Source organism: Indicator indicator, chromosome 28 (assembly GCF_027791375.1).
Source record: "Indicator indicator isolate 239-I01 chromosome 28, UM_Iind_1.1, whole genome shotgun sequence".
NCBI classification, from domain to species: Eukaryota; Metazoa; Chordata; class Aves; order Piciformes; family Indicatoridae; genus Indicator; species Indicator indicator.
In genome coordinates, this window is record NC_072037.1 from 7,816,451 (window position 1) to 7,886,266 (window position 69,816).

Consider the following 69,816-nt stretch of genomic DNA (forward strand, 5'->3'; position numbering starts at 1 on the left):
CATCGCACCCTAGCCTTCAGCCTCTCTTCTGTGACATGTTCCCTCCCGTTCCCCCAGCCAAGTCCCACCGATGTACAAGGGGCATGAAGCAGTCTGTTAGTTCACAGACAGGATTTGCCCCATACTCCTAATGATCTAAACCACGTAATTAGCACTTGCAGTCAGAACAGTGTGATTGTTGCAGGTACAGAGTCTGCAGCTCTAGCTCTGAAGTTTTTTCCCTCTTTGTTTTGCTACATGACATGAAATTTGAGGAAATCTCCTCTCATGTTTTTTGGTTAGTTGTTTGTTTGTTTGGTTTTTTTTCCTGGGGATACCAGTAATTCTTGCTGCCTGTTTGGAAATAATGCTCAGAATGATAACAACAGTTATAATAAGAAACTGTAGGTCTGTTGTTTTAAATAATATTAAAAATATGAGCAACTGCAGCAGTGTAGTTGGTATGACTGCAGTTTATGTAAGTCAGGCCTAAAATAATTTTTTGACTTTTCAGATTACCATTTGAATGCACAAAACTTTTCCTGCCTCTGTTTTTCTGATCTACATACCTCTTCTCTGTTCCTATGTGCCACTAAACCCCCCCCTGCATTTCCTGCCCAGGCACAGGCCCATTTCAGGTTTGGATGATAAGATTTTTTGTGATATTGATGGGGTGTGCTGGTTTTGTAGGTGGGATATGCTGGGATGAAACCCCACTGCTGTACCCATGTTCCCTTGGTGGGTTCTATGCATTAGTATTACCCCTGTGGGAGAAACAACAGACTGAAGAAGGACACAAGGAGGGTGTGAGGGTCAGATCTAGCCCTGGGCTTGCTTTCACCCCAGCCAGGCAGGTGCTCGGGGCACTGTGGGGCTGTTGCTGGGGACAGGGACCCAGCTCAAGGACTTCCCTGTCTTTTCCAGAATGATCTGGCACTGCCTGACATGATTTGGGTTACTGGGAGTTACAGGAGATGCACTCCCAAAATGAAATGGAGTCATCCCCTAGGAAGGGAAGCACTTTCTGTGGAAGGTTTAGAAAGGAGCTCGATTGCCTCTTCATAGAAATGTAAAAGCTTCTCCCTTTGCAATTCTCCTTTCTTGTACTTGCCCACTAAGGCAGTAAAACCATATACTTCTCATGCCGACAATCCCATTTGTTTTCCTTTTTTCCTCTGAAGGCGACCTCTCTAAGGAGCCCTTAACCTCCCCCCTGCTTTTTCCTCTGTTATACAGAGCTGGTCTCCACTGTTTGTCACCCATCAAGTGAGATGCAATGAAACACTGCTTGCAAGACATTCAGTAGACTGGGATGGCAAATTCAATAGCCAAGCAGATAAAAATATAAATAAACAGACAAAACTGGAAGTCGATAGAAGAATTCATTTTGCACAATGACCTATCAAACTAGTAAGAAGGAGGGAAATGCTTAATTTTATGTGCACCAAGTGAATACCTTCACCAGAATTATTAAAACTATGTTCCTGGTGTGTTTAACACCGGAGAGCAGAGGAATTACCCACATCTGTCATTAAACCATTATCACAGCACTTCTCAGAAGTCAGGCAGATGTTTATTATAATTTCTTGCAGTTGCTTACATAGCTTGTCTAAACAATTTTATTTTGATCTTTTTATTTTCTCTGAAATGTCTGTATACACAAAGTGAGTTTGGGGGAAAGTATGTGCTGTGTTTACCTGGGAGCAGTTCTTTGGCTCCAGTGGCTGGAGGTGGTAACACTAGCAGTATTGAAGCTGCTGAGATGCGTTAATCTGAGTTTAGAACATTTATTTAGCTACATTTGCAAACCAGGTTGGTGGTGGATGTCATTCCCTGGTGGACGATCCTGTGCTGGCTGAACCACATGGGCTCAGGACTGCCTCATTTGTTGGTAAAGTAAAACCAAGCTCAGGAGTCTGGTATTTCCATACATACTATTTTTTGCTTGAAATCAAATCTTTTGAATTTTAGTTTGGTCTGTGGCAGGCTGGGTTACATGGAGGCAGCTCTCGGTTTAGTTGCCTTCAGAGCTGAGATGTGCTTGGTTTTGTTATCCACAGCCTGGACTTTGTTCGTGTCACAAAGGGACCGATGTCTCAAACTGCGTCGACACAACAGAGCCCTGATTGTCATGAAAATGGGCAAAGCCTCGCTGGAGCCTGGAGAATTATGAAACAGGGGCTGTGGGTGGGAGGGTGAAGAAGGGCTGCCCCCAGCATTGGGTCACACAGCTTTGCCAGCCCTGCTCAGCCCAAATTTGGGATTTGTCATGAAAGTTTTTAGGGATTTGCTGTAGCATGTGACAGTGTCCACAGACCACATCCTGGAAGACCTTTGCTGTCCTGGTCTGGCAGCACCTGATCCATTTCAGTGCTGCTTCATGGCTCCAGTTAGGCTCCACATTTCTGAAAAAGTCACGTCTTTTGGGAATTTCTTCCCTCTGGAATCGCAATCAGGGGAGCTCTGAGGGAGAACAGTGCCTGGCATTGCCTGCTTTGCTGCTTCCTGCAGTCAGTTCCCACAGGCTGCCTGGGTGAAGCACTCATGCACCCAAAACTAAACAGGGAAAATGCTCTTAAGGAAAGCACACCTGCATTTGTCCAGGATGCCTTTTAAAGCATTGCACAGCTCTTGTGCATATTTTCCTTTTCTCCTGCCACATTTATAACTTCTCAGCTTCTCTGCACCACAGTAGCCAAATTGTAGGAAAATGCATCATTTTTCCTGTCCATGCTTGCAGGCAGTGTTGGTAATGGGATAAGCCAATGCTCAATACACCCTGGACATCTTCCTGTGTGCTCCTCTTGCTTCCTGTGCCTGTCCCTTGTGGCCATAGTGTCAAGACAATAAATCCATAGCAGGCAGCAGTATCACTTGTCCAGTTTTGGGGAATGTTTTGCCTTTTGCTCTTATGAACAAAAAAAAAATTATTCTAAAGGTTTTTATGTTGGCTACAGTAGCACCAGTTTTTACTGTTTGGGCTGGAAATTGGCTGATTCAGGCTGAAATAAGAACCAGCAACTTTATTTTTCCTTTTACCAGATTTGCTTTAAGCCTGTTTGGTTCAGATAATGGAATCAATCTTTCTGGGCTCTTTTCCTGCCTTCTGCCAATTCCTGGTTTGGCCTCTCATTTTACAGAACCATTCCAGAGCTCTGCAATTATTTTCTGCCTGTAAGGATTTTTTTATGGACAAACTGTGAGATGTGTATTTAATATAAGTGAGTTTTGGGTAATTTGGAAGATTTGAGTTGTTTGGCCAATTATCCTTTTTCCCAGCTGGGTTTTGTCTATGCTTGCAGTTGTTTCTAAATTAGCAGGGCTGTTTTTTTGGTGTATCTCTATTTTGAATCCCAACAGCAGTTGTGTGAGCACACAGTTGCTGTGTTCCAGATTGCTGTGTCCACATCACACTGCGGTGTTACAAAATCAGCCCTCTGCATTCTGGTCACACCTCTCCAAGGGGTGCTGGGAGCAAGCTGAATGCTTGCACGGGATGAAGAATGTGGAGCTTTGGGAGCAGGGACAATCACAAACAGCTGTGTAAACAGTGCAGCCGGGGCCTGGCTTACCTTGGCCATGTGCTGCGAGGGCCATGTCACCAGCTCTTCACACAGCCCTGCTTTGGTAACCTCCAAAGTCAAAAAAGAGAGGTCAAACTGAAGAGCATGTCAAGAACCGACACAGCAACTTCACAGATTTACAGCATAAGCAAACCCAAGACCTGGCCCAGTGCAGCCCTGGTTTGTGACAGCTTGCGACTGTGGTACGCACCTGCTCCTGTGGAAATGCTGGGTTAAAAATGGGATTATGAATAGTCAGAATCACAGAAGGTCTGGGCTTGGTAGGGATATCTGAAACTTGCTGGTTTGACTCCCTTGCCCAAGCAGGATCAGCTGGAATAGGGTGCCCGCACTGCCGGGAGGACACTGCAGAGCTTCTGTTCTTGTGTGCACTTGTAGTTATTTGCATTGCTGGATGTCACCAGAAAGCAATAAAATTTCAGGCTTGGGATCAAGTGAAATATGACCTCTTTTGTTGCCTCTGAACTTTGTTTATTTTAAGTCAGCCATTTCTCAGTGCATGGTTGAGCCCTGCAGTCCTCAGGAGGAGGAACAGAAGCTGACTGTACCTTTTGAATGGAGCCAGCTTAGACACTGGGAGGACAGGTTGAATTGGGCATGGGCAGAAATGCCTTTGGCCATTTCCTTTGATGCCTTGGTGTGGTGAGTGTTGGTTTGGGTTTGGTCAAACCCCACTGACCTCTGGGACAGGTTAGCAGGCATCTGGGTCTGCAGCACTAGGGACACATGAACTGTATAACATTCAAGGCTGAGGATGAAGGAGCAGAAGAGCTGGTGCAGGGAAACATGTGGCTGTATCTGATGGAGAGCTCACTTCTACCACGGCTGCCACAGCAGTACCAGTTTTGAGGTAGGCAGCTAATTCAGTCAGGGATTTATTGTTATAAACATTTGCAGAGCCACCAAGTTTAGTGGCAGAGCAGCATGGACTGTTTTCTTATGTGAGAGAAACCGGCATAGACAAAACATGCAGTATCTCATGTAGCATTTTTCATTATAGTGCTGATTTTATTTTGGAGCTATGGCCAATGTGATTTTAACTCCATTTGAGCAATGGCACTGCTGGAATTATTTTCATTAGGAAAGGGAAGGCCAGCTCACTGACAAGCCAGTGCGGATCATACTGTTAAGTTCTGAATGTTTGACTGACCTTTGCACTTGTCCATCACCAGCTGCATGCACACCAGTCCTCTGTTCCTTTTTCCCTTGCATATCTGCTGACCCGTGGTCACTGCTTGGTTCAGGTGACCAGAACTGGCAGCATGGCTCCCTCATCCCCATCAGCATCAACCACACCACCTCTGTTGTGGGATACGCTTTCATGGGGACTCGGGAAGCTTGTCCCCTCCAATAGCACAATTTTATTTCCTCATCTGTTGCTGTTTTTCAGACAGTGGTTTGTGTTTTCCCTGCTCCATCCAAACGTTAAAAGGCCACCATGGTACTTCCAAAGCTAGCTGCAGGATGTATCTGCCAGCAGACAGCAGAAACCCCATTTCCCAGGGTGGCCAGCCAGATGTATTGTTTTTTAGAGCTGGATTTTTTTCCTGTGTCAGTCTGGGTACTGATCATCAAGTCAGCTTTTGTGAGGCTGATGACAGAAACAAACTGATGATGAACTCACTTTTCGAAACCAAGCCTGTGCTAACCTCACAGGATGGAAAATGGGTTCTGCAGCAATTTCTTGGGCTTTCCTCCAGAGTGGTGGTGTTGGGCATAGCCAAGGGAGTTACAGGAACAGGCTACTACCACATTTCTGTACATGCAGGTTATGAAACAGAGTGTGAACTCATGCCAGCTGCTGCATCCTGTCTCACAACCTGGCTTGTGCAGACCCCACAAGGACCCCAGTCCCCTGCCTGCAGTCACCACCACCACCCAGCATGTAAATTCTGGGACTCCCAGTCCATGTCTGTGCTGTGAACATGGGATGGTGCCTGTTCAGGGACAGCACGGAGCCTTCCATTGCCCACAGCAGCACGTGTGGAGCTGGCGGCTGTGCCACTGGTGGCTTAGGTGTGATGTGGGACCCATTCGTCCATCCTGTGCCTGTGTTTCAGTGACAATTAAAACTAAACATATGGTTTTGGTCAATAGGTGTTATCAGTCTGAGAAAATAATTTTCATACTGCTAATTCCAGTTCTTTTTTCGCGGGTATGTTATTCTAACACCTCACAGACGGTTGTCCTCGCTATGCTGGGAAGCCGGTAGAAAAACACCAAGCCGTGGCTGCCCTCTGTCCCTCGGGTCCGGTGATGATCGGGGACCGCTCCCCTGGCACTGAGTCCCACCCGGGGACCGGCTCTCGGCGGGGATCCTGATCGAGGCGGCCCCTTCCCAGCTCCCTCCCGCCCCGGTGCCCGGCGGAGGCGGCGCTGACATCACGGCTCGTTAGCATAGGCCCGGCCCGCGGTCGGCGGCGGTGGCCGAGCCGGGCTGCCCCGCTCCGCTCCCCGCCGCGCCGCCGCCATGAGGCGGCCCTAGGAGCGCCGCGCCGGGGGGATGAAGCGGGACTCGACCTGCATGGAAGGTGAGCGGAGCCGCGGGCCTTTGTTCAGGGAGACGGGAGGGTGCGCGGATCCGGGACGCCGCCTCCTTCCACCCCCGGCATCCTCCGCCGCGATGGAGCTGGGGCCGCCCCGTCCCAGCGCCCGGGGCCGGCGGGGCTGAGGGGCGCTGGGGCCGGGGACTGCACAGGAGCTGCACCGGTGAACGAGTCGAGAAGGCTTCTTTTCCCCTTTTTTCCCACTTTCTGAAGGCGGCCGGAGCCGCGGTGTGCTCAGCCTTCAGCTGCCAGCTGGATTATGCAATTAAAAAAAAAGGGAGGGGGGAGTGGGGGTATTAGTTTATTTTGAGGCTTAATTTGTTTATATTTTAAACTTCCTAATCCCTGTGACCATCTGGAAGAGCTTTTTTTAGTATTGTTAATTATTGATAGTATCGGGGTCATGTAGGCACTTGATAATGCAGCTCCATATCTCCTGGGACTAATAGGAGTTCACTGATATTTTACAGCTTTTTTTTTTGTTGTTCTTGTTGTTGTTGTTTCCCTATGAGCAAAGGCAGTGGCAAAGCTCTTCATCAGAATAAGGATGAAATATTTAAGGGAAGCACATTGAGTGCTCGAGTCACACACATTTTGAAAAGTCATTATTTTTGGTTGTGCCTAGGCCCTGCCTCCTTGTAGGCAGGGTCTGCTGCTGGGGGTAGTTGTTTCGATCATAGATTTTTCTCAGCTTTGCATCACTCTCAGTCGTTGCACATCTAGACGATTTAAATATGTCCAAGAGAATTATGGTTAGGCAGACAAGTCAGCTTTTAATGTTACCGCTTTGCAATGTATCCATTTTTAAAAGAGTCCAAACCGGATTTTAATTGGGAGTGTGTTGATGTGCTGGGGACAGGGCAGGGGACTGCACAAACCCCATGTTTTTTCTGGAGTTGGATTAGGGAAAGCTGGTGCCTGGGGAACACGCTGGTTAAACCGGGAGCCGATCCGTGGTGTGAAGTGGCAATGTGATGGGGACCCTCATGCCAGGTCCAGCGGCTGCAGACAGCTGCTCTGGCTAACCGGGCACGTTTGGGTGTGAGGGGCTTTTGTTCCAAACTCTTTGTGCAACAACTGGCTGGAGTGAACGATCAGGCTGTGTCGCTTGTCTTCCCAGTGCTGCACAATGGAGCAAGTCAGCAGTCTCGTAGCATCGTCCCTTGGCCAGCTCCCGCCTACCCTGGGGACATGGGTGTTGTGGGGCATAGGGCTGGGTGCTGGGGTGAGCAAGAGAAGGGCTCGCAGCCTGCCCTTTAGAAGCCACATTTCACAGATGAGTTTTTGATATGCAAATGGTGGGTCCCAGCCCGCAGAAGGGAAGGGTGATGGGTTTCATTAGGTGCACACTCTTGATTTATACCTATATGAAACAGAGCCACTGATGATTTCTGTTTTGTGTGAGGGTTTTCTTTTGACTGAACTCTTCCTTAGCAGAAACAAAATCAGTGTGGAATAAGAGTGTGAGATGGGATCTAATTGCTGGGAAGGGAGAGCAGAGCTAGTATGTGCTGGCCATTTCTCTGCCACTGCATTTCTTTTTTTCTTTTTTTTAAAATGCAGCCGTGTTCACTATGTCTCTGTGAGCAGAACATCTTTTTACAGTACAGAGAATAAGGTTGCAGGCAGCCTCTTTCTTCCCCTTTCTTTGTTGTTGTTAAAGGACTTGAGGAGGCTTGTCCATTTAAATTAACCTTTATCCCAGCTGGGCACACAAATGTTTTTGTTTTAGTTCACAGAGGGTTAATTCTATTCAGGCTCTCACCATGGCCAGCCTGATCCGGGCAGCACAATCTGCTCTTTGAGCCCGGCCTGGCCAGGCAGGACGCTGGTGCCTTAGCCCATGTCCAGCATGGGGCTGGGACCCCCATCTGTGGGAAGATTGGTGTTCTAGGAATAGGACCCCTAGCCCATTGTGTGCCTGCCTGTGGACTCAGCCACCAAGGTGGCTGCTGGCCCAGGGAGGGACTGCCCAACAGAAAATTTAATCCCTGTGTTCATCGATTATAAGTTAAAGAAAAGCCCCTTAAGTGAAGGCGCCTGGTTTTGGGGGTGGGCTTGTTTGGACAATGCCACGCTCTGCAGTGAAGGGGGAATGGCCCCAAGTCTGTTTCTTGAATTTAACAACATGATTTTCTCAAAACTAAACATTGACAATGACAAAAACTGTTAGGAAAGATGAGGTGAAAAAGAAACCTCCAAAATGTATGTTTGTGTTTGAGGCATCATCAGAGGCAAGAGGCAAGTGAGATTATGTTAGGAATTGAGTAACACGTGTGAGATCTCCCCTTCCTGTGCTCTCTTCCCAAACAGCTGGTATTTAGCAGTTTGATATTTAAATCCAGCTAAAGGGTGCTGCAGGCTGTGTGTGATAGGGTGAGTTAATCATGAAGCAAATAAATGATACACAATTGAAGAGATGTTAAATACGTTAAGAAACTGCAGTGCTGAGCATTGTCTAAAAGCTTTTTTATTTTTCAACTATGAAAGATTTTCTTATCTTTAACTCACGTTCTTTGTATAAATGGGAAGTTTTGCAACTGCAGCTTTCTGCATCCTCCCTCTGGCTTTTCAGCAGGACCAGATCCCAGCACCGACTGCCCTGGGAGTTTGTGCCTTCACTTCTGGCCTCACTCTAGGAAATAAAGTCTTTGTTTCTGCTCTGTTATAACCAATGTTACAAGTCACACAAGCTGGCTACACTGGCACACAGCTATGTTTCCAAGGTAAATCTCTTGGAGGGAGCTGTAGGGACTGTATGCTTTTAAAGTGGATCTACAGGGATGGGTGTGATCCTTCTCACTGAGATGAAGACAGCTTCTGGTCCCCGCCAGGTGTGCAACCTTGCTGCCCACCACTCTTGGAGCACAAAAGGAGCTTCCCCAGAGCCTGCTCTCAGGGTGTTTGCCCACAGGAGTGATACAGGTGGGAGCAGTGATGGAGGCTCGCTGAGGGCTGGAGCTTTGTTCCAGTACTTTATTTGCTGTATATTTGCTGTGCTTGTTCTGTGCTCTAGTGTTTTCTGTACATGTCTTTGATATGTGCTTCTGCAGCATTCCAAAGTATTTTCTTTTTAAAATTATGAGGATACTTCTCATTTTGCTGAGAAGAAAAGAAAGTTTTTTAAAAAAGAGTATTGCTTCAACCATTTGCCTTATAAAACATAGACAAGGAGAAATTTCGTCTCTTTCTCACTCCATCTTTTGTGACTCTTGTGTAACATCATAATATTCTCGGAGAATTTACATTGTATGAAAATGTGGTATGAAACCCACCATGACCTCTGAAAACAATACATCCTTTAATGTGGCTTCGGGGAGGGGTTAGTGAGGGAGTAGCCATAAAAATCTTCAGGGTTCAAGATGAGGTTGAGATTTTTGTGAGTGCTTTTGTCGTAGCAGCAACTGTTTGATTTAGTGGCCCCTGCTACAATGGGTGGTGAGAACAAAGCCAGAATATCCCATGTATGAGTTCCTTAAATATAAGAACCATCAAGAAAATTGAGGGGGGAAGGAGGAAGTTTCATCAATCCTTTCTCTGAGATAAAACATGTGCAAGGTATTTGAAAAGATTTCTTATCAATCACTTTGTTTCCTAATCTATGTTGTCTTGTGTGACTTTTGAAACTGGAGGAATCAATGAGATGAGACGTAACCAAGCCAGGGAGGAGACAGAGCAGGCTGCTTGTTTTAATGTTATATACTTACCATGTGTTTTGATATTTTAGTGAAATTTCAAGATTAAGGCAGTTCAGAACACCCCCAGCACAAAACTGCTTTAGATTTGCTCGTGCTTGACCATTTCTGCGAAGTTTGCTGGGATTCTGCCCTGCCTGTCCAACCTTTCACCTACACAAGGCACTTTCATTAAGCAGGGTGAAAAATAGCAAAGGTCAGGAGCTGGCAAACCCATGGGAATGTCTTGGGCCTGGTTGTGGTTCCTACAGGATTTTTCTAAGCCTCTGAAACTCCAAGACTTTCTGTAGGTAATTACTTTTTGTCTACCAGTTTCATTTGAGCAGCAGTTTACAGGGTGTACGGGCACCTCTCCATTCCCTGGAGGTCTGTGTCTTTGTTCGTGGTGTGTGCTGCTGCTCTACAGTGAATTTTAATCTGGAAATGCACCCAATTAACAGTTTCTGCAGGGAGGCCTCTGCAGTTGTTGTGGCGATAGGGCCATTCACACTACCTCGCTGTCACCCTGCCAGTGGGGAGATGGGGACGGAGGGAAGGATTCTGAATCCTCCTCGCTTTAATCTTCCATGTTCACCAGGCAACAGCCCTATTCTTCCCACAACAAAAAAGCTGTGCTGGGCAATGAGTCCTCGCTTACATCCACAGCCATCTGCTTGCTTCGGTGAGGAGAGAGCCCTGTGATGGGATGTGATGCTGCAGCAATCCACCCCATCCTGCTCTGCCTTTTGGACAATGCGGCAGCAACCCACCCTGTCCTCTGCCTTTTGCTGTGTGTGTAAACCGGAGTTTCATGGCTCCCTAATTCCTGCCTGACCATGGCATGGCATGCCCAGCGGCCAGGGCTGATGACCCTGGGATCCCCCAACACCCATGATTTATGGCAGTGCTGGTGGGAGCAGGGGGAGGGCCAGGAGTTAAGCTGAGGCTGAGCTAAACCCTACAGATAGAGGACTCTTCTGTCCTGGGCTAATCCCTGGCCCCCTCCCAGCACTGATCAGATAGCTGAGGGTAGAGATTATGCAACTGGTGACTACAAAGTCATGTTTAGCTGCCTCCTTTCAGTTAGATGATCTGATAGCACCAGTCATGATCTGTACCAGCATTCCTCTGCAGTCTTCATTAAGCACATACCTGAGGTTGTCTGTCCTGTGTAACTGGGATTGTTTTAGTGGGGTGATGACACCTTGAACGTTTTTTCTGTTAAAGTTTGTGTTCCCTTCATTCATCCTTTTATTTTCAAGTTTGGTAATAATGGTAGTGAACTTTACAGGAAAGTGCAAATTTGCATGCTGTGCATTAGCAAACCTTTTAAAGATTAACACAGATTGGTTATGGTTTCTGCTGGGCTTAAACTGTGGAAAAAGCAGCTTGAGAATACGAGCAGCTGGTTTAGATTTTGACTTGGCTTGTGTGACTGAAAAGTGGTTTCATTTCTGATCCTCATATATTTGGCTCATTTATTTCTATTGCATTCACATGTTCTCCAGTAGTGAGAAGCCACACACTGGTTTGTCAGATTGCTGAGGCTATTGAGGTTGGAGAGGACTTCACTGGGACTTCTACCTCCCACCACTCGAAAAGGTTCTATAGATCAAAACACCTTATCTGTGAAAGCTCCCTGGTCAAATCTAAGCAAGGAAAGCCAGGCTGGGTGTTGTCATGCTGAAATGAGTTTGAACCAGCTCATCTTCACAAGCTGCTGCTGTCTGAAGGTTGGGGTTTCTAGAGGTCTGTATCATTTCACCGAGTGATACAAAAGGGGAACAGCAGGGTGTGGGCAGTGCACAAGGCATGGTGTGAGTTTGTGTGTTTGAGCGTGTGTGTGACTCCCAGTCTGAGCTCTCCTCCGCACCCTGTGTGGGATGGTGGATGCAGACAGCTGCTGTGCCCTGCTCCAGCTCTTGTCTTGTGTAAGACAGTGGCTCAGCCCCTGTGAGGAGGTGCCTTCACATGGGAGCATGCACAGTGTGACAGTGTTCTGCATTCACTGGAAAAAAAAAATCTGGAATGAAATAAACCTCTGTGGTAGTGTAGCATGCTTGTGCCACACTGGTGAGAAAACATCATCTATTTCTTTGCTCTGTTCTCTGTTAAGGGAATACACTAGGTAGTGACAGGAAAGCTACCTGAAAGCTCATTTGACCCCCTGGGTGATCGGTGATGGAAGGAGCAGAGCCTGTTTTGTGGCAGGGGCAGTCACTGCAGCCTTGTGGCCTCTTGCAGCTGTAATACGTACTCCTCACAGTGCTTCCTTTCCCAAACTAACTGGATCTCTGGTAAATGGTGTAACAAAGGGCATTTCTGAGAGGCTGTTTTTTAAGCAAGCTTGGGATCTACTTTCCCTCATTTTTCTTGCCGCTGGTGAGAATTTAATATCTAATGAATATTTTGAACTGAAGTTATTTTATTCATAGTTGTGGCACAGGATTTGTGACAGGCTCCAGAGCTGGAGGCAGATGGGGTGCCAAGGCTTTTCCAATCCCCTCAGGAAAGTGAAGCTGTTGTGCTGACCACAAAGTCTTTCCTCTTCTCTTGCAGATGAGCGGGTGGATCAGCGAACCTGCCTGATCTGCGGGGACAGGGCGACGGGGCTGCACTATGGGATCATCTCCTGCGAGGGCTGCAAGGGGTTCTTCAAAAGGAGCATCTGCAACAAGCGGGTTTACAGATGCAGTCGAGACAAGAACTGCGTCATGTCACGCAAGCAGCGCAACAGATGCCAGTACTGCCGGCTCCTCAAATGCCTCCAGATGGGGATGAACCGGAAAGGTAAAGAACGCTGGGCAGCTTGTTACTGGTTGAGGTACAGACTGGGACCAGTGTTAGCAGTGTGTGCTGCTGCCGTTTTGTGTTGCAATTCTCTCCAGTTCTTGGCAAGAAAAACTGAAACTTCGGCAAAATTATGCATGGATTAAAGATTCTTCCTGAACTACTTTCTTACTATGTTGGAGGAAAAATCTGTATGAATTACAGACTCACACAAATATTTGGAAAGTTGATCATTGTGATCCCTTTTTGCAAGCAAGGTAACAGTCTGTTGCTGTCCTTCCTGGTGGATCCATTCTCACATTTACCCTGAGCAAGGTGGTCACTGTTTCTATGCTTCAATGTACTAATGTGGCAAAAATGAATGTATAGGCTGTATGTATAGAATGAATAGGCTTTTCAAGTCCCGAGAGATCAAAATCAGACTTTACCTGTTCATCGTCATGGGAGCTTAGACCTGCAGTTGCTGCCCAGTAATAAGGTGTGAAGGTCTTCACTCATAACATATCCCTGATTAATGACATGTGGCTACCAACAGTGACGTGTGGAGTTGGGGAATGCCAAAGAAGGTTTTGTTAGCTTCAGGGTTACTAAGAAGACGTGTGCCATCTGGGTCACGGACAGCCACCCCTTAGTCCTGATGTGTGCAGTGATGATGAAATGCTATGGTATCATATTCAGAATGGAAAATCTCAAGTAGCACAGAAATGAATAATTTAAAGTAGACTGGGATTTATTTCAGTATTATAGCTCTCTAATCTTTACTTCAGTCATTTGCCTTTTTAGTCTCTGAAAATGTAGTTGTCTGTTAAAAGCAGAGATTTCTTGGTTTAAAGATGACAGACAGAAGTCTGAGGAGGAATGGGTGTTGCTGCAGCACAGAGGCTTCTAGTGCTCCCTCCTGCCCTCCTGGACATGCAGGTGGGATGGCAAGGGGGATTCTCCCTAGCCACCAAACAGAAGTGTCATCTTGTGTTTTAAACGTTGCTATTATTGCCTTTAGTGTCATCATTCATACAAAAGCCGCCTGTCAAAAGCACTAAAACTTCCATAAATTTACTGCAAATCCACCAGGATCTTCCTTAGAAGATGTATCTTGGGGCTGAGATGGAAAGCTTATCTCCTGACTGCTTTGATTACAAATTGTCTTTGGGAGTTTATTTGCTGGGGAAAGAGGGCTAGTTCCTGGTGATCTTTGACCTGAGAAGTGTGGTTCTGGGTAACCAGAAGCACTGGCCAGGTTCATTTAAGCATCTGCAGTGTGTGCTGCTCAGTGCGTGTTGTCAGGATTTTATAATTGGTGGGCAAGTGTGGGGTCCTGCATGTAGAGAGGAACCAGTAGAGGTGAGGGGTTGACCTGCTAGAAAGCGGCTCTGTGGAGAAGGACCTGGGAGTGCTGCTGGCCCATGAGCTAGCAATGTGCCCTCGAGGCTGGCCCATGGTGTCCTGGGGTGCATTAAGAAAGAGGGTGGCGAGCAAGTCGAGGGAAGTTCTGCCTGTCTACTCTGCCCTAGTGAGGCTACGTGTGGAGGCTTGTGTCCAGTTCTGGGCTCTGTAGTTCAAGAGAGGCAGGGAAAGACTGGAACTACTCTGTCAGGAGTGGCCAACCAGTTGCCTGCACACAGCTGGGCTGTCCGCTGGCTTCTGGTGCCCATCTCTTGATGCCTGCTGCCCTCCTGCCCGCCGCCCTCCTTCCTGCTGCCCGCCGTTGGCTGCTGGCAGCACTCGCGGCTCACCCGCGGGGGCGGAGCGCCACCTGCCGGCCGGCTCGCAGCCTGCTGCTCTCCCGCCTGCCTGCCTGCCTGCCTGTGCTAACCACCCGCTCTGCCCGCCTGTACTGCCTGCCCGCTGCCCGCCCTTTCTTCCCCAAACAGCTTCATGAATTCTCCTTCAGCCTACGCTGGACTAAGGAGCGTTTTCATCTTACCATAGTGCTCACATGATTGTGTCGTTGAGATGTAAAGTTGTTCCATAACTAAGTCTCAATGCCATTATTTTTTAATTCAGATAAGGCACAGAGCTTGACATGTGAACTAAAACCAGCTCAGAGGAGACTACCTGTTGTTTTGAGGGAGACTGATGTGTCTTTTAACAGTTGGACTCCATGATCTTAAAGGTCATTGCCAACCTAAATGATTCTGTGATTCCATGGCAAGACAGCTTTTCCGGAAGGTGCATCTGTGTTTTGGAACCATTTGGTCCTTTGAAGCCTTTTTTAATAGACCACCAGCAAAAACATGACTGCATTTTCTTGTAGATCTTGGCTAGGTTATGCAGCTAGCAAGACTTTGAAAAGTCCCATTTAGTTGAAGCATCTCAAATGTACCTGTGAATGTTCTGGGAGTTGGAAGAGTTCAAATACCAGGCTGTGGATGGCAGGGAATAGTGCTGATCCATAAGAGCCAGGCTTTGCAGCAGAACATCTGCTTGTCTCTGCTGATACCTGAGCCAGATACTGCAGCAGACATGAGGCAGCGCTGAGCACCTCCCAAGTGCAGAGTTTTCTTCTTCCATTTAAGGTAGGAATGCTTGGGCAGGGCTCTGGTTTAAGTGACACCCGCTGCACAGACAAACTACTGACTCCTCTTAGCACACAGGGCTTAAAGGTTTTACAGGTTGGACTTCGGAGTGCAGAAGTTCATCCAAAGTGTTGCCCTCAGCAAAGTGTTGCCAATTTGAAAGGCAGCTCATCAAACCAGTTCAGCAGGGAGGGCAGCTCTCCTGAGGAGATAGGAGCCAGAAAAAGAAGCTACAGCTGTGCTCGTGGGCAAGGTAGAAGCCACCAGAAATCAAAGACCAGCCTGAGGACACCAGCATTGTCTCTGTAGCTATTATCTTGGAAAACTAGAGAAATTGCCCCAAAATTGGGAAACTGTCATTGTAGTTCCATTAAGTTAGAGGTAACTAAAAGGACGAAGAGAGAGACAACCATGGTGTTGTAGTTTTGCATCACTCTCATTTTTCAAATGAGAAAATGATGTTTTTTGGAAAGAGCATTCATAGGAAATAAAAAGCTTGTTAAAATGAGTGTGTTGTCTTGCTATATCTGAAGAGATTTGGTGATGTAAAAGGTTACCACAACTGGTTTATATCCCACATTTGTGATTTCTCCAGTGTGGTTGAAGGAATGCTATCCAGCATTTTAAATAAAAATCCTTGCTATTCTGTGGAGCTGATAGGGAGTTTGTGTTAGAAGGATTGGAACTGTATTGCTGACCTCGTAACATAGTGTCATGAGGTGCCACACACATCACTGTGCTGCAGGTCATGGCTTGGTGGAGCTGTAAATCATCAAGACACTGCTGTGTGGTGATTTGCATTGCTTGACTCAGTGATTGAGATTCAGTGATGTGCAGGTCCATGTGCAGGGTGTGCATCGCTCTGCCTTGGCACAGATGCCATAGCTGACCCAGTGTGTGTAATTCCTGAGTTTCAAGTGCAGCAGATGAGGATGATTTGAGCTGAGGATATCTAAAATTTCCTAGTACAGAAATTTTTCCTTAATTTTGGTGTCATTTTCTGCTTCAGAAGGGACTCTGGTAGCCCTGTGTGCCCAGTAGGGTGACGCTGGCCAACAGCAGCAAGGTCAGTCTGCAGCTGGGGAGAGCCTCCTGCTGAGTCCAGCCAGGTCACAGTGGGAAAGAGATTGGAACCTGATAAAGAGAGGGACCTGGCCCAGGAGGGGAGACATACAAAGGCCTCCTCAAGTGTTGCTGGCTTCTGCAGAGCTGCTCTGCCAATAAAGAGAAAAGCAAAGAGAAGAGGAAGGTAGAGAAGCAGCTCCAGGATAATCCCCTTAACTGGACTTTACCAAAGCTTTCCGGAAATTGTTTAAAGAGCCTTAAAAGTGCATCTGCTGTACTGAGACACTCAGCTACCCTTCTGCAATGAAACTGCACAATAACTCAAATTTTAAACGACCCCAGCTGGGTAAAACATCTCCTCTCCATTTCCCATCAGACCTGTAGGAGACCAGACCTTCAGCAGTGACAGTGCTGTTGGTGGTTACCAGTGCTGTGGCAGCATTGCTTGATGTCTCTCCAGGTGGAGCCTGGCTCACAGTGGCTCACAGGCTATGGAGATAGAAACACCAGCGTTTGCATCTCATTCCCAAGCAGTCCTGGGTATTCACTGTGTTATTTCTGGAGGTGAAGTAGCTTTGGTTTCTCTGTGACATCTCTGACATTATCCTGGAATTAATTGTGATAATGGATTGCTATTTCTTCATTACCTGTCGCTCAAGGATCACATAAAGAAATACTAAACTTTGAGCAACGCTTGTAGCTCCATTGATGTGTTTATGCCCTTTGGGGTGAGGATCATGGTGTAGCTCTCCAGTGTCCTGGAAAGCACAGGAAGTGTCTGTGTAAACTGCTTTGATAAACGAAATTAATTTTGAAAAATATAACTATATTTTTTCAAAGTAGTGATGTGTTATCTTTATGTATTAATGATTTATTACCTTCTGTGTTTCTGGAATACCAAATGGTAGCCTTCCTCACTGAGGTTTGGTTGGTTTCTTTCAGCAATCAGAGAGGATGGCATGCCAGGAGGCAGAAACAAAAGCATCGGACCTGTCCAGGTGAGCATGTCCAGCTCTTTCTCTGTGGTTCCCTCAAGTTTTGCTCTCTTGGCCTTGGCACATACCTTGTAGGTGGTGGGCTTGGACCATGGCAGCAGCTCAGAGTGGGATGGGGCCAGGATTCATCTTACTGAGCCTTTCTCAGCCCTGCCTGTGCCTTCTGCTGGCTTAGCAGGGCTTTGACTCTCCACAAGTGTTAGGCATGTGTCATGAACTGCAGATTTGTAAATAAAGCTCAGTGCTTGCTTGTCCCCAGAGGGGACATGGTGCAGTCCTAGGGTGTTTGCATGAATACATGGGCAGTCTGTGACCATCATAATACTCTGTCCTTTGTGAGCCGCACAAGGACATCCATTCCTTGCATCTCCCAGTAAATCTCATGGGCTGCCTGCTGCAATTCCTTCAGTTGTTGCAAGCTGGGCACCCAGTAAATGTCTGGCTGATTGATGGTGCAGCTTGTCTGGAGATGTCTTGTAAAGCACGAGGTAATTCAGCACAACAACTTGTCCTGCACACTTGAGGAATGATGGCCATTTCCAGCTTGCTTCTAGAAAAGAGGTCTTTTAAAAGTTTACTATTTATTTTAATAAAATAGGAATAACACAAAGCATTTTCTGTGACTCTCTGTGCTTATGAAGAGCCTGCTCACCCTGGTCCAAAACCAAACCATGAGAAGCCATGGGAGGCTCTACCTGCTCAATGTGCTTCTCCATAGTGAGCTGAGGAAGAGGGAAGAACTGGACAGTGCAGCCATGCTTGTGGTCAGCATCAGTCAGAGCCTAGCTCAAACAATAAAATACTGATAGAACGTTTTCTGCTGTTTGCAAACATCATAACAGCATTAATTACTGAATCTTAGAGCCTGGGTGGGTCTATTGAAGAGCAAACATTTCATTTCTGGCCAGGTAACGATTTTTACTGGTTCTGTGAGCAGTGTAGCTGTGGCCTTGCAAGCCAGAGCGAGCTCTTCTCAGCTGAGACTTGGTGATGGGTCAGTACTGCCATAGGTTATGCCATCAACTCGGCTTCCTAGGGTGAGATTATTTCACTGTTGCCCTCTTCAGATTCATATCTAGAGTGTTTCTGACACTTTTGTAAGACTGGAACAAACTATCTAAGCTATGTTTGGTTCTTGAAAATGTTGTTCAGAGTTCACTGCACTTTCTTACATCATGTTAACTCAAAATCTTCCCATATTCTGTGACAGTCCTGTCAAGGGACACACAGAGAATTTTTTTAAAAAGCCCCAGATCTTCTGTGTTGCATTTTCCCCTCTGATGTAACATTTCTCCAGAAGCTCTTTTTTGAAACTTTATACTTCTGTGAACTATTTTTTTAGTATTTTTTTTAGTCCATTTTAGCTTCATGTATGTATTACTCTCTAACACTTGTTTTAAGTATTAGATGCTTGTTACTCCTTCGGATGCCATCTGGTTCTTGTCTGCTGAAAAATAGTGAACAATGATTTTCTGTGAAGGTTTTCCTGACTGATTTTATATGTGTCACCTTGTCTCTCTCAATTGCTTTATCAAACTGGAGCCTACCCTACCTTTACCTCTGCTGGGTACTGAGTGATGTTCCTGATGAACTGGCCTCAGTTACTCCCAGGTTTTTCACTGTGTGACAGTGGCTGATTTGTGGCTCATTGCTGTGTGTATTTGACATAATCTTTTCACATGTCCATTCCTGTCTGCTGTGTTATCATCACTTGAATTGTACTACAGGCACTGAAGGTCACTATTAGCTGTAAATAGAATTTTTCAGGTCTGTTGTTAAATGTAAAGGAAAGATGTGATATCTGCAGGAACGGTGACATGTTTCTCCTGATGCAGGGTGCTTTCAGTTCTATTGGATGTGGTGGTGCAGTCAAGGTGTTCAGGTACAGGGGCTCTGCCTTATTTCTATTCTCAACTGAAGTAACCATTGTGATTCTCTATTTGACAGATATCAGAGGAAGAGATTGAGAGAATTATGTCTGGGCAAGAATTTGAGGGAGAGGCAAACATGTCATGGAGCAACAATGGAGACAGTGACCATAGTTCCCCGGGAAATGGAGTTTCTGAGAGCAACCAGCCTTCGCCTGTTTCTACTCCATCTTCAAGGTGGGAATGACTGCTAGAAGAACTTTGTATTACAGTGATCTTGGCTATCTCAAAAGAGCTGAATTGGGAGGTGACATGAAAAAGAAGGCAATGTTGAGTTAAACATATTTGAACTATCTCTCTTAATTTATATTGATAATTTTTCTGCAGATTATGGAAACTTGATTACCTTTCACTGTTCTTTCTGCATAAGCTGCACTGTGCTCAGCCTTTGAAAATGAATGACTCCATTAGGTTGCTAATTGATGGTGTTTTATTAATGTCAGTTACTGTTAGTGCTGGTCTCCTGATACAGCCTTTGATTGTGAACGTGGTGAGAATCTCAGATTTGCGTTCCATCTGCTTTCACTTGCATCTGAAGTTGGGAGACATTTGTGTTCACTGGCTGTGTAAATGCTGAATTTACAGTCTTAAACTCTGACCCTTTAAGGAAATCAGGGTAGAAATACTCTCTACAGTTTGGTTTCTGTTTTACACCCAAATGGGGGCTCAGCAGCTGTTCCCAGATCTCTGTTAAGCAGAACTTGCACTGAGCCAGGCTCAGCATGAGGCAGGTGTAAGGTATCTGCTCTGCACACTCACCTTTATTTCTATTGTAGGGTTTAAATACAGGCATTGCCTATTCTGTTTTCTTTCCCTCTTTTTATTAACATTTGTGATGGAGCTAGCTACAACACTGCAATGAGTCAAGTGGGCATATTGAAAAGCTTTTCCTTTTCCAGTAGGTCCGTGGAGCTGAATGGCTTCGCTGCACTCAGGGATCAATACATCGGGATGCCGGTGTCCACGCACTATCAGTACCTCCCGCACCTTTTTAGCTACTCTGCTCACTCGGCTCTGATGCCCCCCCAGACACGCAGCTTGGACCCCCAGTCACACAGCCTCATTAATCAGTTAGTGTCAGCAGAGGACCTGGAGCCGCTCGGCACACCGATGCTCATCGAGGACGGGTGAGTGTGCCTGGCGTGGTGCTTGAGGCTGCCCACAAGCTGCCCCTTCCTGGCTGTCTTTCGGGTCTGGCTGTCCCTGCACACACACAGAGCTCCAGCTTGTGCTGCAGGGGCTGCTGACAGTGATGGGGGCAACTGGGTGCATGCATTCACAGCCTGATCAGCACAGAGAGCATGCCTCTTGGGGAAGGTGCAGCCATAGCGCAGGCAGCAATCCAGAGACTGTTCAGTGGGTAGCTTATGTCCTTTCCTGGGGCTGCATCTGGTGTGCACAGATCTTGGTGGGGTTCCAGGCTATGTGGCCTGGCTGAGCCTGTGCAGGGGTGGTTTCAGTAGGTTTCAGCCCTGAGACTGCATTAGCTGTATAAAAGGCCCAGTAATACGTACAATAGCTGGGAAAATAAACAAGGAAAATAAAAGCTGGGTTGTCCATCCACTGGTGAGAGCTTCAGGGCTGTCTCTAAGGCCATGCTGTCCCATGCCCAGCAGGTTGGGTGCTGGCTGGGCGGATGACTCCACGTTTCACAGGGGCTTCCCTCACAGATGCTAGCTGGCACATTGGGTGCTGGCCATCATGACTCCCACTGCCTGATGCCACTCTGGGCACCTGCACTTTGGGCACTTGAACGTGAATTCCTGTGGCATTTGCCTCGCTTTTCAAGTGCCTTGTCAGATGATGTCATTCCATGTTGTTAATTGTTTTTATGCCTTAATATTAACTCTGCCTGCAGGTATAAAGTGACTCAGGCAGAGCTGTTTGCGTTGTTGTGTCGTCTGGCGGATGAATTGCTTTTCAGGCAGATTGCTTGGATCAAGAAGCTGCCATTCTTCTGTGAACTCTCCATCAAGGACTATACCTGCCTGCTCAGCTCTACATGGCAGGAGCTGATCCTGCTCTCCTCGCTGACGGTTTACAGCAAGCAGATCTTTGGTGACCTTGCAGATGTCACCTCCAAGTACTCTCCCTCTGACGATGAGCTGCACAGGTGAGATGTTGAGCTGAACGTGTGGGTAAGGAAACAAGATCCAGAGAAGGAGGAACCATCAGGAAGACAGCAGTCAGGTGGCCTGTGACCAGCTAGCCACCTCCTGCGACAGGTCACTTCACCTGTGGCTGTTTTCCTTTTCTAATTTTTAGGGAACAGTTATTTCAGGCTTAGGAATTACACCATGGTTAGTCAGTGTTGGCTTAGAAGTTCCTTTTGCAGAGGAAGGTGCACGGTGCTGTTTGAATTTTCTGTAGCAATGTTGTCATCCTCCAGCACAGCCCTACCAACTGCCTCTTTTTATGAGGAGATTAAAACTAACCAACACTTTGGGTAACCCTGAGATACAGGACAGAAGGTCTTACTTAAAAATGTTTTGGGCCAGTGGAAAAGTTGTTCACAAAGCTGGTTGTCTTTATTATCAAAATGTTCATTATTAATTGCTATTTCATTGTTTTGATTACATAAATTTAAAGATGTTGCAACTTAGCTCTTGTTTTTTCCATAGTACACGCTATCTGATGCTCTGAGGAACCTGCCTTTCATTTATCATCTTGGCCAGGGTGTTGTGTTTTGGTTTGGGTGTTTTGTTTTGTACTCTTGGTGCCAGAGAGATCCTTCTTGTGGTAGCAGACTCACAATCTCAACAATATTATGCCAGAATAGGTAGGATTTGCAGAAAGTGCTGCTTGGCCTCTGCCCGCACTAGGCTGGGCAGTTCTCCAGGAGTCACCACGAGATCTAAGTGTCTGATGAGCAGAGAGGTAAAATTCTGCTGTGGTCCTCGGCAATTGCAGTATGGAATGGTTCCTTAAGGCTCCTTTGTGCATCCTTTTTGACAACCAGAGGGGCTGACTGAGACCATGGAGGCGAGTGGAGGAGCTGAGAGCTGGACCCAGGTGTCTCATTTCCTGGGGCAGGTTCCTCTGTGGTGCTGCTCTGCCTGGCCATTCATCGTGCATCTGGTGCTGCTCCCTGTGAGGAACAGTAAGGGTCATAGAAAACTGCAATAGCACTTGTCCTGCATTCAGCCATCCTTTTGTTCCTGCTGTCCTGGTCAGAGCCTCAAAAGAGAAGTGTTTGTTTCATTTTGGGGTTGCAATAAATAGGAGTGAGAGGTAAGAAAACAAGACAAAGGAGGAATCCTCGCCCTTCAGAAACCAGCAATTCAGAGCTGGTCGCCTCCAAAGTCCTTCAGAGAAGATCTGTGATTGATGAAAATAGGTCTTCTTGGGAGCAGAGTGTTTCTGTAGTCTCTTCTCCTGATTTAGCTTTTCAAGTATCATTAATTGTCATTAGTAACACGGGAAAAGGCTCACCCAAAAAGCCATTTAGTGGGAAGTTGCACAGATGAGAAGTCTCAGGCTCCATGGCTCCCTCCCCGTTGCCTTTATGGTAGTTCAGCCATAGCTCGACTGTCTGCAGGTGGCAGTGGAATAGTTCATGAGTATTGGTCACCCTGTTCAGTGCACCTGTGGAAAAGTTGGTCCCTTCAGATTTGAGAGAGGCTCTTTTGGAGAGGTGTTCAGCTTGTGGGTTTCTTCAAAGAGCCCAGGTTTCCTCTGGCATTGATCAGTAATGATTGCAAACCAAAGTTCATTAAATCTCACGGCCAGAAGAGAAGAAATATCACTGAGCTGTGATAGCCTGGTGCTGTGGGGTTAACTTCAGTTCTTATTTAGGAAAATGATGAGACTAATGCTAATGCCTAAGTGAGGAGTGAAAGCACAGGATGAGCTCCCCAGAGCTTCCCAGTCCCTGTGTTTTAATTGCTTCTAACCACTGGCTAAATGTTGTTTGTCTGCTGGATCAAATGTTTTCTTTTATTGTGCTGTTTTTCTGGAGATGAATATGAAATGAATAGATTCCTGACCTCTCCCAGCACTCCTGATAGCGCTTCCCTCCCCCTCCTCCCCAGCTGATCCCGATAACTCCCAGCCAGAAACTCGCCGGTGTAAACTGTGAGGAAGAGTGTGTGGAGGAGTCAGTCCTCGAGAAGAAATAGGGCTGTGAAAAACAGAACAGCTTTGTTTGAAAAGGGGAGGAAAGTATGCACAGAAAAGTAAGACAGTTCAGCTTCAGGAATGAGAGAAGAGCTCTCCTGGATTTATGAAGTGATGAGTGGCTGGTAAAAATGTGCATGCTCTAAAAACAATTAAACCCAACAGACAACTGAGTGGTCTTTGTACTCATTAACTTCTTGAGCTTTGCAATCTTGCACCTGCAAGATTTTTAATGTCAACTCGAGAGCAAGAAAACTTGTACAACTTTAGATTAGCTGACAAGGCTTTCATCACGTACAATATTACTTTCTTGAAGAAGTGACCTGGAGTTCAGATAGCTTGTTTTCACTCATCTGAGGTCAAACTCCACCATGCATTTTACAAATAACTTTGAAGTAAACAAACACATATGCCAAAATAAGGTATTATTCAGTGAAAAAGGTTCTATTTCTGTTCTATTCAAAGATGGCTTTCTGACTGTGCTCTTATTCTTTGTACTGTACAATGCCAGAGCACAGCTGAAGCTTCCCTAAACACTTCTGTCCCACTTCTGAGCGTTTTTGCAATATGAGGTTTCTTTGAAACCGGGGGTATTGCTGTGAGATGTGTTCTGAGAGGCTGTTGGCAAGTGTGGGATGGTCCCAGAGCGTGCCCGTAGGCACTGACAGCCCTCTGTGCCCTCCAGCTCTGCTTCTGCCTGCCTTTTCCATGGGACACACATGCAGTACCACTCATGAATAAGCATCCCAGCACCCTCTCCAGCAGGAAGACCTTGTTCTGCACCCACAAAATTTCCATCAGGCAGTTTCCCAGGAGATTTTTTGGGAGATTTACATTCCCTGTGCATCAGCATGCCCTCTCCTGCCCGTCCTGTCGTTGGCTTCCCTTGGTGAGTGTGGGTGCTCAGGAGGAACGTCCTGCTTGTTTTCAGCAAACAGCACATATCCAGCAGTGAGGGTGGCTGTACTCTGGGGCTGGTGGGTCTGGATCCCAGCAGAGGATCCCATACAGTCCATACTTGTCTGAACTGGGGGGAAGTACTCCAAGGGTTGCTAGAGGTGTTTTTCTCTAGTGCAAAAAACATCCATCGGGACTAAGGTTCAGTGCTGTACAATGTGGCTGTGAGCTGATTGCTGTAGTGGATAGATGTAGAGACAGATGCACCAGGCAGAGGGGGAAAACTGACTGACCTGTGTGTCTAGCAGGACAACAGGTGCCTTGTAGGATGTTTTCATGTCCTGTAAGACCAGTATCAGTGCACACTTCTAGGAAATCTCATCTTGTTCCCCAAACTGCTTAGTTAAACCTCCCATTAGCCCAGTGAAGTGCAAAGGTAAAATCCCCACTGAAATCCAAGGAGATAAAAAGTGTAGAGAGCCAAAGCAGTGTCCCTATACAAGAAGTTTTTGCACGTTCCTGGCTCCATCAAGCTGTTCCCTCTGTCAGAGCTGGTGATGAACTGAATCACCAAGAAAAGGGGTTTTGCTGTAGCAGTCAAGTTTGTAACTGAGTCATTTTCCTTCTTCTGCTTTAATAGTGCCATCAGGCTTCAAGCAGTTGGAATGACAATTATTTTTAATTCTCTTGCAAGATGCTTACATCTCTGAAGTCATTTTAATAAGCTTCTTGCCTTTGTTGTGCAGAATATGTCTTCTATATGCTGATGTGTGGTCTCTGTCCTCCAGATTCAGTGAAGAGGGGATGGAGGTGATGGAGCGACTGATCTACCTCTTTCGCAAATTTAACCAGTTGAAGGTCAGCAATGAGGAGTACGCATGCATGAAAGCCATCAACTTCCTAAATCAAGGTGAGTTAACAAAGAGGAGTTATCATCCTTGCTGGAGAAATTCTCTGAAACAAAAAGTCTGAGCAGCCTTTGCTTCCCTGATGAGAAATGGGGACTGAGAGCCATGACGATGCTTGAGCTCTGAAACCTCTTGGTACGTGTTTGCCATCATGCAGACCATACGCTGTGCAGAGTGAGATACTGGAGGGAATCCTAAATTTGCTTAGATAATTTTTATTGCCTTTAAATATAGGCATCAAGTGTGTCATCTTGCATAGGTACCAGGGGTGCCAATACCAGCATAAGAACAGAGCAGAGAGGCTGGTAAAACCTTTCTAGGTAAGGTTTGGGTGAATGGTGACTTACCAGCTGCTCAGAAACCTTTCATCAGACAAAGATGTGTCATCTAAAAATATTACTGCTTTAGGTAACTGTTTAGGCAATTAACTAAGCAGTACTTTAAAACCAGATAATTTGCATTCTTTTTTTTTTCTGAAGTAAACATTGACTATTTACATAACAACCTTTCAAAGATCCCCAACTAGAAAATGTATTTGTTCATTTTTCTGCTTTAAAGAGTGAATTTGTAAAAGCAGCCCCTCCCTTTTTGTAGAGCTTTTCTGACTCTTTAAAATATTTACCTTCAGGATGTATATATACTTAGGTCACCTAGCTGGCTTCTACTTCTTAGATTTTATACCTAATGCTAACACTTCAATGTGAAAAGTAGTCACAAACTAAGTATTTATGTGCAGGCAATGAATTCTGCCTGAGAAGGGCCTGTTTCCTCCTGTTGATTATTCAGTATATTGAAGCTGGCTGCCAGACTCTGGGCATTTCAAAATCCATGCAGAGTAGTTCTTCAACATGTAAGGAGATACTGGTTGTTTACTAACAACTGTAGTGAGCTGAAATACTTTGGAATAGATTGGGTATGTCCTCCATCATGCTTGTCCTTGTCTCCACTCTTGTACATTGTCTCAATCCACTGCTTGTGGATTCTCTTTGCCAGTCATTTGTTGTGGCCCTGTGTCTATGGCACCCTCCAGGACATTTCTTCATGTTGTAAATGAAGAAAACTGTTGAGAAGCGAATGCTGAGTGGATAGTGTTCAGCTGTAATTTTGGAAATAAATGTCTCCAGAGTCTTTTGTACTGTGAAAGATAGTTGCAGTCTGTGAAAATGTGCTGTGGCTCTGTCCTCCCCCACTCATTTCCAGGCGGAGATAGTGCTGACGCTTCAATCCGTGCTGGGCTGAGGTTCCGGTTTGCTTCCCTGGGCAGTTTCCTGACACTGGATAATGCACTTCTCAAGCTGTCTCCATTGTTTTCCAAAATGTATTTTCATTAACTTCCTGTCTTCTTTTATTTTTAGTTGAAGTTTGCAATTTTTTATGTGAAATACCTGAGAATTATTTTTAAAAGTCAGCTTTTGGGCAGTAGATAAATGCCTCTTCCGTCAGATGGTCTAACAGCACCGAGCCTGCACCAAGGGCCCACAGCTTCCTTGCTCCACATGCCAGATCCTTCCCAGGACCCCGGCAGCGTGCCGATGCCATCGATCATGTTGAGTGGTGGCAGTGGGCCCTCCTGCCAGTTTGATAGCTTGGAAATTTGTGTATGTGGCCTGACTTCGGCAAAGTTAAATTTAAAAATAAATAGTTGACAAGTTTATAAAGCTCCTATGACATAAGTCATAAGCAGATGGGGAGAAATATGATGGTACCTTGAATTATAGAGTCGAGTGCTTTCCTCACCTGAGATGATGTAGTTGAAATCAACGTATTTCTGGCTGAGGAAGCATTATGCTGAATCCCTGCTGAGGGCTAAACCTTGACACAGAGCTGCTTTACACCAGGCAGGCAGGGATTTGAGGTTGCTGGAGCTGCTATCTCTAGGAGCCATCCACTGAGCTCTGCAGGTGAGCAGCTTAGGACATTAGCTGTTCTCCTGCTGGTCTTCTATGGAAGAAAATCCTGTACTTGCACACATGTGTAAAGGCTCATCCATGATGTGGGCACACCAGGAGTGGAGATGAGAATTTCAGTATTTGTTCCATTGGGTGCTTGAAGCCAGTCTCTGAAGCAGGGACCTGGCTTAGAGTTTTAGCAATTGATTTGTCTTTCCAGAAGAAAAGGCAATGAGTGCGAGTCTGCTGCTTTTACATGACTCTGACTGTATTCGCTTTCAGACATCAGGGGTCTGGCCAACGCCTCCCAGCTGGAGCAGTTGAATAAGCGGTACTGGTACGTCTGCCAGGACTTCACGGAGTACAAATACCCGCACCAGCCAAACCGTTTTCCAGATTTGATGATGTGTTTGCCAGAGATACGATACATTGCAGGTAACTTATTGACCTCTTCCCACACTGGGATCGTATGCAAGTTAGGAAATTTGCTTTTAAAAAATAATTAGAGTGAGATTCTTGTTGACTTCAGTGGAGGATGTTTGTGTGGGACCTTTTTCTATCAGAGCTGCTCCCCCATCTCTAAGCCAATCTCCTGTCACCCCCAGCTCACCCAGTCAGGCTGGCTCTTTGCACTTTGTCCCTGTGCTGCTGATGGATGTGGCTATGTGGCTTGTGTCCCACTCTGGAGTGCCTTGCTCCCAGGAAGGCATGCCTTGCTCTGACCTGCTGCACTTTAAGTGCTTTAGTCAGGTTCTTGTTTTATTTTCTTCCTGTCCATCCTGACTTGGAGGCATTGCTTGTCAAAAAGGTGTAATCCTGGCATGAGTTATTATCTCATAAGCAATAGAGTGGTCTCTGAAACATCGCTTAATTAAGGAACAGATGAAGAGCAGGGCAGCAGGCAGTTCTGTAATGTAACCCCCTGCTTTCAGCTCATCCTCTGAATGTAACCCTTCTGCTTTCAGACCTCTGAAATCAGCAGGTGAATTTTCAAATGCAGTCGTATCACTAAGTGTACCTACAAGGTCTGGTGTTACTAAAACATTCTTTATTCCTGAATGTTATGGCAAAGGGAGATACGTGGCTCCTTATGTCAAGGCTCCATGTGCTTCATCCTGCTCCGTTGTAACGAACTAGATAATAATCAGAGTAGCTCTTATAATTTACTCATTGAGATCAACAAGGAGTTTGAGGAGAGATGGGATTTAGTCTTTCCCAGTTTCTATAAATACTGCTCCATTGTGGAGAAATTATTTTGACCAGACTTTACCCATTTATTTTGCTTTCGATTCAGTAAATAATAAATCCTGTTGTGTCCAAATGACTATCAAATGTCTAATGTAGCAGTAGGATGATTAACTGTTTCTCTGAAAGGTTCAAGGTAAAACCATCTCCGGTGTTGCTGGCTTAGGTGTCTCTGAAATCTGATTCAGGAGTGGATGCTAATTGTATTTTTTTCTTATCAGGAAAAATGGTGAATGTCCCCCTGGAGCAGCTGCCTCTCCTTTTTAAGGCCGTTCTACATTCCTGCAAGACGAGCATGAGCAAAGAGTGAGCCCAGCTCGCCCTGGCCGGTGCCTTATGCTGTGTCTCGGGCAGGGAGCTGGCTCACCCCCGGAGAGGGGCAAGCGCGATCCAGGCAGGAGATGGGGCAGTGGGCATCCCTGCCATTGTAGCAAGAATCCTTTTTGGCTTTTTTTTGTTTTTGTTTGGTTTTTGTTTTGTTCTGTTGGTTTTTTTTTTTAACTCTTTTTCCTATATATTTATTTCACGACAGAGTTGAATGTATAATCTTCAACACAATGCACATGGTTCTGTATGAATGCAACAGATGCATTCTCCAGCGGTTTACAGAATGTGAAGATGTTTAATGTTACAGTGTTTGTTAGGGTTAGTTCTTTTGTATTTGGGGGCTGGGAACTGAGATGACTTAAGACTACCTCAAGGAGAAGATGCTGTTCATGCACTGCTCTTTCTGTGATTTTTATCCAAAAGCGTTTGTCGTGGAAGACAAACGGCCTCATTGCATTGGCAGCGCTGTTGGTGCCCCAAATGGACAGTTTTGGAGAAGTGGGTGTTAGAGAAGTGCCAAGCTTTTTTCTTTAAATAATAATTTTAAAAGGTAGGAAGTAGAGAAGAAGGAAAGGTCTGTCTACCCAGTTGGCTTCTCTTCCTCTGGCAGGTTTCACTTGCAGCTGGTAGCTCCTATGGCTTCCCTGAGCCCTGTCCAGGGCATTGTAGTGAGGAGCTCACTGCCCCAGCCCCTCCTGGGAGCTGCAGAGTGGGCTCTGCCCCCAGCCTGCCCAGCTGCCCTCTCACCATCACTACACACCTCTCTATTTGACTGAAAGCATGTTGCTGCAGTTCATAGCAGGCTCCTGGTGTTACACAAGGGTACTCTTGTTGCTAGAGAACTGCAAGTAATTTCTCATCCCTTCCTTAACATCAGTTTTAGGTTCACAAAAGCAGGAAAAACCTACTCAGAGATCAGTCAGGATTGCCCCTTTTAGTGTATTCCTCCAAGGTGGTATCTGACTACTGAGGAGGCTTCTGCATTGCAGCAATCCCAAGCAGCCCATTTCTGGGTACAATTAATTTACCCTGTGGTTAAATGTGACCTCTGCAATGGGGTAAGGGACTCCAGTGTCATCTTGCAGGGCTTTCTCTGCTGGACTCAGGGAATGCATGATCTATAGTCATAACCTGCCAGAATTGTTTTGCTGCTGTCACAAAAAATAGTATTAATGCAGTATCTGATTAACTGTTCTGTCTTAGATGTTGCAAGGCTTGGGTTTTCCATCTCGCAACCTCCACACCATTCTACTGCATGCAGAAATGGTTTAATGACAACAGGTTAGCTGTTGAGTAATTACTTACTGTTCGTTTGAATTTGGGTATTCTCATGAGCAACCTCATGGCTTCCTGCTTGTGGTGGTGGTGGGGAGGTTGGAAGAGATGCTTGCGTTCTCATCTCCTTCATCAAGAATTAATGTTCAAAGACTTGATCCATGTCCTAAGCAGCTGTGTTGCTCTGGCTGGATTTCCTTCCCTGTGTCTTTAGATGTGAATCTGATGTTTATGCAGCAAGAAGGTTCATCAACAAATTTTTCAATGCTCTTTTAAAAATATTTTGGGAAACAACTTCTGTTCCTTCAAGATAGGAAGGACTAGTGTTGCCTTTTTGTCTTGTCCTGATGACAGCTGTGTGGCACAAAGCATACTGCTCACGGGTAGTGACATTGCTGTGAGATGAATGTGAGAAAAATGTCTTTCACCAAAGTCATCTTTCCTTCCCCTTCACCCAATGGGTGTTGCCTCAGTCGCAGCCTGGGAAATGCTGTGACCTGGCTTGGCACCTCTCTTGGTGGTCAGCAGTTGGGCTGTGTCCTGGGCACTGACCACTGCAGTCAGAGTTCTCCTTGGAGCCCTGCTGCTGGCTGACCGTGGACCCATGATGGCATTGCCACCATTGCGGTGCTGCTTGGGCAACTTCCAGCTCGACGGTTTCCCTTCTCTAAAAGTCCACTAGCTGCTCATTTTTCATTATTTAAATAGGATGTTACGGGTAACAGCTGCTGGGCCCAGCAGCAGTTCAGCTTGACAGAGCTTCACCATCCAAAGGTGGTTCTGTCAATCTCATTTACTTTATGACTGTCAAATGAGACAAGCACGTATTTCTCAGGAAAGCCTTCTGCATACAGCCTATACCTCAAGTGTAAATGGGAAGATTTTAGTCTATCTGTTTGTAAGTTAGAAAGTATTTCTCAGCTTTTAAGTTTAATTTCCAAATAGCTTGATATGATCTTTTTATTACGGGTTATCCTCTGGCTCGCTGTTTTATACATTCAAGGAATTGTTAAAATTGCATAGGAGTAATTTTATTCTACAGTTACTGAATGATTATAATCTGTGGATGAATAAGAGTTTGTTTTAATTAGTGTACATAAAAGTGGTCATCTTATTGCCAAATACCTAACAAAAATAATCTATTAGATCTTCTGTGTTTATCCAAAATAGATTCCTAAGACTAATGCTGTACCAACAATAGGAAAACCTAAATTCATTTATGGTGATGAATGAACAAGAACGTTCTATTTTTTTGTCGTACAACACAATTTTTACAAAGGTTGATTGGCAGCAGAATCTGTTAGCAAATAACCTTTTCATGGTAGGGAGTAGAAAAGCCTTACTGAAATGACAAGTGAGGCAGAAGCTCATGTACTGAACCAGAATCTAACTCACTGGACAGTTGTTCTTAATATCTTCTGCACCAAGTCCTCTAATGACTTGTATTTTTTAAACAGGGTAAAGTGAATGTGTTGCATTGCAAACTCAGGTATTATGAGAAGGTAGGAATGTAGCTAGAGACGTAGAGACATTAGGTCAGTCACTAGATGTATTTGTGAATTTGGTTTGAAGGACACCCTGGAAAGGTTGGAATTTTCGTTCCATTCTTCACGTAACATTCAGTTTACAGGGACTCATATTTTATTTGTGCTTAATGCTAGTAGGGGGAAGTTCATTATCTTTGGTATCTATCTGCTCTTGCTTATCTGACCTTCTGTCATAGAGGAATCAATCAACAATAATAGTCTTTGGTAGAATTTTCTGCCATGACAAGTCAATTTTTATCCCCGATTTGAAAGATAAATTGGCTGACTGACCCCCTCCTCTCCTTCATAGCATTTGTGCAGATGGAAAGCTGAAGAGTTACTTTTAATCTGAACAGAGATTTGGGACATAAATTTGAAGTGCTCAGGCTCACGCATTCAGTGGGACTCTGCTGAGGTATCTTAGTTGCTGTCTTACAGCTTGAAGCTTGTCACCCTGAGCAGACATCACTGCTGCCAGCAGATGGGTCTCAAGGGGCAAGACCCCAGGACCTGAACAAAAGCTTTTTGAAAGTGACTGGGTTTCTTCCATTGCCTGCCTTTGGGTCAGGCATCTGTCCCGTGAGCTGACCCTTGACCCCACCACGTGTGTCAGCAGCAAGTCCTTGTCCTTGGCATGCCTGGCCCCTCAAGAGGGCTGGAGGGATGATCAGGATGTGCAGAGGTGCCAGGTGCCTCAGAGCTGGTGGGCTGTGGGCACAGCAGAATTGATGCAACAGGAGCTAACTCTCCAGCTGTTCTGTGTACACAGAAACTGCTTTCTAATCATTAGTAATGCCCATGGCATTGGTGGCTCTCATCTCATGCCTGCTGGCCCGCAGAGCTGAGCAGAGACACAGCTTTGGGTTACCAGGCTGCAGCTCTGGATTTTTCTTTAATACTTAAATCTTGAGCTTCTGCTGTTTCCTGTCCCACAAATACCAAAGGGAGAAGACAGTGTTTGCAGGGTGATCAGCAGTGCAAAGCAGTCATTTGGATTGCCAGTGACAAGAAAACCAGTACAGGGTTACTGCTGCCCCAGTAACACCCATTTTCCAAGGGCTGTGGGATTGCTTTGAATGAGCCTGCAAGAGCAAGCACTGGGCATTGTGATGTTTTAGCAGGGAACATCTGTGCATTTTGACGTGCTGTTGTTCACTGGCAGAGGCCTGAGTTGTCGTGCCCTGATCCTGCTCTTGCCCATGCAGCAGTTCCAGCGGAGTGCTGCTTGCTGCTCGACCTTTCCTCTGCCATGCAGGGCAGGTCCAGCCCTTGCTCTTCAGGCTTCTGCACAGAACCATAGCCACCTCAGGTTAAGAAGTTGAAGTCTTGTCCTTCAAACCAACCTTTTTTTTAAAAAAAAAAAAAAAAACCAAAAAAACCCCAAACTTGAATTTCTTTTGTCTTTATTACATTTTTAAAAACAAACAAACAAACAAACAAAAAGATTCTCCTGTGAATGTGTTATTTCCCATTCATTCTCTCTTCTTTCTTGGATTTGATTTGAAGCTATGAAGCTTGGTGTCTGTGAAAATGTTGTTATTTCTCAGGATAATAAGCGGCAATCATCCCTGCCACATAAAAGGCAGGAGAAAAGGGGAAACTTGGGGAACTAGTTTAAGTATGAAACTAATTTTTAATGTGTAGATGATGTGTAAATCAAGGGTAATACATAGGATGCCAGTATCAAGCTGTGGTGTTTCTCTGGGTTCATGGTGTGTTGTTTGCAATACACAGAAGCTCAGGGATAAGTATTTAAAATGTGACCCAGAGAAACCCTAGCTTTGATGTTGCAACAATTGCTTCTTTCATGACTTGTTTGGAGTACCCATTCAAAGCCGAATCCCCCATACAGAGATTTTTGGGGGAAAAACTTTCAGTTTGGCTTCTGGGAAGTTTGCCTCCTGAAGGGTTAGATGTGATTTAATGGCAAAGGCATCCCAAGGCTGCATACTGACATTGGGGCTGCTGCAAGGCATTGGCGAGGGGAGCTGCAGCTCACTTTGCCCTCACAGAGGCTGGCAGCTGCCATGTGGAGAAATGGTGAGGTTTTGGTAACTTCACACTTTCACTGAAGGCACATCAGCTCCTAGGGCTGTATTTCCCCATTACCTCATCCTTCAGCCTTTGGTGTTGAATGTGTTGGAGTGTTCATGGAAAAAGGGGAAATGGGAATTTCTCAGTGTGTCTCTGACAGTTGGTCCCAATGTTCTGTACTTGGTTTGCTGCTTATAAATTCTTATTTTCTAGTCAGTACAACTTTTTCATTGTGGGTCAGTAAGGTTGTGGACTTAGAGTGCTTGAGAAAGTTATTGACATGTGAAATGAGTTCAGCTACAGCTGCCAGGAGCATCCAAATGGTCCCATCCAGCCCAATGTAGCCATGGGCAGTGGCAGCGTTGAGCAAGAGTCAGCAAAATTGTGCAGAAGTGAGCCCACCTTCCCAGCAGCCTCACTGGCCAGGATCTGCAAACCTGAGTTTAAACCAGCCCTACAAAAAGCTGGTGAGGCCAATCCAGGCAATATCTTCCCCTTGAAAAAATCATAATTCAGAAAGAGCTCCTGTGCAGCTGACTTCTAATAAGTCTATGAAAGAAGCAACATGGTTCATGGAAGAAATGCCCCCAAGGGCAAAAAGAACCAGAAACTGAAACCAGATGAGATCAACCTTAACAGAACCTTTTGTGATTCGTTGTTTTCTTTCAATTTATAAAATGTCTTGTAATAGTTGATAACATTATTGACTCAATTTCCATAACAAAACTACCTCGTGTGACATCCTGTTTATCATCTCAAAGGGATTGTGTGAAAAACAAAATACTGCCAGTGTTTGTTGGCTGTGAAGAACAGGGGCTGTGGTGGATGGGGTTTTGTTTCCCTTGTGTGGGCTCTGTCTTGGTTCCTGTTACTGCCACAACATTTCGACCTGCAGATGATGGTTTTGGCTTTGCATCCCACTGGGCAGGCAACAAGTTCAGCACCAGTGTGCCATGGCTGCACCAAGCAGTGTGGCTGCTGCTGTACCAAGCCCTGTTCATTGCATGGGCAGTGTCTTGTGGCTGTGGCCTTTTGTCCTAGCACAGCAAGGCAGAAGTCAGTGAGGCTGCAGGGCAGCGCTGAGCTCTGGTAACCCTCCTGTATCGTCACCCTGCAGCTGTGAGGCAGGATGTGGCTCTTGCCAGTTTGTTTTTTGTTGATGCCCATCAAGCCATGGGCCAGGTTCCAGCTCTGCCCTGGTGCAGATGCAGTGCAGAGGCTGCATTTGTAGCCTGGGACCTTGCAGAGCCCTCACCCACATGTCCTGGCTGTAAACATTCTGGGCAGCTCAAAGAGGAAGTAGGTCCAGTTTGCTGTCTTGTGCATGTGTCAGGCCATCGCTGGTTTATGAGTGATTTTCAAGATGAGTTGGTCCCAACCTTTGGGTCCTTTCCCTGATGTTCCAGGTGATGGATTTTTCCCAGTAAAACACTTCATTTTTCCCACAATCCCTTGCATAAATCAGGGAAGCAGGATGTTGCCTCGGCATGACACACGGTGAACGTTGGCACACTCAGAGCCGGGGCTGGGGCAGGAGAGCGTGCCTGGGCACCCTCACCTCTCAGCACCCGAGGAGGAGCAGGCACCTTGCTGCGCCACTTGGGACCTGCCCTTCTGTCGCTAACACTATGACCAAATGAATGTTTCTGCTGGCACGTCTTGGGCGTGCTGTGGCACAGCCGGTCCCCATGGCATGGTGGGGCCGGCGCGGGTCTGTGTCAGCCCGGCCTGCCCTGCTCCGCTGCTCTGCTCTGTGACTTGACTACCTGTGGAAATGTGACCAATAAGTGTTGAACGCATGTTTAGCGAGTGTTAGCTGTATGAACTAATAAATGTGAATTGTTCTGCACCCATGGCATCTGCTCTTTGCTTCCACCTTTCCCCTTCAGTGGTGGCTCTCCTTTGGTCGTGGGAAGGCATCATCAGGGTGATGTAGCCCACCACTGGTCCAGGTGGTAGCTGCTATCTGCCACCAGAGCAGCTGGGACTGCAATTATTTATGGGCCTGAGGAAGGCCTTGGTGCCGTTGATGTGACTGGGGTTTGGGTGGGCACACAAACCCTGCCCTGGGGAGCTGGCAGTAGGGACTGGCAGCAGCCTCTGCTAAGAACAGGGCAGGCTGGAGGGGTCCTGTATGGTAGATGCTGAGGGAGATCCTGCACCTTTTGGGGGGCACAGGAGCAGGGGCAATCTGAGAGTGAAGGTTTGCAGTCTTCTGCCATGCAAAGTCTGTGGTGGGCTCCTTCCCCGTCCCAGAGGAAAAGGCAGGCAAACAGGTTTTGTCCTTCTCGTTATTGCACCATTGCAGCCTGAGGTACCCACCATGGCACAGCCACTCCTCTGCTGTCATCCAGGAGGTTTGTGTCTGTGGGTGGCCAGAACACACACTGGTTTGGATGGGTTGCCATCCCCAAGGGGTGCAGCAGGAGGAGGGTTTGCACCCACAGCAGGAGGGGACCTGTGCAGCAACAGCTGCTGCAAGCAGGAGGAATAATCCAAACACACCAGAAATCCTTGACCAGCACTCTCTGGAGAGAAACTGGAGAACTCATTTACCAATCCCACGTGTCACTGAGGTGGGTGCGTGTTAAAAGACTAAGGAGCACTTTTCCTATTTACATTTCCACGTGGATTAGAGAGGGTGCATTAAGGCCCACTCAGGGATGCTGCGTGCCACAAAGGCAGCTCCAAGTGAGCAGCCGGCCCCGCACTCCACCGCTCCCTCCCACGGGGCCACCAGAACTGGCCTGTGCTGCTAAACTCATAAAATGGAAATTCTTCCTTTTAAATGTTTAGGAGCTCTTGTGCTTAAGAGTGTTTAAGACTTCTTTTTCCTGCTTATTTTAATAGTGGGAGATTCTACAGCAAAGAAATAGCAGTTTAGTGCCTTCTGGCAGGCAGGGATGCAGCCTGTCATGTATTTCTCCTGAGCTAAAGGATTTTGTCATTGACAGAGCTCTTGGATTTGAACAGGGAGCTGTTGGGCTGCAATAAGCAGTTTTTGTGTGACCCTGCCAGGCAGCTCACCACGGGGTGATCATCTTCCCCCAAGCTCATGGGGTCCCTGCTGCCCTGCCTGATACAGCACCATACCCAACTGCTCCTAGAGGGTTTATGGTGTCCTCGCTTCAGTCCCAGCACTGCCCGGCTCCTCTGCCCAGCACTCTCACAGCTCCTGCCCTCTCCATTGTGTTAGTTTTTCTTATTTACAGCACTTCTCCGCTGTGGTGCAGCTGGAACAGCTTTGATGCTGCATCACCCTGGATTTATTCCCTGTAAGGAAAGGCCCTGAAGGTCAGCAGTGGTGAGGCTCCATGAAAGGTGGCAGAGGATGCTTTACACAGGTGGGGTGATGGTTTGTCTTCACCTTCAAACCAAGCAAGAGGAGCTGCAGAGAGATGATGGGGCAGCCTCTTCCCTATCCGCATGCTGGAAAGCAAGGCTGGAGAGGGAAAAGTACCAGCACATTTTAATTTTCAGCTCAACCTCTACTGACCACTGTATTTTGATTAGAGCTCTGCTTCCTTTTCATCTCGGTGCTCTGGCTGGTGACAACTGCCACAGCCTCGTGCACGCAGTGCAATAGTTTATCACCGAAGGCCAGCCGCTCTATGAATTCAGAGCCAGTGCTGAACAAATCACGCTGTCACTAACGTCAAACTTGTTAACCTGATCTTTGGTGGATCACCAGTGTCAACATTGCATGGGACATACATTATCAGGCCCAAGGACTTTGGGAGATGCGTTTGTCAGGCTGCTCTGTCACAGAGCCACTCTTGACCTTCGGAAAGTAACTTTCAAGGATAAGCTGCTTTTCTCTTAAAAAGAGTTGCTGTTCCCAGGAGTGTCACCCATGGCCACTGGCTGAGCCAGGAATGTGCAGGCAGCCTGGGTCACCACGACTGCAGTGGTGGTGTCAGCCCAGCAATAGGTCTGCTGGGATGGTTCTGTGGTGCACCCTCCAGGACCAGGGAAGGATTTCCATTGGTGTCCATCACTGGCCACATCTATTCCCTGAGCTTCTCCCCATCTTGTCACCAACCACTCTCACATCTCTCTTCATCTCTTGCCCAGGCACCAGCCCTCTGGAGTTCAAACCTGAAAAACAGTCCATTGTTTATTGTAAACTGGTAGGTCACCATTTACTGGACCATCACAAGTCTCTAATGTCTTGGTTTGCAAGTGTGGTTGCAAGAATGGCTCTTGACATTTCTGATAGGGTTGATCACTGCTGTGGAAGACAGACAAAGGATGGGCCACCATGGCTGGGGCAGTAACAGTGTGCTCAAGAGTTGTGTGCTTCTGATAAGCTCATGCCCAAGCTCCTGGACTCAGTTGGGTTATGCAGTACCTTTGCTTGGGCTGGTTGTCCCCTCTCCGAGCCCAATACAAGCCAGAGAAGTGGTGCCACAGGATGAGCTGGGCACCCTGCATGGGGCTGGTGCTGGCAGGGCTGGTGGGGTAGGACTGCCACAGCTCATGGCCAGGGAGACCCCAAGGCGGGTGCTGGATTCAAGCTCCACGTCCCTGTCCCTGTGGACTGACCCTGCTAATCAGCTGTGAAAGAGAGAGAGAAAGCTGAAGAGAAATCTTTCTCTCTGCTAACCTCATCACAATAAAGATTCCTATAAAGAGCTCTTATCCTTGAAGAAAATGAAGCACATAAGCAGGAATAGTAAACAAAAGGCTGTCATTTTGACCCAGGAGTGCTTCATGTTGTTGGCAACTGCCAAGAGGAAACATAAAGAGAGGCTGCATCCAAGTCCCAATTATGCAGAACTATGTGACTGATATGTCAATGAGTCCCCCCCAGGAGGAGACCACCAGTGCTTCCCGTCGCTGCCTGCGCACCATCTGCACACGACGCCGTGTGCCGGGCCCGCCCGCGCCCCTGAGCGAAGGCGTGTGTGGCATCAGAAGAATGTGGGGGACAAGGTAATGTCATCGGGAACGCTCTCACCAAAGGCCTCGCCGCACACACATTATCGGCACGGGCTCCCGAGTCAGGGACTGTGGGCAGCCGGCGGTGCAGGCAGCAAGATCTGGCAAACAGTAGTGCTGACCACACCTGCTGCAGGCACGCTCCAGGAACGTGGCGCAGGCAGGAGGGCTGCCCCGACGCCGATAAACTGAGTGGATGGAGATAAAATCCCAGAAGGAGATATGCTTTGCTGAGCATCAAGGCTATGCACAAGCAAGGAGCCAAAGCACGGCTGTGGCCTGTGGCGGGTGGTGTGGCTGTATGGGCTCCAGCTGCACTGTGGCTGTGCCGGCCCCACAGCCCAGCTGGGAAGACATGGACCAAAAGCCAGGACCTTTGTGACAGGCATGCCTTGGGCCTATCAGGATCATGAAGCAGAGGCTGTGCTGGTCCCTTGGCCATGATAACGCTGCAGCCGGGCAGTGACTGCAGGACCCATCCCTGGACCTGAGCAGCAGCCATCCCCTCCCTTGATGGGAGCCCAGAGCTACCCCATCCCTCCCTCCTGGGTAATGTGACCATCAAAATGTCACCCCAGTCTGCATGTCCTCCCTGGGGCTGCACACAGTCTTCAGCACAGACTCCACATGTGGTGCCTGCTTCTCCCTATATGGGTACATGCTGCCAGCGATATCCAGGGTCTCCTTGGGCACAGCTGGTCCCATGGTCCAGTGTAAACCCAGCATGAAGTGGGGAAGGAAGGCAGGAGCATGAGCAAAATGTTGGTCCTGCTGTTGCACCATCCCAGTGCAACATCCAGATGGTGCCCACACTCTAATGGGCCTCGGCATCCCTGATGCTAGAGTCCCACACCCCCACTCTGCCAGGAGCTGTCTCTGCTCTGCTCTTCCCAAATCCGCCCTCCTGCCGCCTGCTGGGACCTGCCATGCTGCACTGCAGCCCATGAATCAGCCCTGACCCAGGGCCACTTGCCCTCTGCAGAAGCTGGGCCACAGCCTTGGCAAGAGCCTGTCCAAAGGAAAGTGCCCAAGGCCAGCGGGGACGTATTTACCCCAGAAAGCACCTTGCTGCAAAAATAGCAAGTAGCCGGCATGAGGCTGGGGCTTCCCAGGGGAACAATGCCCGGTGGGAGGAAGCTGCCGCGGCCGCTCCGCAGCTTTGTCCCCGCCTCGCGCGGTGCTGAGCCGTGAGCTGCTGCGTGCTGGCCCGGCAGAGACCTTGAACCTGCCACAGATTTATTTTCTCTGACATTGGCATCGCATCGGAACATCTGGCATGCGGCTGATAATTGCTGGGGATCGGGGCGGAAGCTGCTCTGGGCCTGGCGCTTCTTCCAGAGCTCTGTTTTCGTTAGTTTTTCTTCTGTCTTCAGCTGCAGAGTGAGGAAAAAACAAGCAAGGCTGCACAGTTTGCCACTCCCGCTCCTCTCCCTGCGGCCGCAGCTCCAGGGAGCTTCCTGCTCTCCCCACACTGTGTGGGTGCACCACAGGGAGGACGAGCCTTCCCCTGACCCCAGGATTGCAGGTCCTGCTGTGCTGCCCTGGGTGCAAATGGCCACCTGTCTGGGACAGAGCTGTGGCACAGCCCTTGCTGTGCTGGCATAGTGGTGGCCAGCACATTGTTGGGGCTGCTGTCACTGCAGGAGAAAGCAAAGAGCAGGACCCTGTGCACAAACATTCAGGGAGATGCCACAGTGATAGACAGATGGAGTGTGGAGCCAGCGGTAAAAGCAAATCCCACCCTGGTGGGACAGGAGGTTTTGTGCCTGGCCCCTTACCTGAGCACCTGGCCTTGCCACCCTCATGTTTTCACAGGGTGATTGGAAACCCAAGCCCTGCAGCCAGTATGCCCCCTATGGGTCAGGCCTATTCCAAGTGCTGGAGCATGGGAAGATACCCAGCAAACACACCTCCACTGCAGGGGGCTTGGTTGCCACCTCCTCAGCCCTGGGAACTTGGCTTTCTTTGAGTGCTCTTACAGCACATGCAGAGTTGGTGGCCATGGGTGCTAGGAGCTCACAGGGACCCCAGGCGTGGGGGCCCTGTATGTGGAGGAGCCTCCTCCCACCCTACCCTGCAGAGGAGACCACTCAGGTCTCGGGAGGCCCCAGTTGCAGGTCTCAGTGCTGGGTGAGTGCAATGGGCTCACACTTGTGCCAGAGGTGTCCTGCCCTGCACCCGTGAACCACTCCCTACCACCCTGGGCTGTAAATCAGCATAGCCGTGCTGACTCTCTCACCACTGCCCGCCAGTGCCCCCCACCTCCCCACAGGGTCTCCGTCTCATGGCACGTTATCTGCTGCAGGGGTCCCACTTATCTCTGCTGTCATTTTCTAATGCTAGTTTATGGGCAGCATTTTGTAGCTTAATTATGATGTTTTTCAGCACGGTCACGTGGGCTCAGAAGCCAATAAGGCACCGAAGTGGGTCCATCCCGCCTGAGCCTGGCCCCCATGGGGAGGAGATTGGCCGGTGTCCTGCCCAGGGCGGCGTGTGCGCAGTCAGAGGTCCGACACCTTCCCAGCGGACACAGGTCCCATAAATCCCCCAACCCACTGTAGAGAGGGCGTCAGTGCCCACCACCCTACGGAGGCTCCTTGGGTCACAGCTCCTGGCCAGCAACGTAAGCCAGCATCCTGCCACGCCGTCCCTACGTGCAGCCGCCTCACAGTGAGTACATTTGTGTGTGTAGAACCCCATGCCCCTCATCCCACCCATTCCCCAGCCACAGCCGCCATTCCCCGGCACAGTGGTGGCTGAGGCCAAAGCTGGGGACGTGGCAGGACTCGGTGAGGAAGCGGGCGCCAGGCGTAGGCCTCCGCTTCCCGTCCTGTCCCCATCAGTGGGAGTGGGGATGGAGGCTTTGCACGCCACGGGCTGCAGAGTGAGGCCTCACTGTAGCCTTGGCCCCTTGGCCATGATGCTGCCCAGAAATGACAGATCCAGCTGTCAGCAGGCTCTCGGAGCCCAGCCAGTTGTGTCTGGGAGTACCTGATCATCCCAGCACTGTGTGTCACCCATGGGAGCACAGGAAGCTCTCACACCCTGAAGCAGACATGGGAGGTGGCCAGGACCCCTCAGCACCCAGAGCTGTGTCTCTTTTTCATCCTGTGCCTACAGGCACCACAGCCCACAGCTCCAAGTTGCTTTTGTTCTTTGTGGTGTTTCCTTGGCTCTTCTCCCAGTCCATAACCCCTCCTAGGCTCTTCTCCTGACCTGTGGCCCCTCCTGGACTCCTCTTCCCGGATGGCAGGTCCTGCTCCATGGCTGCCTGGCAGCTCCCTCAGGAGCTTGCAGGAGTGTGGGGGCCGTAGCTGAGGGGCTCTGCCGGTGGTGGGAGCTCTCCTTCCTGGCCAAACGGCAGCTAGCTGCACCAGGGGCTGCTCTGCTGCTATTCTTAGCCTGGGCTCGATTCCTGGTGGCTCTGGAACGATGCTCTACCGAACTCGTATCCTGTTTGCCGCTCTCCCTGCCAGTGCTATTTCCTACCCACTACACCCGTGGGCAGCAGCCAGCTTGTGGGGTGAGCCTGGTGGGATGAGCTGTGTAGGATGAAACCTGTGGGGTGAGCCCTGCGGGATGGACCGTGTGGGATGAGCTGTGTGCAATGAGCCGTGCGGGACAAGCCTGATGGGATGAGCCATGTGGGGCCAGCAGTCACATCTCTTCACACGGTGCTGCTGACAGCACAACCCCAAGCCGTGTGGCTGTTCCACGCACCCACTGCCTCACAGCCCCTGTTCTGCTGGTCCTCCCTGCAGCTTCTTCAGATCAAACCATCTTGAGTGGGAGCTCCCCCTCAGGGGGCTCTGCAAGCAGCAGATCCTGCCGGCACTGGGACAGGCACCAGCCACAAAGCCAGCCCTGATGGGACGGGTTTGGCTCCAAAGCCCATCTCAGGGCCAGAGCCTCAAGTTCCCTATGGCCAAGTGCCTGAGCCACAGAGTGTGGCCAGCTGGCCTGGGAGAATCTTGATAAACAGGACATGCTGGGAGCATGGGTGCTCCTATGCTCGTCTGCTGCCGTCATGGAATATTTCATTACAAATCTCTCAGTGTGAAGCAATGAATTAAATACTAGCAGCAAACAACCACTGTCTGACAGGACACAGTTGGAAGTGGCTGCTTTACATGGGGTGGCCAATGCTAGGTCCAAACCATCACCTGGTTTGTGTCAGGAGCTGCTGCATCTCCTGGTGTGCCTCATACAACTCTCCCCAGGCTTTGTAAACCAGCTGGCTGCAAGGCCACCTGGTACAGGATGAGAGGGGCAATTCTATCCACACTTGGGCATCCAGGGGCACTGAGCAGTGTGGGCTGCAGGGTGTTCCTCTTGCTCAGACACGTTTACTTGTGCTCCAGCCCCCAGGACTCCCAGTTCTCATGCTAACTCTGCCACTTGTAGGCCAGATGCCCAGGGAAGTCTCCTTGTTCTCCACGGATGACATGGGGCATCTCCATCAGCCCCGAGGGAAGCAGGGAGGGTCTTGTATCTCTTCTTGCAGCAAGGTATTCCTGGGGTCCCAGGGGCTGGAGCCCAGCGCCACTGAGGCCTGGCCGAGCAGTTCCCCCTGCCCAGGCGCATCTGTGGGAGCTGCTGCTCCAGCATTGCCCTCGAGAGCTGCTTCTTCCCCGGGATCCACAGCCCCAGCTGCCCTTCTACCCTCCGTGCCAGCTCAGGGGCTGTTGCCGGGAGTTGCCGGCCTGGGCTGCTGTGCCCGCTGCCAGCTGGGACAGAGCACAACCCCATGCTCCTGTCCCCGTATCCGCAGGCTGGCAGGTCCCTCTGCCCCCGCCCCGTCCCCGGCGCCGTGAGCCGCCCGCTCTCCCCAGAGGAGGTTCCCCAGCCCCCGAGGGGGTGGCCGCTCGCCCGCACCAACATGGAGATGCTCTTCCAGGCGCTATAAAGGGCTCCGGCTCCGGCACCTGCCGCTCGGTCTCCGCCGTGCTGCGCCTCTCTCCCTCTCCGCACCCAGCGCAGGGGCTGGGGGTCCCAGCCCCATCCCGTCCCTGTCCCCAGCCCCGTTCCACTGACCCGCTGGCTTGTCCCACAGCAGGGCCGCTGGAGGGGATGGACTATTCCTATGATGAGGATCTGGACGAGCTCTGTCCGGTCTGCGGGGACAAGGTCTCCGGGTACCACTACGGGCTGCTCACCTGCGAGAGCTGCAAGGTAGGAACCGGCTGGGGCGTGCGGGACGGCGGAAACGGGGCCGGGGCCGTGCGGGGCCAGGGAAACGGGAGTGGGGCTGTGCGGAGCCGGGGAAACGGGACTGGGGCTGTGCGGGAGATATAGCCGAGGAAACGGGACAGGGATTGTGCATGGACGAGAGCTGTGCGGGAACGGGAGCTGTGCATGGATTGGGGAAATGGAGCCAGGGTTGTGTGGGAACTGGCGCCCTGCGGGGACCGGAGAAACGCCTCTGGGGCTATGCGGGGACCAGTGCTGTGCATGAACAGGGTCTGTGCGGGGAATGCAGCTATGCGGGAGCTGTAGCCAGGGCTGTGCGGGAACCGCTGCACAGGGGAAAGGGGGCCAGAGCTGTGCGGGGAGCGGAGAGGGAGCTCTGCAGGGAACGGGGCAGCGGGACTGGCCGCGGGCCACTCCTCGCCCGTTTTCGTTAGCGGCGGATTCGCGCTCAGCGACGGGACGGGAGCGCAGCCGCGACGGGAGCCCCAGTCGCTGCGGGGGGCGGCGGAAACCTCCGTCGGAAGCGGAGCAAGGGGATGGGATGCTGGGTTGCTGGTGAGCCGGGGCCGGGATGCCGGGATGCCGGTGCTGGTGCCCGCCGCATCGCCGCCGCCCGCCACCGCAGGGCTTCTTCAAACGGACGGTGCAGAACAACAAGCACTACACCTGCACCGAGAGCCAGAACTGCAAGATCGACAAGACCCAGCGCAAACGCTGTCCTTATTGCCGCTTCCAGAAGTGCCTGACCGTAGGGATGCGCCTGGAAGGTAGGACACAGCCGGGCTTCACGGCTGCAAAGGGGGTGCGCAGTTTCTCCGGTGCCGGTCGCGCCGCCCCTGCTGCCCCCGTCGCGTCCCCGGGCCGGTAATTCCCGTGGCTGCTTCGATTGCGTTTTTCCCTTCCAAATTGAAAAAAATTCGTTTTTTCGCGTCGCCTCCTACTTTCCCTTTTCGTGTTTTTGTTTTGTTTCCCTGGGGGGTTTTGGCTGCTGTGGCTTCGACTTTCCAGGATTTTGTTTATTGGAAGAACAGTTGGGAAACAGCATAGGAATTATTGTTTTCCTTAAGCACATAATTCTGGAAGCCGATATGCAAGGAAAACGTTAAAAATGATGGGGCTTGCTGTAAAACTGCTGCAGACACACCACCAATTGTATTTTCCCTCTTGGTGGCATTTAGTGTAGCAGGTTTCTCATCTGACTCTCGGGGGGTGCAATCACAGTCGTCCCCAGCCACCACCTTGCTCCTGCCAGGGGAGTCGATCCTGACTGAGATACCAGTCGGGCCCCAGCATTCCCCAGTCGTGTCTATGATTTCTGCAGCGCTTAGCATGGACCCAGCAAAACATGTCTGGGGGGACCAATTGATGGCAAGTGACTACAAAGCAAAAGCAGACACAGAACAGAGCCCCCCACCCCCGACCCAGCTGATCCCCCACCTCTTCTCCCCTGAAATCGTTTACATATCAGAGTGGACAAAAGCAGTCAGGTGCAGGGGCTGGGCTGAGACCCTTCAGCTGGCTAGGCTCGCAGTGCAGAGTGTGGCTGATCTGAAAGTACCACACACTGAACTCGCCGCTCACTGCCCGCAGCAGGAGGAGAGCCTGTGAGCAGAAGCGCAGGAGTAAGACACAACATCGACCTGCAGAATCAGCCCCTGCAAACTCCTGGCGTCTTCCAGCCCTGTCTCCAAACAGATCCCAGTTTCGCTCTCTTCCCTGGACTGGAGTTACTGGTGCTCTAAATCAGTGTGTGCATGCTCTGTCAGTTTTGACCAGTGATGCAGAAGAGTTTAGGTGCTGGGGGCTCCTAGAGCAGGCAGGCAGGGGCAGTACTTGGAGTGATGGGGGGAGAGGGGACTGACATAGTCTCAGTTTACCCCTTTTCAGAAGTGGAGCTACTCAGGCCCATGGCCCAGGAGGGCAGCAAGCCAGGTATCAAAGGCCTCTCAAGCAGCCTTTTTTTTTTTTTTTTTTTAATTTATTTTCTTGCTGTGTGTTCCTTAGCAAAGCCCTGAAGGTAGGCAGCCAGGAGGATCACTCAACATAGTAATATATCCTACAGGATACTCCTCTGGACTGTCTCTTTTGTGGTAAAAAACAGAACCCACTTTTCCTCAGTTCCCAGTATTTTTGGGCAAGGAATCTGAGATACTTTGAAGGTGAGCTCCCAGCCCCACAGTAAGCCTGAGATGATTTATTCTGGGGACAGTGTGTTGGCACTGCTACAGCAAAATCTGGCCAGAGAGAGAAGCACAGATCTGGTCCAAGTCTGCTAGCACCCCTGGGCACGCTCTAGCCGCCTCTCAGACCCCTGCCTGGGCAAGGAGAGGTTGGCAAAGGGAAGCAGAGCTTGTATGGAAATCTACACTGGCCATAGCTCTGTGTGGGGCAAGGGAGTATGAAGGGGAGACCTGGGGCATTCTGAGGGCCTGCCCACACCCCATGTGTGGCTCCAGGGCTTCTTGCAGATGTCTTTTGCAGGACACGTTGGAGGTGTAGGCTCTGCTCAGGAGCAGGGCCCCTTGCCCTGGGGGTCAGGGCACATTCATTGCTTCCTGGCAGCCAACTGGGATGCTGCAAATGACAAGTTGCTCCCAATCCCAAGTAAGGCACAAAACGGCAGAAAAAGACAAGCAGGAGGGAATTAAAAGGTCCCTTCTCCCTTTGTGTTCTTGCTGGGAGAGGGAAGAAGGTGAGTAGCGGTTACCTGTGGAGGGTTAGTGAGAGTGGGCTGTGAGCACCTCTTACTGGAATGGGGTGCAGGCCACACCAGTGGGTCCCTGCCTGTTCACCCTTGCCCATGGTCACTGGGGTCCACCTGGGATGTGAGTTCTGGACATCGCCAGACCTGGCCTCAAGCAGTAGTGGAAATACATTAGTTTGGGTGAGTGGGAGATTTGGGCTTTTGGTGTGCCCTGGTATCACTGGGGTGTTGGTGAGTGACACCACAACTGTAGATGCCAGCTCAGGCTGCTTGATAGGCTGTGCCCATAGTATATCCTGGCAAGGGCACCCACACTGGCTGCAGACATTCCATCCTATCCCTGAAGTTAGGTACTGCCTCATGGCAGCTGGCTGTTGCCCAGAGGCATGAAGGCTTTTGGAAGCAAGGGGCAGGGGGTGGCCAGCACCCCGCACCTCGGAGGATCCTCTGGCTGCCCCCTTTCCAGCGACATACTGTTTTCATGAATAAAGAATGAGGGAGGAAGCACAGGGCGGCTCCCCTGGGAGCACATTCCTGCTCGCCCTCGAAATACTGCTGTTCCCGGAGATGCTCTCGCGTTTCCAGCCTGCCTGAGGAGAGTTTGGGAGGTGCCCGGGATGGGGGGGGGCTGGAGAGGGGGGAGGGGGGAGAGGGAGCTGGCCGGGCTTCCAGGAGAAGTAGGCGAAAGAGAGCAAGAGAGGCAGAGGGAACAGCTGAGACACAAAAGCAAGACCCGCCTGCTGTCAGCAGGGACACAAACTAGCCAAGGGTTTTCTCCCTTTGATGCTAAGTCTGTGGGCTGTGCTCGCTGACTCGCTCTCCTCCATCCCTCCGCAAACCGTCCAGCTCCCGGCTTCCAGCAAGCTGAGGCTCTTCCAAGGGTGGACCGGGGCAGTAGCCCCCGGGAGCTCAGCGGGGTGGTGTGGAGGGACGAGCTCTTGCTGCAGAGAAGCACCTGCTCCCTTGCTCACTGACACGTTCTTGGTTTCTTTTGGGGTTCAGAAGAAACATCTGCTTTGCTACAGTCAGGAGATTGTGGTGGGGCTGTGAAAATGAATCCACCAGTGGCATGCTTCAGCTGATGCCTGGCAGGGACAGACAGGCTTCTGCCTGAAAGCTGACACATCTTTGCCAGCTCTGCTGCCCATAAATGGGGCAGAGATTTGCAGAAAAGATGCCTGTGCAGCCTGGATGCAGGCAAAGCAGGGTCCTGATAGGGCTGTGGGGTCACAGGCTCTGCAGAAACAAGAAAATGCCAGGGCTGGTCCAGAGTTAGGGGTCATAAAAATGAAAATGGGTATTGAGCTGCTTTATCTGTCTGGGCTTCAGAGAGTCCCCTCAACCTGCAAGGAATGCAAGTTGCTTTATCCCTCATATTATTTTTGTAGTTAAAGCCAAATGTCCCTTCCTTTCCTGCAGTTCCCAGAGTCTCTGGGTGACAGCCAGGGCCAGGCACCTGAACTGCCATGTCACGTTTGTGGTGTGGACAGCTGGGCTGGGAGGGGCACAGCCTGCTGCTGGCTTTCTGGGAAGGTCTTCCTTATGCTCTCCAGCCCTGGTTTGGGCACCAAATCCTCCCCATCATTATTTTTATGCCACATGAAGCACTGGTCTACTTCTGTGCAGTTCACTGCAGCCTCTGCCCTCTCTCTGTCCACAGCTGTTCGTGCAGATCGTATGCGTGGAGGAAGGAACAAATTTGGACCTATGTACAAGCGGGACCGTGCCTTAAAGCAGCAGAAGAAAGCTCTGATCCGTGCCAATGGCTTCAAGCTTGAGGCCATGCCTCAGATTGTGTCCCCGGTGCAGAACGACTACAGCCTGTCCTCCTCCATCCACAGCATCCATGCCATGTCCAAGACCTTGCCACCGAACCCTGCTGCCCTGACACCCATTGACTATGAGCGCAGCCCCTATGGGACCCCCTCCCTGGGAATGACTGTGCCCAGCCATGCACCTCTGGCTGGCTACCACTACTCCTCCTTCCCCAACCGCACCATCAAGTCCGAGTACCCAGACCACTACACAAACACGCATGAGTCCATGCCTGTCTATGTGTACCCAGAGACCTACCCCAGCAGCTCCCCTCCTGACATCCCTGAGGTCATCCTGAAGCTGCTGGAGCTGGAGCCTGATGAGGCCCAGGTGAAGGCACGGATACTGTCCTGCCTGCAGCAAGAGCAAGGCAAAGGCCGGCATGAGAAGCTCAGCACCTTTGGCCTCATGTGCAAGATGGCTGACCAGACCCTCTTTTCCATCGTGGAGTGGGCACGGAGCTGCATCTTCTTCAAGGAGCTAGAGGTAGGATCCTGGGCAGCAGGGAGGGATACTGCATGGAGTGGGCAATGGGAGGCAGATAGAATTGGGGGTGAAATGCTGTGAGGATGGCATGCTGCTGTAGACGAGATTGGGAGTGGAATGCTGTGAGGACAGGTCAGCGCCCATCGCCATGAGCCTAGGGCCACTAGCTCTGCAGTTCTGTTGGTGTGTCCCTTTCCTACTCCCAGCTCCCCACATGGAAGGACTGGAAGCACCCGGGCCTGGCTGCAGTGCCGGAGCGATTCCCGCTGTCACCATGGGGCTAATGATTTCAGATTCATCATGGCTGGGGCAGGTGTGAAAGCAATTGGCATCAGAGTGACTGCGGTGTCAAGCTCAAGATATAATTGAAAAATGTAACGTTGAGGAATTATAGTTGAGACAATTCTCTCCCTTGCCTTTAGGAGGAAAATCGATGCAGTCAGGTGGGTGCCTATTGCTATCAGGCAGCCAGGGCAGAGCTGCCTGGGGCAGGGCTGGCTAGAGCAGAGGACACACCACCAAGCCTGCTCTGGAGCCATTTCTGCTGCTGGCAACCCATGAGCATGCCTGGCTGGGGGACATGGAGCACACTCCTGTCCCACCACACCATCCCTTCTAGCAAATCCCTCCTAGCAAATTCCTCCAAATACTTGCCAGGGCCAAGGGGTGGATTATCAGGGTTGAGGCAGCTCGTGATATCCTGCAAACTTTGTCAAGCTTTCAGGCATTTTTCCATTTTTTCTGGGCTGACCTAAACTGGTGCAAAAATGGGAGAGAAGATTTCACAACATAGCCAAAACCAGCGAGCAGCATCCTAGGTCACCTGGGAGTGTGCCTTCCTGTGCTCCCAGAGTGAAGCTGTCCTACCCAGATCTGGCCAAAATCACCTTCCTCCCCCAGTATTGTGGGGAATGTGTCCCAGCACAGGGTCAGACTTCCCTGTGCCCACCCTGCAGGGTGCCGGGCAGAGCCTTACAGCTCAAAATAGCCCCTGGCTGCCAGAACAGTGTCAGGAAACGGCATTGTGGGGGTGGGCCGGGATCGTTTCAATCATATCAGTGTCCAGCCTGGATTTTGGGAACAGGGTGGTTGTTGTTTTGCAGAAGATATTGTAAACAGTGTAAACTCAGCTCCTGGCTGCATTGCTACATAGCCTTGTAGCTCCATTGTCAGCCTGATTGAGCCACCAAAATAGGCTGTTTCTGTGTGAATCCACATCAGTGGGTGCTCCTCCTCCCGTGGGGCTCTGGAGGGGACAGCAGTGCCAGAGATCTCACCTGGGCTGGACTACCAGTGCCTTGCTGGGTGTGGGGCACATGCCTCACCATGCCCAGGATATGCAGTGCAGTGCTTGGGATGGGAGCTCATCTGGGCATCCCCATCCATCACTACCACCCTGGAGTTTCTTACCTTTGCCTTCATCCATAGGGTGAGCATGAGGAAGACTCCTAGTGTCTCACAGGGCCAGGGACCACAGGACACCATGTCCTGTCCTGGCTCCAGAGGGAGCGTGAGAAAGTGCAGTTGTCTCTGGCCTTGGCTCCTTCCCGTGCACAGCCTTGGCAACAGGCAGTGTAACCGGGCAGGTCTGAGTCCCTGGCATGAGGCTGCGGTGCCCAGGCCCCTCTGTGCATGTCTTCCCCAGGAACAGCGACAGGGTCACCCTCTACCCTATGGCATGGCACGTCCTTCCTGGTGCATGGCAGTGTTTTTCCTTTGGCCATGATGAGGGAAACCACTGGGAAGCATGGATAGTTCTTCAGCTCCTCAAACCCCATTTCAGCTTATGCCTGGCATGTAAAAGCAAACAGCTGCTGGTAAATGAACTCCTGCTAGTGCAGAGTTTATGGCTTTACCCTAAAGCCTGCTAGTGTGGAGTAAAATTGCAACCTGGGAGATCGATAGCTGTCATGCAGGCAAGTCCCCGTGGGGTGCTGAGGGCTCCTTAGAGCAGGGGAAGCCAGCAGCTCTCTCCATGCCCTGGGAACCTCTATGTGAAGGTGATGTTCTCCATCCGAAGTCAGGGAAGAGCTGTTGACAGGCCTGTGAGGGTATCCAGGTTGGAAGGGCATCATACTGGAACATTGTTTCAGGGCTGGGATGATTCCAAGAGGGGAGGGGGTGCAGGTGGGTGAGGAAGCAGATAATCCCATGCATGGTGTTCCCTGACTGAACATTCCAAGCACCCACATATTCCTGCTGCAGGGCTGTTTTCCAGACAGATGGATTCTCCTTCAGGCCTCAAGAAGAGCCTGGAGAGGAGGGAGCAAAAACTCAGGGGCATAAGGACCTGCTGGCTCATGCCTGACCAGGACAAGCCTTTGCTCCCTGCCCAGGGAGAGCAGGAGCAGGTCTTCCTTGGAGCCAGCAGGTCTGTTCCAATTCCCATCGCCATTCTCATTCCCATTCCCACACTAGCAGCCCAGCAAGGGGCAGCAGCAGACCAGGGGCTTTGCCATCTGCTCTTGGCAGGGTGGTCAGGGTGGGAAGGTATTAGGGAGAGCCCCCCTGTTATTTCCACTGCGCCTGGGGAAGGAGGGGGGGAGATGGGCTAATGGCCTCTTGACATCGGCTCACACGCCACGTCCGCCTGCCGGCGTGGGGCAGCCAGATTGAAAACAGATTTAACTTGCCAGATATATCGTTTCATTTAAGGGCCAGTAATTCTGTCAGTCTGCCACTGACAAACGAGGGTCCCCATGCCAATCCACTGGGGAGACTGATGTGGCGGCGCTCATCTCGTGTCACCAGGCAGAGAATTACGGACTGCGCTGGCCTTCGGAGGCAAGACTAATAATGCGGCACGGCTGAGGGGGATTTGGGGGCCTGCTTGTTTATCGAGGGCCGGCCAGGCAGCCGCGGCGCGAGGCTGCGCGGGCGGAGGTGGAAGAGGTCAGCGCTGACACCCATAAATACGAACTTTAACTGAGTCTAGATGAGATGTGTCAGGACTGAGGGAAGATTTGCAGCATCTCTTCAGGAAGAAAAATATGGGCCAGGGGTGAAATATATTTTGTTGGGTCGTGAGTCTCAGGCAACTTTGTCCTTTCAGATGTAATTTTTTTATATATATATGGACAGAGACCGACAGAGGGATTTGCACACGCAGGCACGCTTGCACACTCACCTTGTGTCTGGCTTCAGTTTGGTTTATGTTTATGTATCTTTCACAGCCTGTTTTATATAGGTGTTGCTGCCATATGTACATATAAATATTGTGCATACAGGGGTGCAGTGACCTTTAGATTGGGATGAGCAGCCAGGAATGTTAAACAAATTGCCATGCTTTCAGCCTGAAGGCCAGGCTGGGCTGGGTGTGCAGTGAGACCCTGCTGCGGGTGGAGGGGCACAGCATAGATGTGAGGAGCTGAGATGTTGCTGATCTCCTTCTCAGCTCCTTGTCACCATGGGACCAGGACCCTCACATTCACAGGCAAGCTTTGGTGCTTTGGGAAGAAGCTGAGGGCATCACTGTTCTCATGGACCAAGGGATTCCTGTGTGTTATAGGTCCGTCTGCTGAGCTGTTCTCCTTTGCTTCTCGTTAGAGACCTCGGAGCCATGACAAAGCTGATTTGCAGTCAGTTGCTTCTCTGCCTTTAGCATGTGTGGGTCATCTTGACCCCATCTCCTGGCCAACAGCCAGAGCATTTTTGGCAGATTTAATATCTTCTTCTGGTCATGGATGCTGCAGCAATGTTTAGCATCCTATGTACTGGGGGAAATGTGATGGCTGTCCCTGCTTACTGGCATCCTGGCTGGCGCAGGTCTGCCCTCACTCTCTGGGCACATACAGAGACATAATGCCCATGCAGCCTTGCAGTTGGTTGCCTGAGAGCCTCAGCAAAAAGCAGTAGCCTGGGCCATGTCAGTGCACTATTCCAGCAAGCAGGTGAGATCCTGACCCTGCTGCATTGGTCTTGGTGGGTGTTTTGTTTTAAGGTGTCTATCACAGTGGTATCTGCACAGGGGTTGGGGACCTGCACTGACTATTAACACCTTAGCCTTGTGTGGAGCTTCGATTGTGGGTGGCTGGAGGACGGTAATCCACTTTTGCACTTCTCAGTACCTAAGGTGATGGCTCCTGCTTACATCAGTAATTGCCCAGGCTGCAGTTCAGGGCACTGGCTGCATTGTGCATGGGAGCTGCTGGGGCAGATCCTGCACCAGCAATCTGGGAGAAGGCCCAGAAAACATACCCTGGAATGGGTACAGGCAGTTCAGGAGCATTCCTTGTGTCTGTGGTGGGCTGAAGCTGGGTGGGGAGTGCCTGAGGGTCAAGGTCCTGGGACCCACTCAGGGCTTTTGAGCAAAGTAGGTCACTCTGCTTCATGATACCACAGAGGTGTTTGATGCACTTGACCAGCCGTGGCACCAGCCAGGGAGCAATGAGGACAGTACGGGGTTTGGCTTTAGGATGCTGAGACACTCGTGTGGTCTGGGCACATTTTGGGGAGCCTCAACACTCCCACAGATTTCCTCCCCTTGTGTTTATGAACCCACAGGGAGGGTTGCAGGAGGTTTAAAACTACATCCTCATACAGATCCTGCTGCTGTGCACTCAGGCAGCATAGTCCATGCCTCTGCACACCCTGCTTCCTCTCCAGCCCTTGGTCCCAGCCCATCTGCTTCAGGGAAATACATTTTCCTATGGGTCACAGGTCTGCAGTGATGAGGTTCTTTCAGCAGCCTGGCAGCAGGGTAGTAGTCTCCCTGCTGTGTCTTGTGCCTGGGTTAAATGCTGGCTTTAAAAAGAAAGATTCACCTCTTAAAGACAGCTTGCATCAGCTCCTTGATAAAGCACTCCTCTGAAAAGCCTTGACATTAAAAGAGGAAAATCCTTTGCTTAACTTTTAAAGGCAAGAGTGCGTGTGTGCTGCCTTGCTGGGAGGATTGATTGACTCTGAGTGGCCATCCATTAGCAGCCCTCTCCTCTCCTCCTGGGAGACCAAGTTGGGCACAGTGGGGTGAGCTGCAGCCTGGAGTCCCCCTGCAATGGAGCTGCACTGCTGGAGTGGGGCAGTGGGGGGATACCCCTCTTGGTGCTGGAGTACAGACAGGTCCCTGGAGATATCCCCAAACCCAGCCCAGCTCCCAGAGTTGCCAGCCTTCCCTGTCACATTCCCAACCACATCCCCCCAGTGCCATGGCCACATGCATCTGGTGCACACCCATAGTCCCAGAAAAGGCTGTGGCACACCAAAGCATGCTGGCAAGGAACAGCCATGCATTGGCCTTGCAGGGTGAAATGTACTGTTGGTGGGATGCAGAGAGCTGCTTAGCTGAGGGAGCTGAACCCATCTACAGAGTTTGGGAGAAGCCAATTAGTAATTTTTAAAGGAAGGAAAGAAGATTTTTAAATTGTTGAAATGCTTCTTCTTAGGAAAGTTGAATAAAGTAATTTTCAGGGCAAAATCTTCAGTTTGTCTCTTCCGGAGCTCATCCTGCTCAGGAATGAGGCACAGGAAAGAACTTCCAAAACAATGCTGCGACTCAGCTGGAGTGGAGGAGCTCTGCACCAGCCGGGAGCATGTGGCTGGGTTGGCAGCGTGCTGCTGTGCTGGGAGCCCAGCACCCTGTGAGGGCTGGCTGTGGTTACAGCCAGCCACTTGCTGTGAGGCAGAGGTCATCACGAATGCAGAAAATCTCCGTTTTGTTTGGATGCAGAATGAGCTTTTCCCCAGTTCTTTATTCAGCAGCTAAACAGAAACCTCATGGTCTGTGCTGATGGGCCATGCACCGTGGTTCGTTAGCTGGTTTGTTTGATGTTGTGGCTAGCCTGACCGTGGCTGCCCTGTTGCACCTTGCTGCAGGCAGGTTTCATGCCATCAGGCAGGAGTGGGTGCCACAGCCCTGGCTGCCCTCTCTGCCTTCTGTGCCACATCTCCCTCCCTGCGCTGCTGTGTGTCCAGCTCTGACCACACACTGCACTTGAGAAACAAATCCCAGCAGCTTGTGGGTAGTACTGGGCTCCGAGACCATAAAGCTCTTTCTCATCTGACTCCTATTCCTTTTGCAATCTCCCAGCACTGGTTTATTGCAGCCTCTTCAGCCAAACGAGGGTATTATCCAGTCCCGTGATGCTACATCTGTCTTCCTTCTATTAAAGGCAGCGAGCACAATGGCACTGCAAAGCTCTTCTGATGGTGCTGAATTTGCTTGGCAGGGAGGTATTAGTGATAACCCCCGGCCCTTCCCCTACACCAGCTACACGGGAGAGAAGGTTTCTGGGTGGGATGGGTGTTCAGCTCTTCACAGAAGGGAGTTGGAGTCCTGTGGAAAGCAGTGACAAAGGGACAAGGCCAGTAACCTGTGGTGGTTCTTGATGCAGGAGGCAGATGAGTGTTGTGCCTCCTGCCTGCTCCTCAAACTGGGGCAGCAGCATGCTCTATGTCCCACCATGACTCCAGGCATAAGGGCTTGGCAGGGCTCTTTGCTTTGGCAAACACAGCTGTTGGTTCTACTCATTGCTGGCCCTGCCAGCATCTCACTGGGTTTTCTGCAAGACCTCTGGAGGTCCTTGTGGTTTGTGTCCTGGCTTGAGCTTCTCCATTTCTTCAAAAACAGGGACACCTATAGCTGTGCCTGCATATGCACACCTGCATATGTGCCTCTGATCACACAGGTATTGATGTGTGGGTTGGGGCTAGCCTGGCAGCTGCAGGACACAGCAATGCCCCAAAGTCAGTGGCTCCCCCACTGCCGTGCTGTGCTGAGGCACTTCTGTGACCCTCCTCTCTCCCAACTTACCATCCTAGGCAGGGATGTGAAGATGGGCACTGTCTTCTTTCATTTTAAAGTATCCAGAGAGGATGGCTGGAGACACAGGGCCTTTGTGCAGCAGCTGCATGTTCCCTCCCAGGGATGCGGCCAGCAGTCATTTTGTTAAAGATTTGTGCACTGTTAGGGGAGGCTGTGCCTGGTGGGGGAAAACCCATCCTGATAAGAGCCAGCAAGCACCACGGAAACATGCTGAGCTGTTTCAAAGCTGGCTGCATGGCTGCTTGACCCATCTCCTCTCCTCCAGCCTGAGGTCTCCCTTGCTGGTGGGGCAGGTCCAGATCCCTGTCCACCCAAGGAGACTCCACTTTTGGGCTGGCCTCCTGTAGGACACCCACCAGGCACAAGGTCAGTGCTATGTGAGCACAGTACAAGGTGTGTGAGGGGCAGGAGCCTGCAGGTATGACCTGGCTGCAGGGCACTGGTGGTTGCCTAACCCATGATTTGGGCATCAGTTTTGGTGTCGTCTTTTCCTACCTGCCATAAAGGGTGGGCTGAGGATGATGTACACAAATCATGGAATGGCAGTCAGATGAAGTGGTGTGCAATGTCCAGCCCAGTTACACAATGGCAGGGGTAGACCATGAGCCAGACCAGAGCTTTGCAATTAGCTTTTCAATAATCAGAAGCAGAATTTCCTTGTTAGGAGCTTGTTCACAGTCAGGCTGCAATTTCCAAGTATAAATGTGTGTGTGCGAAATGCTCTGCAGGCAGCAGGGATGAGGAGGGGTTTGGGCTCTTAATTTTTTTTTTTCCCACATTACAAGGGTACAAGGGTCAGGGACAGAGTCCTGAAGGACAAAGTCTGATCCCACACACAGAAGATGGATTTCCTAGAGAGGCAGGTGATGACCCCTGCACCCTCTGTGATGGGCTGGCAAGTAAACATGTGCACAAAGCTGGGCATCTCTCCATAGATCAGGTCACCTGGAGGCCTTAGTAGGAAGTGGAAGTTTGCCACATCTCCAATACATCATGCTGACATATCCATGCCAGGGCTTTGCTCATCCTGGTTGCAGAAGGCCTCATCCACTCTCTACTTGACAGCACTGATGACTGGACTTGCTGCTCTGCTTCTGGGTACTTGAGCAGTGCAAATGGCTTGGATTTTTGGCACTGACACCAGTCTGCTGGAAAACCCTTTTCTGTTGTGTTCAGGGTGAGACACAGGTGGCTACAAGTCCTGTCCAGGTCCACTGCTAATGTGGCAACATGCTGTAATGGCTGATAGTGTGAGTTTGAGCCACTGCTGCCACAGAGCTGGGGTGTGGAGCTGAACCTCGAACACAGAGCCCAGGGTTGCTGCAGGGACCAGGGCAGGATGTCTGCCTCCTGCCATCTGGTAACAAGCTGATACAGACAGAGCTACGACTGTGTCCTGGCACAAGGGGTGTCAGTGGTGCTGATATGGTTGTGTTTCAGGTGGGTGACCAGATGAAGTTGCTGCAAAACTGCTGGAGTGAGCTGCTGGTGTTTGATCACGTCTACCGGCAGCTGCAGCACGGCAAGGAGCACAGTGTGCTGCTCGTCACTGGCCAGGAGGTGAGCACTGGCCCACAAGAGACCACGGTGGCTGTGGTGGGGAGGGTAATGGGGCCAGGCAGTGGGGCTGGAGAGTGGCATGGGAGTGATTTTTTTTCCCTTGCTGAGTGTGGCCAACCTCATGCAGAGTGGGCAGGTTGTTTTTGCTGCACTATGAGATTGCTTGTGCAGAAGATCCTGTCTCATGCCATGCCATACCATGCCATCTAGCTCCTGATTCTGGAGAAAAATATTTCTCAAGGAGAGATCTAGAGCTACACCTGACTTTGCAGAAGTGGAACACAAGAAGAGGCCCTTTCCTTCCCTGGGGGCACTTTCTGGAGATGTAGGTGCCTGTGATGCCAGCACCCTGCAAATGACCCCCTGTTTTAAGTGGTGCTGGAGAAATGGGGTTCCTGTGTCACCCGTCATCAGCCTTTACTTTGATGCCCTTAGTTTTCAATCATCACTCTGGACTGGTATCCAGCTCCTGCCCTATGTGGGGTTCCCTGCAGCAAGTTTAGGGGATGCTGGGGCCACTATGGCTGATGTTGTCCCTGTCCCTGCAGGTGGACATGTCGACCATCGCATCCCAGGCTGGCTCCATCCTGAACACGCTGGTGCTACGGGCACAGGAGCTTGTCCTGCACTTGCACTCGCTCCAAGTGGACCGGCAGGAATTTGTCTGCCTTAAGTTCATCATCCTCTTCAGCCTTGGTGAGTGCTGCTGCAGGGGACATTAAGACAAGGGGCAGTCACGTTTGGGTGTCATGGCTGTGCTGCCATGGGGTCTTGAGGGGGTGGAAGCACAGCTGAAGGGAGAAGACCCAACCCCCAGGGCCCAGCTGTGCCAGATCTGTGCCAATGGGCGATGAAGGGACTTTTAGTGAGGAGCCAGCAGGAGGGCTGGGACCTTCCAGCTCCCCCGCCTCGCCAAAGGGTCCGAAACGTGTCCTGCTGCGGGGCTGGGCTCTGCCTCCAGCTGTGGGGGATGTTGCTGTCCTGTTGGCAAAGCAGAGCCTGTTTTGGTCACTTGCCCATTGAATGGGGCAGGGAAAACACGGACTGATAGGGCTGTGACAAAACAGACCTGTTGATAGAGCCGGCAGCCCTATCTGCTGGCATTTGCGTCAGAGGGCCTGTCCTGCTGCCATGGGCAGCGCTGTGTCAGCTCCTGATTAGCCTCAGCCCAGAGCCTGTGGTTGGGCCGAGGCGGCAGGTTCACACAGTCCTGCCTCACCTAGACAAAATACCAGGGAGCTGTGGCTGCTGCTGCCAGAGCTTGCAATGTTCTTGGGGCTGTACAGCAGCTCTGCCCCGCTCATGCCCTCATCCTGCTCTGAATCTGCCCTCATCCTGCTCCGATTCTGCCCTCATCCTGCCCTGCTTCCATCCTGGCCATGCTGCCACACCGGTGGGGAGCATCTCCCCTCCCACCACAGCTGCGGATGCACCTCCTTTCCCCACAGACATTGCCCCAAGGCAGGGATGCCCATCAGAGCTCCACTGGAGCAATCTCAGCCCTCGATGGGGAGGTGCAGCTGTGGATGGTGCTGAGCACCATGGGGACTCCAACATGCTCAGCTGCCTTCATTACTGGTGCTAACACCTTTTCCTCAGCCTTATCCCAGTGGGAGGTCTCACCTCCCAGCTTGAGGATGGTGGCACGGCTGTGAGAGGCTCAGCTGGTTGCTGTGCTCCTAGCTCACACCTCTGCCACCACAGCTGCTTCACTTCCCACACCTCCATGGCCACTGCTAATTGCACACACCCAGATGGGGCAGGAGCTGGCATTCCCCAGGGACACTTGTATTTGGGTCCCTGCAGCAGCCGGGATGGTGAGCACAGCTTGGGGCAGCCCTGTCTCCTGACAGAGTTCCCATGCCTCATCACAAGCTCAGCAGGCCATGGGCTGCACTCTGTGCCATATAGACACAGCCACATGTTTTGGTTGTTTCTGGTCGAGGGAGAGTCTGCATCACTGTATGCCACCGTGGCTGAGGATCCAGCTTACTGTTCCAAGGAGCACCAGGTTAATGAGTTAAGCTGGAGCACTGACATACTGCAGGCAGTGGGAATCCAGCCCCTGTCCCAGGGGCCAGGGTCACGGCCAGTATGGTCTGAAGGGTCCAGTGGTTTGACTCAGGCTTGCTGTGAACATGTCCCCATTAGCAGCCAGGACCAGCAGTCATGGGCACTTGTGAGGTCCAGGCAGGATGGGTGTCTGGGGATGCAGGATCTGCACTGATATCCCACCCTACACCTGCAGCTTCTCCTCCTGCAGCTTTCTTTTCCTCTAGAACTATTTTTCAATCCAGAGAAACTGGACATGATAGTTGCTTGAGCAGTGATAAGATGTGGCACAATTAGTGCCTGGCCTGGCAAATGTCAAAGCCCAGGCTCATACCCCAAGCAAGGACCTTCCCCAGATGCTGCCCCACAGGCTCAGCACCAGGAGGGCTGGTGCCCCCACACTTCCCCACATTCCCCTGCCACCCCTCAACATGGCTCGGCACAGAGAGTAGCAGCCCCTGCCAGAGCACAGCCCGGACTGGTGGCTGTGGCTGCCCTGCTGATCCCAGCTGTGGTTCCCTTTCTCCGGAGCGGTGGCTTTCAGCAAGGGCATGGAATCAAATAGCTGTATTTTCCCATACATCATATTGCCCCAAATCCAACTTTTTCTCTCCATATTGTAGAGCTCACTTGGAGTAATTTGCCCTTCGCAGGCTCAGCTGTAGAGGATGGGATTGTGTATTATGTGCAGGATGTAATTGCCTTTAACAAGAGAATTTCCACATTTACCACTCTGCCACAGCACAGTCAAAGCCAAGCCCTGCTCACAAGAGCTGCCATTTGAGTTCTAAATAGATTTCTCTCCTGAGCAGGTAAAGAGATTTAATTAAAATTAGGGCTTCTCAAAATAGCAATATTTATGAGGACAGCACAGGTTAGCTTTGTTCTACAGAAGGGCTTAATAGAGCCTTAATGGATTGACCTATCATTCGATTTCATGACTTACATTCATGAAGCAGCTACTCTTGGGGAGGGGAGGAAGAGAGGCTTTTATAGCCCACATTCCCTTAAGCGTTTGCAATTTATCAGCAGCTTCTCCCAAACAAAAGGAGCTGTGAATAGGAAGAACACTTGAGGGCATAGAAATAATCCCAGGCATATCTGTATGTGTGATGGGAGGCTTTGTCACAGGACAGTCTTTGCAACTGCTGCAGTGTCTCTAAATGAAGTGAGTCAATGTTATTTGGACAACATTCTTTATTCCTTGCAGGAATGAAAAGATTATTCAAATATTCAATTAAACAGTGAATAGGGTCTTTCAGAGAACCAGGTGAGTTCATCGAGTAGAACTAGCTATTGTTGAGCCAACTCAGAGGATAGATTTGACATTTATCAATATAACTTCTTTTTTTTTAATGACATGCACAATAACCCTATGCAGATAAAGAGATTTCATAACAACAACCCTGGCAGAAGGGAGGCAGCCACAATAGGAGCAAATGTGCCACAAGAGTGAAAAGGGAAGGGTGATCTGATAAAGTGCTCCTGGGCACGACCTGTGGCTCTTCATGCCTGTGCCATACAGCCCCAAGCCACACAGCCCAACCATGGGCATGGCCAGAGGCTGGGTCTTCCACTGACACCCCCATCCAGGGGCACAAGGGTTCCATTTTCTCCCTCCTACTCAGGCACCTCCATCACCAGCATCACACTTTGCCCTCCCAAAAGCTGCTCATCCCTGTGGGTACCATGTTTGGCTCCTTGCTTTTTGGGGACAAAACCCAGAAGTAAAGACCAAACTCCCAATTACCAGAGTCCATGTCTAGATTTCTCTGTTCCTAGACCACAGGCAAGATGTGCTACCAATGCAGGCTGAATGCCAGCAGTGCCAGCACTGAGTGCAGCACAGTAGGGCCCTCCTGTGCTGTACATTAAATCTATTAAATTTGTTTGCTCCACATGGTGTCAGTGCCAGTGCTTGCAGTAAGGTCTCCTGTGGGTGGGCACTGAAGTCTCATTGCTGTGTGTAGCTGTAGCTAGTTGCCAGGGCAGTGAACAGCACAGCTTCCTTAAAGCCACTAAAACGTACATGCAGGGCTGTTTCAACATGTTGCACAGATTGAAAATCAGTGCTTCCTCCACAGACCAGCCATGACAACTCCAGCATCCTTTGAGGGCAGACTCCAGCTCAGGCTGGCCCAAAAGCCTGGAGAAACCCTGACTCACCAATATGAGCTGTGCTTGCAGTCACCCTCGGGCCATGGCTCCAGCTGCAGCGCAGTTAAAGACCAGGTGTCCTCAAGGACAATCTCTGTGCTGTGGCTGTGCAAGCCCCAACCCCTGAAGTGAAGTCCTGGGGGCTGCAGTGGCCTCTTGGCTGCCACTTGGTGCGTCTTGGTCCTGCTGCCTTCTGTGCCACTTCCCTCACCACAGGTAGCAGTGCTGACGCGGGATTAGGGGGGAGCTGCCACGACCCTGGTGAGGCATGGGGGATTAGGGTTTCCAGGCTGGTGAGCCTGGTTGCCACATTGGAAAGCCCAGGTTTATTGGGGAATTAACTCAGCCGCTTCTTCAACCTTCAGGAATTAAAGGGGGTTGATGGCAACAGCAGCACAGTGTGGGCACAGGGTAACATGTTTTGGCTTTGAAGCTTCCTAGGCAGTGAGGGCAGGAGGGCACTAGTATTTCTGCTGCCAAGGAGTTTAGGTGTCCGACTTCAGCATCTGGGAGGCAGGGTAGGGATTAGGAGCCCACGACCAGGCAGGGACGGGGTACAGGATCCCTCCTGTGCTGTGCTTTTGTGCAGGATGGGTTTTGACACAGGAGTGTGGGTCCCTCTTGGCACACCTTGTACAGCACAGCAGATGCGGGTTTGGCACCGTTTCACCATTGTCCTCCTCCTTTGCAGATGTGAAGTACCTGGAGAACCACATGCTGGCTAAGGACGCTCAGGAGAAGGCCAACGCAGCGCTGCTGGAGTACACAGTCTGCCATTACCCACACTCCACAGACAAGTTTCGTCAGCTACTGCTGCGGCTGGCTGAGGTCCGGGCACTGAGCATGCAGGCAGAGGAGTACCTCTACCACAAGCACCTGAGTGGGGAGGTGCCCTGCAACAACCTCCTCATTGAGATGTTGCACGCCAAGCGGACTTGAGCGCGGCTGCCAGCATGGACCCGGCAGAGCCCCGGCGCTGCCAGCAGTGCAGCAAGGGCAGGACGTGTGCCCGGGGCTGGTGAGCCGGTGCCACCTCTCCACCCCGCCTTTCTCAGTGATGCTATTTAACCTGTACTATTGGAAAAGTCCCAGATGGTTTATTTTAATGCACAGCAAGGATGGTGGACAGCTGCAGGGCCATGGCTTCAGCTGCTCCCTGGCTCCTCTGCACATGTGGTGCCCAAACTGTCACCTCCCAACCCAGATCTGCAAATTGAAGGAAGGGTAAAGCGTGTCCTGGCTTTTCTCATATTTATGCTTCTCTGCCCCTACCAGCTGTTTCTTCACTGCTGCCATTTCCCCTCAACCCTCCCCCATGTCTCAGGGCCCCTCGTGCACAGGGCAGAGGAGAGGGGATGTGAAAACCCTGGGTTGTGGTTTTGCAGTGGTTGAAGTGTCCCCAGGCACTGGCACAGAGGCAGAGGATTCTGCAGGAGTCCTGCAGAACTCCAAGATTGGGGTGGGGGAAGTCAGCCCCACACAGTCATTCTGGGACACCAAAGTGCCAGGCTGCTGCTCATGCCTCAGCCAAGTGAGGGCAGGCAGGGACAGGCAATGCTGAGCCTTTGGCTTAGATTAATTTTCTCAGTGCATGGTGGTGCTGGAGGCAGCACCCATGGCCAGAGCCCACAAGTATCCATGGTCAATACATCTCTGGGATATCAAAGCTTTGCTGCAGAGGCTCTAAGATATTCTGTGCCAGGAACTGTTCTCAGAACACTTTAGGCCATAGTCCTGCTGCTATGCCCTCAGTGCCAGCACAACATCCCCCGAGGCTTGAAATCTTCGCAGGTCACAGTGCCAAGGTGGAATTGGCACTACAAGTCAAGCTGGTTCCTGAAATGCAAGGATAGGGTGGCTACAGGACAGTGTCCTTGGGTAGCGCAGGTCCTGCCTTGCTCCAGCTGTCAGCCATGCCCAGACAATGCCTGGAGAATAGCCAAGGGCTGGGGACAGACCCTGTCACCCTCCTACCCACAGGCGATGGTGGCAGAATGGCTGGGCAGGAAGGAGTTGTAGGGTCCAGCAGATCCAGTCTGAAAACAGCCCTGAGCTCCTTCTCTGCCAGCACATGCCCAGGGACTTGGGGCAGCTGGGGAGGCTTTGTAGCCCATTCTGCATTTACATAGGTCCTGCCCTTAGTGCCAGGCTGGGCTGAGTCCCCAGACCTCCCATAATATTCTGATGTGTCCCCACATGACAGCAAATGCTGCCAAAGCCACAAGTAAAGAGCCATCAGTTCCTCTCACATCATGGGACAGGGGCTCACAGACAAAACTGGGCAGCACTGGGGGGCTGCTGTCCCCCCAAGATGGGATATGCTGCACTCTGGATGCTTTCTCTTGGTCTCAGCTATGCTCTTCTCTCCTCCCACCCTGCTGCTGGGCAGCCCAGCATGGCTCCCCACCACAGCCAGGCCCCCCACCTCCCTTGGGCTCCTCCAGCAGGCTGGGGCTGGGTCAGGTTTGATCTCCATGGTGGGTGTTTGCTTCTCATTTTGAGGGGGCTGTCGTCCACCATGGCTCTGCTCAGAGCTGGTGCCTTGAGGAGCTGCAAATGCTGCGCCTGGAGCTGTGTGGAAGCTTGTTAGATGCAGAAGAGCATGTTTGTCTCTGCTTCTCAACATTTGTGCATTTTCCTCCCAAAATCTGTGGTTCAGTTTCACCTTCTTTTTGTGAACTTAAAGAACTGGAGAAAATGGTTTGGGAGGTAAAAGATGTTTTATTTTCAGAAAATGAAAAGTGTCCTTAAGTGTCTCTCTCTTTCTCTGTCTCCTACATCCTTTTCTGTCTCATTCCTCCTCTTCCCCACTCCCCACCCTTCTTTTCCTGGCAGGAGGTTACCAACTTCATTGTCAGAAGCAAATCACTGTAATAAATTTTGCAGTTCATTTTAAAAGGCAGATTTTGTCTTTTTGACTGTCTTCCTAACCCTCCTGTTGAGGTCAACCCCTGCTCCTGGCTCCCCACAGGCAGGTGTGATGTCCTACCTGATGTCCCCACAGCAGAGCAATTTTTTGCGCCATCACTCACTGGGTGCCCTTGAGTGGCTGTCCTGGAGTGCTGCCTGCTTTGGATAGGACCAGGACACAACAGGGAGGTTGGGACACCACGTGGAGGGGCATTGCTGCTATGGTGGGATCCAAGGCGTTGGTGACTCAGGATCCAGTTTGAGGTGCTGCTGGGAGTTGCCATAAGAGCTCTGTGTTTGAAAGTGAGCTCACAAATGACAGCATTTGTGGGCAACTAGCTGAGACTGGGGATGTTTCATGTAGCCCTTGATGATTACTGTGGCTGAGAGTCCCCAGCGTGCAGTGCACTGTGAAAGGGAGCAAACCCACAGCAAAGCACAGAGCTCTGCAATAGGTTTGGTGATCTGTCTGTGAGTATTTCAGTGCTGGGAAGTGCCCCACACCCTGGCTCTCCCTGACCCTGGAAGCTGGAATTACTGCTTGGCTGACTGCTGACCGGAGTGATGGTCTGCACCACATCTCACTCTCTTAACCAGCACAGAACTGCTCCAGTGCTGCATTTCCCAACAGCACATAAATATACACTGGCCAGCACATGCTGTGCCAAGAACAGGGAACACAGGCCAGTGCAGGAGACACCAGTACCCAGGTCCTCTGCACCTTGGCCAAACTGCCCTCCATGTTCAGCCACATAAAGCCACAGCAGCTGCTGTGCCTGAACATAAGCCCATTCCCATGGATACACTGCAGCAAGGAGAGGAGGTTGCCTTTAAAATTGTCATTTACTGTCATCAGCAGCAAAAGAACTGACACGGTTTATGTGCTCTAAACTCTAGGAAGGTAACAGGAGATCTCATTGGGTGCAAAGGACAGAGAGAGAAAACACAACCCTGTCCAGCAAAGGACCGTGGCAGCAGCATGGGGAGAATTTTTGTCCTAAAAAGCAGAAGATGCTATTGAAATCAGCTGCTTTAGAAGGGCACAGCTGCCATGGGCAGAGCTGGGCTTGCTTCCATGCTACCTGCTCCAGGTTCCCCAAGCCAAACAAGCTTTACTGGCAGCAACCACACTGCATGCTGCTGGTGGTGCCTCGAGTGGCTGGTGGCAGTGCCACACCAGGCTAAGCTTGGCTGCCCCAGCAGAGGCTGCATGAGCCATAGGGACCCCTGGGCCAGCATGCAGGCTGGGCAGGAGTCATGAGAAGTACCTGTCTGTTAGTTTCCTGGCCCTGGAGAGGAGCCAGGCAGGCTTCTGCTTTTGTGAAACCTGTACTATGCCAGTCCTGCCTTGGTTTTGTCCTCACATGCTGCTAGGAAGAAGCGCAGGGCTGATAACTCTGCCTGGGCTGGGACAGCTCTCTGCATGGAAGCCAGCTCCTCTGACCTGTTGTCCTCTCAGATGTTGCCAAAGACTCAACGTTGTGGGCCCATCACCCAGAAAGATCTCAGAAACCTAAAGCAAAAGAGACACAATCTCAGGTCCATCAACAGGGAGGGAGAGCAGTGGGTGTACCATCAGGGTTCCACAGTACATTTGGAGAAAGCACAGTCCACATTCGCTGTAGGACAAAGCAGTGGGTGCAGCCATAGAATCATTTTGCTTCAAAGAGACCTTTAAGATCATCAAGTCCAACCATCAAGCCAGCACTGCCAGGTCATCACTAAACCATGTCCTTTTGCACCACGTCTACACGGCTTTCAAATCTCTTCAGGGATGGTGACCCCACCATTTTTCTAGGCAGCCTCTTCCAGGGCTTGACAACCCTTCTGGGAAAGAAACTTTTCCTACTGTCTAACCTAAACCTCTCATAGCACAACTTGAGGCCACAGGCACAGCCATCCCTGCCCATCACTAGTGTGACTGCCATCCCATGCCATCCCCTCCATCTAAAAGGGTGGAAGGGGTCTCTGAAATATGATTTTTAGAGATGGGAGCCAAAAGGGCCCCTGTGCAGAGGGCTGTGGCTGTAAGGCAAAATCTCTTCCTGCTCTACTCAGTAACTAGTGCCCTGTGCACTGAGGGTGCTGAAGAATGAGGTTCAAATGGAGTTTATTGAAGTACCAGCACTACTGTGGCACTGACATCACATGGGCTGCACCTCCTTCTGCCAGGGGATAAGGTACCCACCATGAAGGACTGTGACACGGACGACAGTGGCAATCCCACCACAGGGCAGCCTGGCAGGATCAACATGGTGGGGTGTCTGCATTTCTCAACGTGCCCATGGCACTCAGGTGCTTTATTGGCTTTGAATCCCAAAGACTCATAATTTCCTTCTTATTTTAAACCCAGTCTTTTTTAACATGGTACTGCAAGAGTTGCAGAATTACTCAATATTGATCAGAGAAAGGCTGGACCATGGAGACAAGATCCATGTTGCTATGTGTGGCTTAGCAACATATAAACGTATTCAAACAGAATAATGAAATTATCGTGGGGAAACAAAGCAGCCATCACTTGAAGAGATGGAGGATGTGGAGGCCTCTTGGAGCTCTTGTTTGCCAAGACAAGGAAGACGGTGCTTATTGTTTGTGCAAATATGTGAACCCCCCCGGCCATCCCCTGCTTACATAAAGGGTGAAATGAATCTGGGCAGTGTGCTTGCTGCTGCGTGTAGCTTTGTACAGCTGGGCTGGAGCTCATTACTGCAGAGACGTGTGGCCTCTCCCAGTGAATTGAGCCCTTGCAGGGAGAACCCTAATATTGGGGGTGGGGAGGGAGACCACAACTGCCTCCCAGCCACAGCCACACTGCAAAACTCATTTTGGTGGTTGTGAAACTGGCCTGGTATTTACCTGGATTTTGTTCACCCTCATCCTCACAGGAGTTAACATGCCATGGGGAGCTCATCCCACCTCCCCCCTGGACTCCCTGGCTTCCTCTGCACTAGAAACCAGCACAATGGCCACAGCTTCCACAAAAGCACTGCTGAGGCACTGGAGCAGAGGAGAGGTGGATCTCATACCAGATCCAGCACAGCTTTCGGGAGACTGTGAATGAGACATCCAAGTCCTGAGTTTCCCACCCATCCTCGTCCTGCCACCAGCTCTCCCCGTTGGGCTGGTGGGCAGGTGGGCTCTTCTTGGCTCTCTGCACAAGCTCCTGCAAACCTACTGCTGGTACAGCACAACGTTCATTAGAGCTGGCTGGAAATTTTCAAATGAAGGTACCTGGGGCAAAATATGTCTGTTTTCATTAGACTATCTGGGTTAAAACAAATAGCAGAGGGGAAGTGGTGTCTGTGATGAAATGATTTGTCTCTTGCTCATCTCCAACACACAGGTTTATGGTTTGCTTCCCCTGGCAGTTGTTATCTCCAGGAGCTACGCAGCAGTTTGTTGAGCAAACTGTGAAGACAGGAGGCTGTACAATGCTGAGCTGCCCTGGGGTCTTCGAGGCATTACTACACTGGGCATTGCTGCCTTGTACTATTTTTTTTAATGGCTGGAAGCTCTTGTCTTGGAGCCTGGTGCCTCAGAGCAGTGCAGCGTAGCCAGCACCAGCGCTGTGTCGCACACTGGCTTGCCCTTACACAAGTGCTCTTGTGGTTCAAGGAGATCTCATTCACCCCAGGCTGAAGGACTGCCCAACCAAGGGCTGCCTGGCCCTGGGTCATGCAAGGAGCCACTCTGGGTGTTAGCAGAGTGGGTGGCCATGCACATCACTGCCCTGCACCCACTGGCTGCTCCCATGGCTGTGGTGCACCAGCCAGCATGCGAGCAGCAGGCGCTGCGTCCAGCCCCCCATCCCTGCTGTCCTCTGGGCAGAGCCAGGCTTTCAAGGACATACCAAGGGCTTACCTGAGCAAACAAAACCAAACTAAACAATCCCCTCTTCGCAGAGCTGGAGTTTAATGACACATGTGGCTAGATTAAAATATGCAGGAGCAGGTGAGGGTGAGAGCGTGGGGGGACAGAGCACAAATGCACATGCTGGGTGTAGGTCTTGCTGCCTCTGAGATCCCACTCCTATGCCTGAAATGCCGCAGCACTTTTATTCCCAGGTGCCTTGCCCATGTGTCCACTGTGGGGAGGAAAGCTGCAATGCTTCTGGGTGGCATCGTCTGGAAAAGAGTCTAAGCATGCCCTGCTTAGACACTTAATGTGGAGCAAGATCAGACACCTGCTAATGCACTGCTTCCTTTGACAAAAGAAAATGTAACAATGCAGCAAAAATGGTATCTGTCCATCCCTGGTGCTTATTCACTGCACTGGCTGCTTGAGTGACCCCATCCAGAGGCTGCCCTGGGAGTACTCGGTGATGGTTGGTAAAAAAAATAAAGGTAAATATGCTGGGCCTGTACCTGGGGAGCTGGTGATCTGCCCAAAGCCAGGCAGGGAAGTCAGGGAGACAGCAAGGAACTGCTGCTGGCCAGCTCCCCATCACTGCAGCCAAGCAGAGATCTGAGGCTTAGCAAGGATTTCTGGTTTTAATTCTACCCACCTCCATGGTGACATTGGCCTTTCTACAACCTGAAACAGGAGAAACTAAATGGCTGCTTTAAAGCTCATAAATCCAGCCTTGTCTGAACACCCCACCTTCCCCAGCTTCCCAGTCACTTCTAACACCCGCCAGAGCTTTCTGCAGCAGCTGCTGGTTCAAAATACCCTTTGGCAGCAAAGAGCTGCTGCCATCCCTGAACGCAGCCCAGGTGGCAAGAAGTGCTGGTCTCTGAGGTGCCTTGAGGACCTGTTGTGCCGAAGTGTCCAGCTGGACACCTCAGTATCAGATACCTTGGGTATCCACTGCCTGCAACCTGCAGCTTTGCTGTCATGGAGGGGCCCAGGAAGCTGCCCAGGGGCAGCAAGAAAGGAGAGGAGACATGCGGAGAAATCAGATGGATGCAGCCGGAGGAAGCACAGGCAGCACTGGGGCTGGGGCTTCACACCTTGCCTCTCCCTCAGCTGTTCAGGGAAACCTGGATCTCCCAAAAGCTTGACCAGGACTGCACCCACCCAGGCAGTTTGGAAATAAAACTCCCCGAAGACTGAGCAAAAACCACCTGCCCTCTGGGCAGCTCCACCATGCAACCACAGAAACCAGTATCAGCAGTAACAAAAATTAAAGACAATGATGCAGGCAAATGTTACCTGAGGATTTGAATGCTGTCAGCTCTACAGCCTGAAAGAGGGGAGAACATTTGTTAGCAGAAGGTACAGGTCAGATGGCTTTGCTGCTGGCAACTCCCACCACACTCCTTGGGGCCAGAAAAGGCTCCCCACCAGCCAGCTGCCACACCACACTCTCCCTCCCACTGAACCACTGTACAGGCCAGGAACTGGAGCCTTCATCCTGTTTTTGGAGGGATGGACACCTCACAGAGCCCCCCTGGACACAGCTGCACCTCTCAGCAGTGCCTGGCACTTGAGCTGCCACCCATCTCCACATACCCTCTCCAGGTGCCCTCCAGCCCTGGGATCACCCAGTGGGGTAGACACCATGCAGGAAACCACAGGAAAATCCAGGAGAAAGATGAGAGAGAACTTTGTCCCCCTGTGCTATGGTGGAGAGAGCACACACAAGCCTGCACCCTGTGCTTAAGTGATGGCTAAAGCTCTGTGAGGTGTGAAATTCCTGCTCCCAACCCAACAGTAAAAAATATCACCAAACAACATTTTAAAAAGCTGAAACACAAAGAACATCTCGTCTGTATTTGTATCCTCACTCGCTCAGTGTTTTGTCAGTTTAAGTGTTTTCAAACGTTTTAAGTAGCATCTTCTCTTCATCCAAACCATTGTGCAGCTGCCAGTGACATTCTTAATTCTCAGCTCCTCCACGAGTGCCATGACTCATTTAGCCAGGGAGCAAGAAAACAGCAGTGACTTATATAACAAGCACAGAAAGCAGCCCCTATCCAGCTGAAGGGGGCTGACCAGCTCTGAGGTG

The 69,816-nt window shown here is 50.3% G+C and overlaps 3 protein-coding genes across 3 annotated transcripts in view; 2 read left to right on the forward strand and 1 right to left on the reverse strand.

The window, feature by feature from the left end:
- Positions 1-8,265: 8,265 nt before the first annotated feature.
- On the forward strand, positions 8,266-28,442 carry NR6A1 (nuclear receptor subfamily 6 group A member 1). The gene is made up of 10 exons (XM_054393238.1): positions 8,266-8,354; positions 10,382-10,465; positions 12,323-12,573; positions 17,097-17,152; positions 19,097-19,254; positions 19,980-20,204; positions 20,936-21,190; positions 24,879-25,000; positions 27,170-27,322; positions 28,354-28,442. The coding sequence occupies exons 1-10, from the start codon at positions 8,266-8,268 to the stop codon at positions 28,440-28,442; spliced, it is 1,482 nt and encodes a 493-aa protein (XP_054249213.1).
- A 14,863-nt stretch (positions 28,443-43,305) lies between these two features.
- On the forward strand, positions 43,306-61,898 carry NR5A1 (nuclear receptor subfamily 5 group A member 1). Its single transcript, XM_054393423.1, has 6 exons — positions 43,306-43,407; positions 44,051-44,192; positions 47,790-48,430; positions 56,631-56,750; positions 57,299-57,446; positions 61,651-61,898. The coding sequence occupies exons 1-6, from the start codon at positions 43,306-43,308 to the stop codon at positions 61,896-61,898; spliced, it is 1,401 nt and encodes a 466-aa protein (XP_054249398.1).
- A 6,025-nt stretch (positions 61,899-67,923) lies between these two features.
- Positions 67,924-69,816, reverse strand: part of ADGRD2 (adhesion G protein-coupled receptor D2) — a 24,010-nt gene continuing 22,117 nt past the window's right edge. Inside the window, exons 24-25 of the mRNA XM_054393239.1 lie at positions 69,021-69,051; positions 67,924-68,027 (exon numbers count right to left, since the gene is read on the reverse strand). Of these exons, the coding sequence (XP_054249214.1) occupies positions 67,924-68,027; positions 69,021-69,051 (135 nt within the window). The remainder of the gene's footprint in view (positions 68,028-69,020; positions 69,052-69,816) is intronic.

Excerpts from the sequence above, each read along its gene's own strand:
- NR5A1 (XM_054393423.1), top strand. The coding sequence starts at position 43,306 with ATGGACTATTCCTATGATGAGGATCTGGACGAGCTCTGTCCGGTCTGC. Across the intron at positions 43,408-44,050 it reads TCACCTGCGAGAGCTGCAAG|GGCTTCTTCAAACGGACGGT; the intron begins GTAGGAACCGGC and ends CCGCCACCGCAG. Across the intron at positions 56,751-57,298 it reads TGCTCGTCACTGGCCAGGAG|GTGGACATGTCGACCATCGC; the intron begins GTGAGCACTGGC and ends CTGTCCCTGCAG.
- NR6A1 (XM_054393238.1), top strand. The coding sequence starts at position 8,266 with ATGACAAAAACTGTTAGGAAAGATGAGGTGAAAAAGAAACCTCCAAAA. Across the intron at positions 10,466-12,322 it reads ACAGCCATCTGCTTGCTTCG|TCTTTCCTCTTCTCTTGCAG; the intron begins GTGAGGAGAGAG and ends CTGACCACAAAG. Across the intron at positions 12,574-17,096 it reads GATGGGGATGAACCGGAAAG|CAATCAGAGAGGATGGCATG; the intron begins GTAAAGAACGCT and ends GGTTTCTTTCAG.